The 72,089-nt window shown below is 37.5% G+C and overlaps 1 protein-coding gene across 1 annotated transcript; it reads right to left on the bottom strand.

Moving 5' to 3' along the window:
* Nucleotides 1-30,419: 30,419 nt before the first annotated feature.
* Nucleotides 30,420-54,169, bottom strand: LOC134472436 (zinc finger protein 844-like). The gene is made up of 2 exons (XM_063233802.1): nucleotides 54,059-54,169; nucleotides 30,420-34,119 (listed from the first exon to the last, which is right to left on the bottom strand). Exon 2 carries the CDS (start codon nucleotides 34,007-34,009, stop codon nucleotides 33,044-33,046), a length of 966 nt encoding a protein of 321 aa, XP_063089872.1. The 5' UTR covers nucleotides 34,010-34,119; nucleotides 54,059-54,169; the 3' UTR covers nucleotides 30,420-33,043.
* Nucleotides 54,170-72,089: the final 17,920 nt, after the last annotated feature.

Consider the following 72,089-nt stretch of genomic DNA (forward strand, 5'->3'; position numbering starts at 1 on the left):
TATTAAGCCAATGATGTGGACAAATCTATTGAAAATAACAAGAGAAAACACAGTAACTACGGAAGATAATCTATACTGTCATCTTATATGTCTTATCCATTGCATGTTTTTCTCGGAAATTGTTTTGCTGTCTTCTTATACTTGTTTTTCCCTATAATACAGTGAGGGTAGATACATATGTAGAAATTCACAGATGAGTTTTTTTAAAAGAAATTATTTATGGGAACAGATTAAATAATGCAAGATGTAATGAACAGATAGATACTCTGAAAAAGAGACACTAAGTAACCCAATGCTAATTTTGTAGCATTATGATATAAATTCTAGCAATACTATTATTCACTGATCAGAATGATATTAGTCTAGTCTCTTAAGTTCAATTTCAGCATATGTAAAGATGGGGACAGCTACCACGAAGAGAATGAGAGATGCAATGGTAGTTATTATTGTCTTCCCCAATGTTAGATCTTGAAGAGCTAAAAAGTCTTCATCATCCTGTAATGATTTGATAAGTTCTATAATATGCAATATTATATAATGTGGGTGAAGATGGGGACAACAATTTGCAAGAAACTAGAGACACATAAACAGTGAATATCTCCAGTGGACTTGCTTTGAAATCTGTATTTCTGTAAATTGTTTTTTTAACTGTTTTGTTCTGTTTTGATATGTTTAACCTTACCCTCTTTGAGATGTAAAACAAGTGTGTAGGACTCATAACCATATTACTGAGTTTTTGTTCGATCACTGAGCAGCACTGTTTGCAGTGTCACTTTTTGAATGTCATTTTAAATACTTTAACTTTGTAACCTGAATGGCTGTTTCTAAGATGACAATATGTAATTTATCAACCAGCGATTTCTTACCATTTATTTTTCTGTAATTTTGTTTTATTTCTACCCTTTTTTTATCTCGATGTATTTTTTTGTTTCCCTTTCTTTAAATAAATTTAAAAAAAAACACTGAGACAGGAGAGCAGCTGTGAGGTCAGGGCAATTCTAGCACCATAAGGAGATAAATCCAGCTGATATATATATATATATATATATATATATATATATATATATATATACAGAATACTTGTCTCAATAAAACAAAACTAATCCAAATAAAGAAAAGCAAACAATGGAGACTGAATTCCTCAAATTTCAATCCATGTCTTGGTCATTAATTTTGTGTATATACACATTTTTGGAGACAGCAAATCTGATGCTATATTGCAACTCACAGCTAATGTAACAGTCAAACAGGAGCACTGTGAAATGTCTCTAAAGCACAGCTCACAATGGAGCCTGCAGGACCAGCATCCACAAAGCACAGAGGCAGATAAATATCTCATCAATCACTTTGATAGACTACAGATGTGTCTTCAAATCTCATTTAGGCCACTGAGTCTTTTGTACTTAATATACTTAGCAACATTTTGAAATATGAATTTGGTTTCATAGAAAAAAACATAAATAATATCAAATATGGTATATGAATAATAACTCAAATGTTAGTGGAAAACAGCTGTATGTAAATAATGTATAGACAATGAAACCAGACCCAAGCTGCAAATTATAGCTCAGTGTCACCAAGTGATCACTTTCCATTAGATATAAGAAATGTATCTTGGGAGGCTGGTGCAGGAGTACTTCCTTGAGTTTGGGGCTATTCTAAGTTACATAGCTGTCTAAAATAGAGAAACCCTGACTGAGACACCCCACAGACAAAGTGAAACATGAAAAGTGACTGCATAAGACATCCTTGGTTTGTTCTAAAAAATTATAGTCTTACAATATAGAAAAATTCCAGCAATATTCAACACTTTCTGAGGAACAGTGGTGACATCTTCCATACTATGCAGAAAACAATTTCATAGCTGAGTCTCTCAGATTCTTTGCTAATCAGGCCAAAGGACTTCAAAACCACTAAATGGGATCCAGCAAGCATTTTGCTACAAGTATTGTACAGAGAATAGGTAAATTGTTCCGAGACACCTGAAGAGACAGAAGACACAGCCAGCCATGGCCTGCCTGATTGGACAGTTCATAGAGCCCACCTCTTCATCACTGATTGACTCTTGCTCTACTGCCCTCATTCTAAGTCAAGAGTAAACAGAGAAAGGAACACCACCCTGCAAGACATGATCCCAAGTGATAGACGGCAGTGCAGAAACTTCTAGAGCTGCCATTTTTCTAAAGTCTTGAACTCAGCTCCACAGAGGAAAAAGCTTTACCTTAGGCTTGTTATTTCCAAACCCATTTTATCTCAAGGATAAAAAGAAAAAATAAAGTAAAAGAAAATTTCAAAACATGTCTATCAGGGTGTAGCACTGGTATATTCATTGCACACTGTCATACCCAGATCATTCACCCAGAGCACAAGACATCCATAATCAATTTTCCAAACCATACAGTTACAGGAAGCTGGGTTATTTAAATCTTATTGGTAATGAGACAGCACTAGTTCCTCCAAGGAGACAATGCAGAATCCCAGATACCTTGCAATTATGGGGAAGAAAGATACCTCATGCTATGGGCCAAGGCTCAAGACAATAGAAGAAGCAAATTCATCAATATCATAAAGATAGATATTCTAAATAGTTCCCTAGCACTCTGAGGAATTCAGGAGTCACCATTCAAAGAAATGTATCCTTATCCTAAAGACTGACATTCTAAATACTTCCTATCATCCTGAGAAGGCAGAAGTCACCCTCCCAAAGACCTAAGGGAAGAGTCACAGCTGCCTAAACTGCATGATTTCTATGTGACTCCTTTCCAAATTTGTTCCTAATGTAATCAACTTTACCTAAACTATTAATCTTATTGGCTATGGTAGAACTGTCCCATCTTATGGCCACCTACATTGTGAGTTCCTAGCTTTACCCATATTAAACTCATCTCACCACATGATTTTACTCTATAAAGGTCCCTAGAATGGACAGTCTTTGCCAACCTGCTCAGCACCCATTCTCTCTCTCAGACAGCTTTCTTTCTCCCAGTAAGTATATTTTCTTGACTTCTGTTGTTCCTAAAATTCATTTTTTTTTCTTCAGAGAACACAAACTCATACCACACCTAGTAGTTCAGGTGTTTCATTCCCCTATAGCAATATCAGTATAAATTTTTCTCTTTCTTGAGCTCAGAGAAATCAGTAGTAGCTTGTGTTCTACAATGTTGATCTCACCTCTCAAGGGATACTTGCATTGATGGGCTTTATCCCTGCCTTTAAATGTTTCTTCTGTTTTATGAAAGTGAACTATTTGTAATATACTTATGCAGCATGTTGATATTTGAATTTGCTTTCATAGAACAAAACACAAATAACATCAAATATGGTACATAAATAGTAACTCAAATGTTAGTGGAAAACAGCTGTATGTAAAAAATGTATAAACAATGAAAGCAGGCCAAAGCTGCAAACTATATATATAGCTCAGTGTCACCAAGTGATCACTTTTCATTCAGATATAAGAAAAATATCTTGGGAGGCTGATGCAGGACAACTGCCTTGAGTTTGGAGCTAGGATAAGTTACAGAACTGTCTGAAAGAGAAAAAACCTGACTGAGACACCACACAGACAATGTTAAATTTGAAAAGTGACTGCATACAACACGTTTGGTATGCTTCAAAAATTATAGCCATATAATATAGAAAATTTCCACAATATTCAACACCTTCTGAGGAACAATGTTGATATCTTCCATGGTATGCAGAAAGCACTTTCATGGCTGGGTATTTAGCTCAGGGGAATGAACACCTATCTGGCAAGCATGAGGTCATGAGTTCGATCCCTAGTACAAAAAATTTCAAATTTCACCTTCATGACACTGAGGCATAATTACAGATAATCAAAATCAGATCTCAAGTATGGAACACAGAATTCATGGGTGGACAGGGATGAGGAATTTTGATTGTTGCCAGAGCTGATGTTATTCACCTCAAGGAAGAAATCAGAACCCAACTTTAACTTCATGCTTACTCTAAGAACTAATTGATTTTCAGTGAAAATTCTTACTGCTGTAAGTCCTGCTACTGGCACCCTGCATCCTGCCAGTCAGTTCCACATCCTTTCCATGCTGCTCTGATTCAACCTAAGCAGAAAACCCTTCATGCCTAACTATTAATATCCCTGAACGATTTCTATTTAGGGCTTCTCTTTTCCACCACTTATTAAAGTCCATTGCAGAGCATTTCCATATTTAAACAATGTCTATTATTAGCCAAGCTATTAAATCAGCTGTTAATTCAGAGATGACACCCTATTCTTTTCCATTCAGAAGAATATCACATGTAAATGCCATGTAAATGGCACATGTCCATGTAAATGCCTTAAATTTAGGTAACACCTAAATAATTAAATGTGTTCAGAAACTCATTTGCATTGCTCAGTATGATGAACAGGAATTTACCAGGTGGTTAGGAAGCCTTCTTTCACTGAGGCACATCACTACGCATCTTTGACTTCTCAGGACCTTTGCCACCACCTTTCATGAGCATGGAAATACGAGTACATAGTATAAATTTAGGCAATCACTATAAAATACATAAAAGCATAAGTTTAAGAAGGGCTGTTGTGAGGTCCTGCATCACAAACATTTATAAAGTTCTGGCTTCCAGATCTGTTGCTAACAGGAATGAGAGCAGAGACCTAGCTTATTACACCTGCACCCAACTCAAATCCACATCGGAATCAGGGCCCCCCCATCCCCCTTCCTGGGCCCAGCCTGTTGGAGGAGCAAGGGCATCAGGTGATTTCAAAACTGGCATTGTGGCCTGGTGATGTCACAGTGATGACAGTGTTCTAGGGACCCAGAACTGTCCTGGCCCCAGCAAGAGGTAAAAGGGACAGAAGATGACTCACTGCTAGCCCTAGAGGACCACATGGTCTGAGGCTAAGCATTAGGCTCTAGAAAGCACAGTTGCTTCTCACCACTTCTAACTGGTCTCAACCTGATTCTACCCGATTTCACTGCTCCCATCCCATAACATCACCATTGCGTAGCTCGGAGGTCTCCCAGGTTCTTTGTAAGCAGTCCACAGCGAATAGAAGCCACAAAACGTGGTCTAGCAAAGATCTAGCTTTCCCTGTTTTGACGCCATGACACCGGAAAAGACCGCCTACCTTGGCCTGCCTGATTGGACAGTTCATACAGCCCGCCTCTACATCACAGATTGGCTCCTGCTCTCCTGTCTGTCTTCCCCACCAAGAATAATTACAGAAAAAAAACCCACCCTGTAACTGTAGATCTCCAAAGAAAGATCATGGAGACTTCTGGAGCTGGCTGTATTCTGGAATGTTCACCTCAGCTCATCTGATGGGTATATGCACTGAAAGCGTTTACCTCAGCTCTTGTATTTTCCCCCAAAACCATTTTATTTCAAAGATAAAAAGTAAAAAAGTGCAGTCCAGGGTTTTAGCTCAGCAGCATAAGTGCCTGCCTGGGAAGCTCAAGGTCATGCATTCCATCCAAGATCTGGCTACCACAAACTGTGCTGCTATAAACATGGGTGCAAATATATCACTGTGGTATGATGTTTTTTATTTTTTCAGGCAGATACCCAGAAGGGGAATAGCTGAGTTGAGTGAGACCTGTAGACCTAGTTAGTGCAGAATCTCCACACTGATTTCCACAGTGGCTGCATTACCACCAACAGTGGAGAAAGGATCCTTTTCCCACCACTCCCCCTCCAGCATTGGTTATTGCTTGATTTCATGACAGTAGGCATTTTTTTCCTATGGCAAGGTGAAATCTCAGTGTTGTTTTAATTTGCATCTGTTAAATGACCAATGATGTAGAACGTTTTGTCACATATTTATTTGCTGTTTCTATTTCTTCATCTGAGAACTGTGTACTTCATCTCAGATGCACATTTTTGGATTGGGTCTTTAAATCTGGGAAAACTGAATTGTTTGAGTTTTCCGTGTTCTCAGTAGTACTCCTTTGTCTGAGAAACAGCTGGCAAACATTTTCTCCCACTTTGTGGGTTGTCTCTTCACTCTGTGGTTTCTCTTGCTGTTAAAAAGCTTTTCAGTAGGGTGAGATCCCACTTGATTCTCTGTGATTGTTCCTGTTCAATCCATGTTTTCTTCTTTCTCCTAAGTCTTTGCTTACATCAATGTCTTCAACAGTTTTACTTACTGTATCTTGCAGCAGATTTAATATGTCTGCTTTAATGTAAGATCTTTGATCTATTCTGATCTTAGCTTAATACACGTTGACAGATATGGGTCCACTTTTAATATTCAGCATGTGTAGAACCAGTTTTTCCAGCACCATTTGTAAAGAGGCTGTCTGTCTTCCAGTGACAGTGTTTGGCACCTTTGTCAAAGATAAGATGGTTTAGTGTGTCTGGGTTTGTTTCTCCATCTTCTAATTTGTTCCTCTGATCTTTGGGTCTGGTTGTGTTTTGTTTTGTTTTTTGTCAGTACCACACCTTTTTTTAAATCACAGAATCTTTATAGTATAATTTCAAGTCAGGAATTATGATGAACCCATTCTTTTCTTTGTTTCCCAGGATCACCTTTCCTATTCTAGGTCTCTTCTGGTTCCAGATGAATTTTAGGATTTATTTTGTGTAATTCTTTGAGATATGCCATTGGTGCTTTTATTGGCAATGCACTGAATGTCTACAATAGATTTGTAAGTATGGCCATTTTTAACTAAATTGAATTTTCCTGCCCAAGACTATGGGATAGCTCTCCATTTTATAATATCTACTTCAATGTCCTTTTTGAGATTAATGTTGTTTTTAGTGTAGAGGTCGTATATATCCTTTGTTAGATTGATTCGTAAGTATTTCATTTTGTTGGATGCTATTGTAAAAATTGTTTCCTTGATTTCTCTTCAACGAGTTTTTTATTCTTGTATATGAAGTCTATTGATTGTTGAGTGTTGACTTTGTAACCAACTACATTACTGAACTTGCTTAATAAACTAGAAGTATTTTGGTGGAATTTTTAGGGTCTTCTAAGAAGAGGATCATGTCTTCTGCAAATAATGATAGTTTAAGATTTTCCTTTCCTATCTTTATTCCTTTTTTGTCTCTTGTCTAATTGCTCCAGCTAGTTTCCAGGTCTGTGTTGAATAAGAATGGAGACAGTGGACATGCTTGTTTTATTCCTAAATTTAGAGTGAACGCTTTCGGTTTTTGTCCAATTGGTATGAGGTTGACTGTTGGTTTGTCATAAAAGGCTTTTATCAGATTGAGATAAACATCATCTCTCCCAATTTTTGTAGGGTATTTATTACGAATTAGTGCTGGACTTTGTCAAAATATTTTTCTGCATCTATTGAAATGATCAAGTGGTTTTTGCCTTTGGATTTGTCAATACGGTGTATTATAAATATGGATTTATGTATGTTGAACCACCCCTGCTTCCCAGGGAAAAATTTGACTTGATCATGGTGTACAATCTTCTTGATGATATTCTGCAGTCTGTTTGCCAGTATCTTACTGAGGATTTTTGCTTCAATATTCATTAGGCAGAATGGCCTGTAATTCTTTTTCTTATTTGCATTCTTCTCTGGTTTTGTATTAGGGTCATGCTTGCTTCCAGGAATGAATTGGGAAGTACCACTTCCATTCTATTTCATTAAAAAGTTTGAGAAGTAGTGGTGCTACGTCTTCTCTAAATTTCTTGTTTAACCCTGCCGTTTTATGGCTACCCCTTCTTTCTTTCAGGACTCAATGGACTGTTTCCATAATGGGCTGCAAATGTTTTCAAGATTTAGGTTCAATCATCCAGGAATGAAAAAATGCCCCGATGTCAGAAAACATTCTGAGCCCAGGCCAGGGTGGGACACAACAAAATAGAGAGTGGAAAGGCTGTGTGAGAGGCATCAGACTTCATTTTCAAAATTTTCACTCTTATCTCTATTAATTTTCCAACTAGAAAGCCAGTTTGTGAACACAAAAGGAGCGCAGTTACTGTGTGAATTGAAGACATTACATTTAAATGATACTAATAGTCTGCAAGAGAGCAAACATGAAAGGAATGCAAACATGAATTCTCTAAGACAAGCTTGCTACTCATTCAGACTCATAAAAATCCTGAATTCTGAAAGTGATCATATTGCCACGCATGGGGGGGCACAATTATTGCTGAAAAAGAACCAAATTCCTAATCCAATTAAACATTTCCTTCTGATGGGGCAGGGACACCTAAGAACTTAAAACTCTAAGTCCCCCTTGCCCTATAGTTCTCTTGTTACAAATTGTCACTCTGCTCTTTAGGATTTTAATAGCCCTAGAGTGCATATATTCCCTAAAGCCATGTGATCCATTTGTTAACAACTTATTTGGCATCAGAGATGTGTAGGATATTAGTATAATCACTTATTTATGTATACATTGCAGCCATGTGAGTTGGAACCCATGAACCAAATCTGGTCCCTGGGTCCTTCCTCTCAGGCTCCTTTACTCTTCTCTGGCTTCCTGACCTAAAAAAAAAAAAAAAACCCAACAACAACAACAAAAAAACCTTTTTCTTTTCACTTCTATGTTCCAAGATATTTCTGTATTGGAAACAGTCAAAACCACACTTCCCTCATAGAAACAATGACATAAAATAATATATTTTTATTAAATTCTGTAGGACAGATATTTTATACCTGTATAAAAGTAAAGAAATAAATATCTAATATAATTCAGCAAGGTGTATGTCCTAAATAATCTTCCAAATGTATCAACTCATTCTTCAACTATTTATGTAAATGAGTTTTTAATCTATGAATGCCCTGACAGTTTTTTATCATGTATCTATTTCAGTTTGACTCCAGAAAATTTTTGCAGATGAAAACCACTAATTTCCTGTAGAACCCATTCTCTACCCACCAGGCAGAACAGGCCTCTGGTGATGCATTCATGGTTGAAACAAATCAACTGCTAGAAACACCTAGACTCATGTTACATACTACTTAACAAATTGATGGGTGCCTACTGTATCATCTACCAATTTCACTTGGAAGTACTGGCTTAGAGAAATTTATGCACAATACTCATAATGATGTGAAAAGTTGCATGATCATGCCCTCTGACAAATCAATATAATATCTCTCAATATGTTAACAATGAATATATGTTGATATGGTAGCAATATATTGATCGGGTAGCAATATGTTTTGTTGATAAGTAGCATAACACTTCTATCTTCAGGTACAGAAAAGTTTACATGCAGTAATCTTTTCAGGAAACTTACACTTATCCTATCTGAAAGTCAATTTTCTGTTGGGGCCTATGCCTAAATCTCAAATACCCAAACTTGCACAGCAAAGGACCAAAAGAAGGAGACAAGGGGCATTCTCTTGAGGGCAGCATGAAGACTGAAATCCTCTTCAGAGCTCATAACGCTGCTAGTAGGCAAGCCAACTGTCACCAGTCAGCGTGTATTTAATCAGAAGAAGCAAGGAATTGAATGGATAATGGAGGAAACCTGAGCAGGCTCCTGGGAGAGGATCAAGGAACCCTCAGAAGAACAGATGATGCTAATTAAGGAAAACTATCTAGAAAGTCTCCAGGTGGTCTCAGCAGTGGCCTATCTTGTTACTTGAGGTGTCTCCTCATTCTCAATTCAATCATGCCCAGGCCAATCCACACCCCTACACATGTATTCAGTGTCAACGCTTTCCAACATCTATCTCATTATTTGTTTTGTTGGTTCCCAGGATTGGTGGCCAGCTCAAGATGGGGAAGGTTTGAGGAGAACTCCAATTTAAACTCATCATAGTCCATCAGTTCATAACAGCAGTCAGTTACCAGCATAGACAGCAATTGTCAGAGGATGTTAGTGATCTGAGATTCTCCCACAGCCAACATTTTACATGGCACTGTATCTCCAGAAGCCAGATTTTTCTGCAGGAGGTTCAAGACCAAGCTAACATGAGACCTACATTAACTAAAATTGGGTCCTTAGTTCCTATAAAGGTCACTTAGGTCTACTCAGGAGTTATCTTAGAACTCATGGCTCTTCTGTCAATGTCAGCCACCTAGAAGAGTCACAGCCATTGCTTGACCACACTGCTCTCTGTAAAATCTTGGGTGATTTCTCCTGGTCACTTTCCTTAGGCACAGCTTGCATTCAAGATGACTTTCCTCTGTGATCTCATCATCTTCTTGATGAGACAACCAGGGACTCACTCAGTATCCTAGGATGAGGCAATCAGCTTTTATTTTATATCCTGGGTCTCCGCCAACCTTGAAGGGCTGGGGCCAAAATATTGGCTCCCCATTTAGGCCATCTGTCTAAGTGTTGGCTTCTAAGCCTTAGCTGTTGAACATCCAGAAGTTTTTGGTAACAATACAGTATATTAGAGGCAGTAAGCTTAACATTACTATTTTATCTAAACATGAAGCAAATTAGAACATTAAATGAACCCTATTTTCTTCTATCCATGGACAATTTAGGAGTTGAATACCTACAGTGGAAACAATTGCATATTTTACATAGTATATCAGGAATCAGAACCATACATAGTATTGCATCATGACAATCATGAGGTTCTTGTAACAATCTAAATTCCTGTTTTGACGTAAAATTTTTCTTTAGCCAATCACACTTATCTAATACATAAGAAGTTTTTGTGTATCATTGACCAACTTATTGATCTTTAGGTGAATGTGAATCTCACAAGTCTTTGGTATCAGCAGAGGTGTGCACATGACACCAAAATCTGTTACCACAAGTAATACCCATTTTACAATCATGGAGTCTTATGCATCCAGAAATATGAATGTATGCAATACAACATGAAGTTGATTACAATCAACGGTCATAAACATGTGAAACATTTATACAGGATCTTCAAACCAAAATATGTATTACTTCTTTTCATAATGACCAATGTGAACATTAAGAATACATTTCATAAATTTATTTGAGGTGTCTCCTATAATGATCTGGAGATCATTGCAGTCTTTAATCAATGAACAAGAACTCGTTAAAAATGTTACCAAGCAGCTACTTTCTTATTTATCAATCAGAGCTCAGTCCAGTAATCTCATTGCTAAGTGAGTTTGTTGATTTATTTATCTTTTTAAATTTATTTTTATTTAAAGAAAGACAAAACAAAACAGAAAACAGGTAGAAATAGTGCATACTTTCAAAGAAAAAAATAAACAGTATTAAATCACTAGTTTGTGTTTACATATTGTCCTCTTACAAATAATTATTCAAGATACAAAAATGGAACATGTAAATGGGAATTCAAATAGGGAGACTGTAAATAGTTCTGTTTAACTATCTAATAAAAACTAACTTATATGGCTATCAATCCTCTACACTTAAACATTTATGCATTTATCCATATCTTGATTTACGTTGAGTTTAAACAAACCAAAGCAGATTAAAATCACTCTGATCAAAGATTAATAGTAGTGCTGGATTTCAAATCATGGCACTATGGAATCAGAACTGGGTACTGTGTGCCTTTTTTTCCCTTCAAAGTATTTGTTCATTTCACCATGTGTCATAAGATCAGTTCTCGTAAACTGTTGATAGGTTTTATAGAAGCATGCTTCTTAAGATGTATTTCTATCCTTTCTATATTAGAGGGAGAAACAGAAAAAAGCAGGACAGAGAAAAACATAATCTTAGAGATACATAAAACTAAAAAGACATGTAAACATGCTGTACAAGGAGTTCTACCATGGTTATTGTGTTGTCTCTTGTTATCATCAATAGAAATGGCTATATCATTAGATAAGGTATAATTGAATATATCAGTGCATAACAGTATAATAGAAATACAGCTTTATAGTGTGGAGCTACAAAAACAGGACTTGGAATGATTCACTCCATTGTCTTCTTGATTTGATGGTTTGTGCTGAGAAGTCTGATGTAATTCTGATGGGATTTCCCTTATAAATGATCTGCTTCTTCTCTCTCACAGCTTTTAATATTCTGTTCTTATATTGGATTTCTTGGATCTTGATGATTATATGCCTATGTGTAGTTCTGTTTTGGTTTAGGTGGCTGGAGTTCTGTATGCCACATACACCTGAATATCTTTTCATTTTCCTATGCTTGGGAAGGTTTAGTTTATTATTTTTGTGAATAGACTTTTTAGTTCCTTTGTTTGTACCCCTCTTTCTTCATTCACATTCATTATTCTTAAGTTATAAAACTTCTTGTCATCTTCTAGCCTTTGTATTGTTACTGCTTATTTCCTTGTTATTTTTAAGAACTTTTTCCTTTTGTGATCCTACAGTGCAAACCTGTCCTCTAATTTGTATAATCTATCCTTAGTTTTGTTCAAGCAGTTTTGTCAGCTTTCAATGGAGTTTTAAAATTCCTGGTAGTTTCTTTGAATCAGCTTCCTTTATTCTATATTTTCTCTGTTTTCCTCATGAAACATTTCTCCCCTTTTTTCCAAGATGGTTCTTCCCTTCTTCCATGTTTTTTTTCTTGACAGGTGCTTAACATTTTTTTAATTATTCTATTTGTATCATGCTTTACATTGTTAAATACTTCACCTTTGAAATTGTCTATGACTTCCTGAAGATATTGCTTTATATCTACTGGTGCCATGTCTGATATTTCATGTTTGCTGTCTTCATTTTCCTTTGCATTTACTTTTCCTGGATCAATGTTCTCAGGATTGGGGAGTGGGAACCCTTTCTTTTGCTGCCTCTTTTCATATATTTTGTTCCTTCCCTACAGGTGTATATAGGAGGCCCATCTTCTTTGTTTGTTGGTTACAGTTTGTCTGAAGTGCTGACTACCCTGCACTGGGCAAGAACATGGAGATACAGACCAGGGCAGTCTATGCTGGGCCTGCCCATCTGGGTTAGTCAACCTGTTGGAGGCTTCACTGCATTATCGTGTACTTACAGGCATTGGTACTGGTACAGGCTAGCCTATTGGTCTCAGTCTGAGGTGTGACCCAGGTCAGGTGCTCCCCACCAGTCCCACTTGAAAAGGGAGAAACTGACTGAAGTCACTGCAGCCTCTTGTTCTGTCCAATTTGCCCGGTCCCAGAATGTCATCTGTTGGAACTCCTTTTTCTCTATGGAAGGGTTTTTATTCCTGTAATTAACTGCAGGTCGATGCAGGGTTCCCTGCCAGCTCAGCTCTCAATTCAGATCACTGGTTCCCATCCTCAGTGCAAATGTGTCTCCAGTGAATTGAAACTGGTGAGCTTTGGTGTAGTTCTATAAATCTTGGCTTCATGAGATCAAGTGCAGCAGTGGCAGCAAGTTCAAGCGGCAGCTCCAAGAGTGTAGCTGTTCCAATAGTAGCACTGGGACTGTATTATTAAATGGTTTCTCTCAGCTTAGTTTTTATTAGGGTTGGGAGCATCTATCTCCCTCCGTCTGGAACTCACTATGCTGTATTATTTTTGGAATCTAATTGACTATCTCAGAGTTATTCTGTAGCCTGCTGTTATCTATCTGCCATCTTTCCTCCCCTGGGACTTTGTTTATTCATCCTAATAATACAATTTCTAAAAAATGAGACTATAAAGTCAGTGATGAATAACAACATATTACATTCATATACCCAGTTTTTGTGACATTTTGAGCAGCTGGCAACCAATGTGAAACCATGATTGTAAATTCACAACTCAAACAAATCTTTGGTAAAACAATCCAAACATGTAAAAGGAGAAAATTTACTGAGCTTAAAATGAGAGGAACAGCTGTTCATGGAGCAGACAAATGGACAAACAGACAGATGATCTATGTGGATTCAAAAAACAAAAAAATCAGCACACAACTTGTGGGGGTCTGTGAGAACATTTAAGCTCCCCAGAGGCCATTGATGTACTTGTACCATGCTCTTTTGTTAAACTAGCTGCCCTTTTACACCCCATGCTCCCAGTGCTGGAACACCTGTTCATCTCAAGCACCCCACACCCTCAGGTTGTTTCCCAGATGTTCTGTGCCACTTGAGCACTCCTGTATGGCCACTTTTGCTTTCTGATTTACAGGTTTGAACAATCACTTGCTCAGCAACTCCCAGCAACTGCTTACAAACAGACTGGACATACAGGCAACCGGTATACGTCCAGACTGACAAAAATCTTACAAAATCAGAGTACAATCAAGCATATCCTTAATCCAGCCAAATTACAATACCTTCTTACAAATTTAGAATCTACAGTATAAATCAACCAGTTGGATTTGTTTTATACTAAGTAGCAGAGATCTTGTATAAAAGGAATCAAGGCCTGATTCAGGGAGAGGTGAAATTTTGGAATTACGTTGTATAGCCAATGATGCCAACTCTTTCTATGCAGGGCAAACACAATGAGCAGGAATCCACACAAGGCCTTAGGAAGAACACAGAGGATCCCCCTTCCCCAGATCCTCAGAGGCATCATCCCCAGCCCACATGTGTCTTGGGGAGTTTTGTATAACACAAAAGGGTTTGTCAGAAGTATATACTAGTAAGAATGTATTTTAATCAGGGAAGAAGACCCCCTCATTGGGACAAACAACTGACTTACAGTAAATAGCACCATGAAGACAATAGTAAACACCTGTGTAGGAAGTGCATTTTTCTTCTTTAACTGTTTAAATAGAAGAGATATTCTTTTTCATTTTTAAATTAAAACAGACTAAACAAAACAGGTAGAAAAGACATATGCTTTCAAAGAAAACTAAACTGTAAAAAATCACAGGTTGATGTTTACATATTGTCCTCTTACAAATAACTGTTCAAGATAAAAGAGTGGATTACATAAAGTAGGGATTCAAAGAGCAATGGAACAAAATAATGACTGTGCACTTGCAATGCAGGCATGCATGCCACGGAGCTAAATCCCCAGCCCTGTGTTTGCAGAGGGAACAGCAGAGAACAGCAAAAAGGAAAAGTCAGCCTTGGTAAGTGGTAAGACAGTACTGATTAAAACAATTCTAAGGACTATAGATGTTCCAGTACATCTCAAGAGGCGAGAGGGAATAGCACTGAAAATGTCAAATAAAGTATCACCAGGTGAATGAAGTAAAAGAGAAATTGCAGCTCCAGGGTGTAGCAAACCTGAAAAGGAAAGGTTGTCAACAGTTAAAGAGAGGCTTTGGCATGCATCTCCTAGGGGAATAGCAGTAGAAACCAGAGTGCAGCCAAATCCTTGATTTCCACAAATAACATGACAAGCTTAAAGGAGATATAAGGCAAGAGAATTAGTTGAGCTACAGATTCAGAAAGATTTAGTTGAATGGGTAAGACAGATCACAATTGAATCAACAATATGCTGGTTTAATCAACATCAATGACACCAGGAATCACAAAAGTGCCTGTTTTTGATGCATGTGAACATGAAAGAACCAGGCCAGCTGTCACAGGAGGTAAAGAATCATTAAAAGTAGGGACCTTATAAAATTTACCAGGGATTTCCAAGGCAGTGTCGGGTTTCACAGAAACATATTTTAAAGAATTTTTGTAGTCTTGGTTTGCATTTTTGTATGTCAATTGCTTTAATAAGATAGACACTGCTGCCATGTTGTCCGCATGGCATTGACTAGCTTAATTTATCATTGTATAAAGGTAAGGCAAGGTTCAGTGGCCCCCTGTTTAATAGTGGTAAAGGAACCTTGAGTATGCATGGCTTCAGGGATTCTTTTTCAATCTTTTAAAGCAATTTAAGCCATTTGAAGGTAAGATCCTGAGTGTGGCAATGAATTTGTTGGCAAATTTCTGAAGAAGCTCTCTCACATAATTCAGTAGCTCCTATAGCATTACTGCAATCTACATCATTTATAGCTTGCTTGTCCACAGCATCAGTATATTCTTAGAGCCACACCTGATGTTGAGTTTGAGTGACAATAGTATGCATTAAGGCTTTCCACTCCAAATGGTTCATATCCTAACATGACTGATATCCTCAATAATGCCTATTACAAAAGTACTTTTAAGTCCATATTCTTTGACAACCTTTTTAAAACTCTTTATCTTTTTTGTTTTTCTCTTTTGGAAGAGGGGATACAATTTGTAATCTTGCAGTTTCCAGGAAGGTTCTTATGCCACTGAGCTTAGTTTTCAGTCCTTTTTAACTCTTTAAACTCTTACTGGAAACCTTCAAAGTGGGGCTCTTGTCACTGATGCAAAATAGGACAAGCAGTGAATTCCCCATGTTGTTTGGGCTTCTTGAGCCACCTTTTGCATGGGAGTTAGAAAAGGTAAAGTTTTGCCCAGAGGTTTTTCAAGGCTTGCATCTTGTGGAGGCAGTGGCAAGAGGAGGTGGTGAAGCACCAGAATTGGTGCATGCATGAAAGCTGGGAATCCAACCATGACATGTTCCATGTGCCTGCCTGCCAAATATCACCTCAGAAAGATACCAGGTGTGCAAGACAGAGATCAGAGCTCAAGGCTGTTCAATGCAGCAATTTACCTATTTTTCCCAATTTCTCACAGTGACCACACCCACCTTAAGAACAATAATCAAGAATTTCCCACAAGAGCTGCACCAAAATATCTTTGGAAGTAACAGGGCTCACCTTCCTAAAGAAAAGCAATTCTCTGTTATGTTTCTGTTGCATTTCAGATATAGGATTCATCATGGCTTCACAGGTGAATGAATTTTTTTTAAGAAAATAAAGGGTTTTTCCAAACAAAATGAAATAGACATGCTTTGGGGGCCATTTTCTACCCCAGGAACACAGCAAAGATAAGTCACTATCCACAGCAGCCATCTTCACATTAGAGTCCCTGTTTAAGTATCAAGCTGTTGGGGTCCATGCCTAGATCCCCAACCCCTCAAACAGGTGCATGGTGAAGGCCCAAAAGACTGAAACAAGTGATACAATCTTTAGCAATGCAGGGATATTAATTCCTTGGCAGAGCTCATAATTCTTCTAGCCGGCTGGCTGACTGATGCTGAGCAGCCCATATTTAATCAGAACAAGCAAAGAATGGAGTGGACAGTGGAGGAAACCTGAGCAGGCTCTTGGGAGGATTTCAAGGAACCTTCAGAGCAATAAATGATTCAAATTAAGGGAAACTATTCAGAAAGTCTCGAGGTGGTCTCAGGTATGACCTATCATGCCCACTGAGTGTCTCCTCATTCTCCTATCAATCGTGCTTAGGCTATGCCAGAGCCCTGCAGGTGTACTCAGCTTCAATGACTACAACAAGTTTCCAAAAACTGCATGAATAACAAGTGCACATCACTCAGGTTTCATTCAAACACTGTAACCTTCTTTCACTCCCAGACATAGCCTTTCTATTTTTCTGAATACTGATAGACATTTGCCCTGTCTCATCATATTCATGCTTAGTCACCATGCTCAACAGAAGAGAATATGTCAGTCTCAGCCATGAAATGCTGAAGCCACTGTAAAACTTTGTTTCTTTTCAATACTGTTTCTCAGCATGCATAATATTTTTATACCAAATGAGTATTAACTCACCGTGGTGATATTAATTAAAAAGTCCAAGATGCTGTAAGAAAATGATAAAAGGCAATGTGAAACTCATTAGCTTAATTGAAGAGATGACATTTCACTTAGAGTTGTTTGAATAACATAAGGAGGTTATCTGATTAAATATGGGCTGCTCAGTACCAGTCAGCCAATTTTAACAATGTTAAAATTGCATTGATGGAACAAGCAGCAGTTTGAAGCTAAGACATGAGGTTCTGCTGAGCACAGAGACAGGGCATTATTACATGCATTATCTAAATGTGAACCCAAAAGGAGGATTGAGGCTTTGAGAAACTTATCCCTCTTGTGCTTGTAGAAGTCTAGTAAAGTGTTGCAGAAGCACTTACGTTCAAGGCAAATTCTCGATGGAATAAGTGCAGCCTGTACCTGAATTTTCATGAGTTTGGATATGTCTATATTGCTATCATAATTATTTTTGGGAACTCAGGTTATGCATCCTACATTTTTCTTCACATCAGAACATAAGTAAAAGACCTGAGAGACTTGCAAATTATTTTTCAATATAGAATGACTGCCACTGTGAGTGTATTCTTTAGTGACAATTTATGGACCCAGAGGCCAGACAACATAGGCTGCAAAACCTCATGTTTAGGTGACTGGCAGCACCATGCAGGTTCCTAACATACCTAATTCTTGCCCATGCAACACACAATGTAACGGCATGATAGTGGTGGAGAATCTATCAACAGTCTTCAAAACCAAGCTATTGATATAGCTGGGCTTCTCTCCAAGAAAAAAATGACATATAACATTAGGTAACTAAAGAACTTTACAATATCTCAAAAATGTCACATATTATCCTTTAGCATCTGTTGTAGTCAGGGGTTACAAGGAAAGAGACTTAATATGGAACAGATAATTTTAAAACATTTACCCCAAAAAGTCAGATTTAGAGAGATGTAGAACTTTTCAGATACTAGAGACCAAAAAATCCAGCTGAGTACTTGAATGCTATGACAATATACAGCACAAGTACAGCTAAAGAATTAGAGCCCATGGCAAGGACCATCAAGTTTACCTGGATACCTAGAGGCACTTGCAATGTCTCATGCAAGTCTCTGTTAAAATTGTACACTAGGAAGGCTCAAAGTTCAGTGTTGGAAGCTAGAAACTCTGTTCCTTTGGTCATAGGATCTATGCCACCAGGTTGAGTGATCAATACTGGAGCCAAGACACAAAGATCAAGCTAAGGGCCAGAGATCCGCAAAAGAGAACAGTAGCCACGCACAGCAATAATGAAGACCTGAGTTCCTGTGATGATAATGATGGCTGAGTTCATATCTGGAAAACCAGTGCTATCAGCTTCTCCATGAGAATCAACAGCCTAGCTCCTTTCTCTTTAGTCCTCCTTTCATGCTGTTTTAAACAATCCTTCAATGGATGTTCTGCCCCAAAACCATGATGACTTCATTCACTGGGTGATCCAAGTTGACCATTACTAAGCAGGTCACACCACCAAAGCAGTTCTTTGGTTACTTAAAATCCAAAACAGACTTTATATCACTTCATATATTAAACTTGTCATCTGGCCTGCTTCACATAAACAACAGTGACAAAACCTGAGGCTCATTCTAATGAAATAATCAGGAACATAATACTTCACAAAGTAGTCTTCACATCTGCTTTGATAAACTTCTCACAGGAACAATATGGTATGTTTCTATGTATGCGTCCTACACACTACCTAAATGTGGGCATTTGAATGACACTACAGACAGGGTTATTGACCTTCTGATTATCCCAGGAAATTTTAAAAATCTTTTCTAAGGAAAGTAGAAAAAGAAACACTTATGTACACCTATGTTTCACTGCAGGACTGTAATCTACATCATTTATAGCATCATTTATATAGGACACTGACAGCCCTGAACACAGAAGAGAATGTCATGAGGCTGATGGTATGCATATCACCACCTCAACAAGACTGAGGTTTCTACAGATGGTGGAAGTAAAAAGTGGAAAAATTTTAAGAGCAAAAACAGTTGAAATAAAATGTACTGAATATGCACTTAATATACCTAATCTAAACTAGGCCTGGTGGCTCTTGCGTGGAGCCCAGTACTTGAGACTCTGAGGAAGGAGAATAGTTTGAGACCACTCCGGGTTATAAAGTGATCTCAAAGTCAGCCTGAACTTCATAGCAACATGTTTCCTATAAAACATAAATATATGAAATCTAATGAATATTATACTGTGCTAGTGATTGCCTTGTGATATTAACATGACTCTTATGCTTATACTGACCTGTAGTCGACTAGGAAAACCTAACTTACAGCCCATTTCACCATAAAATATCACACCACTTACCAAATAGAGTACACTGGTGAATATTTTTTGTTCATCATTGATATTTGGTGTTGATGGAGCAGTGCTTGCTGCTGCTCTCCACAGAAAAATGACTATTGGTGCAGTAAACAGGATTTTGCATGAATCACTCCAATATGTCCTTAACTCTTTGTGGAAGAGACCCACTAAAGGAAGCACTGCACTGAGAATTACTAATTTTAGCCTCTTGAATACTTTAAAAACTGACTTCAGTAGTGGTTGAACTACTTACCTACATTATAACCAACAAGGTTAAATAGTTCCTTTTCTACTGTAATCTCATGAATGTTCCTTAGATCTTGAAGTGATTTGTTCTCTCTGCAATGAGATTATGTCCCTATTTGTATTTCTGTATTGTGCAAAAATGCTCAATAGTTCTTCAGGTATTTCTTATCAATTTGTACATATCCTGAAAAATGTGTGTTCCTTTCACGTTTCTATTGGTTTTACATGTTAGCTATCAGGGAGTAACAGGAAAAATTTCTCTCATTCTGTAGTTTACTTCTTCATCCTTTTGGTTTGACTTTTTTTGTGGCTTCTATGTTCATGCAGGAGGATTAATATCTTACAAAGTCTTCTTGCTTGTTTTGCCACCCTATCTTATTTTCTACACAAAACAGCAGCAATAGCATTAAGAATAAATGTTTTTTAATATCTGTAGGTTGAGAACATGAAATTCCTAGCTCTTTCGTGTTTCACTACATTTTACTCTAATAGAATGATATTTGAAAATGCTGCACAAATTACAATAAAAGTACATTTCCTAAGTGAAAGAAAAATCACAATGTATAGTGGTGATTATTTTATCCTGTCATACATTTATATTATTGACCTTAACTTACTTCTTTTCTTAAACTTCAAATGCAGGTATAAAAACAACTGCTGTACAGTCTGCTAAATCATCCAGCTGTTGCCTCTCAAAGCCAGCTTCAAAGCCATGATTGTCCTATCTCATCCTCTCCTGATGCTGGGGCTAAAGAAATCACATTTACCCTAATCTTTATAGGTATCTCTTTACCAATGCAATTATTTAAATACAAGATGATCAAAGATTGCATGCCTTTTGTTAGTTTTTATACAATAACAAGGAATATAAAAGTGAAAATTCTACTGTATTCAATACAAGAATGAATGGGTTAAAATGACACTTGCCCCGATGATGCTCAGGATGGTTACTTCATAAACAAGTATGCTCCCCAAGTGATGCTTGGGGATAACTGCTAGTTGGCCAATTGATAAAGGACAACTACTGATGTATAATTGTGAGTATTCAGAAATGTTGACACTGGGGAGGAAAGGGAGGAGTACAAAAGCATTAAGCTACATCTGCAGAACTTGAACATACATTTTGAGACAACATCACACTAACTGTGTAGGTTGGACACAACTTCCTCTTCCACTAATTTAAGCCTGCTGAGGTGCTAGGATTACAAGCATGCATCAACACAACCACCGAGATTTACTTTCATGGTAAAATGAGAATGTGCATGTACTCAGGATATGGGTTTTATAGATTCATTATTCTATTATTATCTGTAATACAAACTCCAAATTTTCCCACTGATGGTAAGGAGAAATGTGCTGCAGGGAATTGGCCACATGCTATAATGCATTGAGACTGACAATGTACTTTACAGTGTCTTTTATTTTGTGAAGTATATGAGGTACTTCAAGTATAAAATAGATATAGCTTCAGTGGTGATTACACAACAGGTGAGTAATTTATTTTCCCAAGGATAATTGAGACTTGGGCAAGCTATCTTCACTGGATTAGGGGTATTTAATGCAATGCTCACTTTTGTTTTCATGACACCACAGTTTTTAACAACATAATTCCATTGGAACCTAAGCAGATTTTGTATTCAACAACACTGCATTTAACACTTTACAAATTACATGAAAGTTAAAGTAGAAGTGTAAACTACAGGCCACAGGAAACCTACTGGGACTCATGGCCCAGTGTATGTGTTTAAAGATAATTGGCACAAGCCACAAACATCAGGCACTGTTCCTTATATATAAAGAGATATGCCACTGTATAAATTCACAATTCAGTAAAACAGAACACAATCTGAATCTTAATTTAGCAATTTCACTTTTTACTGTGCTGACAGCTCAAAATTTAGGTTTACCTTCATGCCATAATTTCAGTGTTTTATGAAAAATATATAATGTTTTTGCAGCATCAAGGAATAAAATAAAGGCAGTTCCATGATACATTCAATAACAACCCTTTTCCCCAAAACAACTACACATTTAAGAAAATGCCTTTCAAAGTATTTTACTCATAAATAATATGACATTTTATAATTTCTGGAGATATTAATATATTTTGTGATATGCTTTTGGAGACATTTATGGTTCTGTCAGTATGGGGCAATCAGAAATTCACAGTAGCATTGTTTATGTTTGGTACATGTGGGGAAAATTTAATAGCAAAGTAAAGATGTAATGTAAACATAACAGGTAAAAATTCTGATGGTTAGAAAAACAAAGGTTTACTTAAATGACATATGTTGGCTCCAGTGAGAAAGGAAATCAGACAACATAATGTACATGGTATAATATCCAGTGATGTTAGGAAATCAGCAGGTATCTCACCACAGCATGCAAAACATAACATTCATTAATGTACTAGTTATGTGAAAAGAACACAACTTTGTCAAAAACACATGCTCCAAGCCTCTATAAATGTATATCTTAATGCCAAATATTGCATCAACTTCAGAAACATCATATATCAAAGAGAAAATAAAGCATGTGCATAAAAAGATTAAAGCAAATGCAGTGGTAAAATTACAATTCACCAAAAAATAAGAGACTAGACTAATATCACTCTGAACAGTACATAACATTATTGCTAGATTTTACATCATAATGCTACAGAATTACCATTGGGTTTCTAAGTGTCTCTTCTTCTTCAGAGTATCGGTTCATTACACCATGTATTACAAAATTTGTTCCCATTAATAGGTTAGAAATTCTTCCCATATGTGAATCTCTATGTGTATATCTATCCTTTCAGTATTATGGGGAACAACTGATCAAAACAAGGCAACAAAACTAATTCCTAGAAAATTATGATATGAAAAAGTAATATAAGACCACAATATTAGGTGATGTTAAGTACTTACTATGTTTTCTCTTGTTATTTTCAATAGACTCTTTCACATTATTAGGCATTATATAGTTAAGCATAACATTACATAACTATTTTTATAAAAACACAACTTTGAAGACATTATAGGACATGAAAGCAGTTAATAATCACACCTGGAATGGATATCCCTTACTTATTTATTTATTCGGTCCTGGGGATCAAACTCATGACCTCACACTTAACAGGCAGGTGCTTAAGCCACTGAGCTAAATCCCCAGTCCCCCAAAGCATATCTTTTACATCTTGTCATCTTCAGAGTTGTTGCCTCTAACTCTTAGACTTGATACCAGCAAGCATACCAAATGTAACATCAGTCAAACCAAAATAGCATTCAAACAAAACAGCTTCAAATAAGATCAGACATAGTAAGACAATGTAAGTAATATAGGGTTTCAATTTAAGTTAAAAGGAAATTAAGGATAGTTACCATGGTATAACCTGTTATTTTTGGGTTATATGTATGTGCCCTCAAATCTGAGTAGCCAGAAGGGAACAAAATATAATCAAACTAAACAGAGCAATAAGACTACTGTACCTTTTAAATACTGATACACTTTTAACAATGTCCTCTGCCTTTTTAAGGCAATTCCTCACCTTTCCCCTTCTCAGGATACTATTATTCAGAGTGGTATTAGTGTAGTCTCTTATGTTCAGTTTCAGCATATGTAAAGATAAAGACAGCTACTACAAAGAGAATGAGAGACATTATGGTAGTCATTATTGACTTCCCCAAAATCAGGTCTTGAAGACCGAAAAAGCCTTCACCATCCTGTAATTACTTTATTAGTCCTATAATGTTCAGTATATATATTCAATGAGTGTGAAGATGGGAACAACTATTTAGAAGAAAACTAGAGACAGTAAGATAGACAGTGAACATCTCCAGTGGACTTGCTTTGAAATCTGTGTTTCCTTATCTTGTTTTCTTATGAACTGTTCTGTTCTGTTTTCTCATGTTTAATCTTACCTGCTTTAAGAAAAAATAAGTGTGTAGGACAGCATATTACTAAGTTTTTGTTGGATCACTGAGCAGAAATTTTCAGTGTCATTATTTGAATCACTTTGTATGCTTCAACTTTGGAACTAAAACAACTACTTCTAAGATGACAATATGTACCTGACCAACTAGTGATTTCCTATTGTTTATTTTTCTGGAATTCTGTATTATCTCTACACTTTTTTCTTGTTAAATAAACAACAATACAATTCCCCCGAAAATAACAACAACAAAAAAATTCATTTGGGCTGGGGATTTAGCTCAGCAGCATATGTGCCGGCCTTGCAAGCAGGCAGTCATGAGTTTGATCCCTGGTACCAATAAAAAGGGAAAAAAAGGAAACAAAATTCCCCCAAAAATATAAAATTAAGTTTTAAAGACAAAACATTAAGTACATACACATTATCCATACTTGAAATTGAAAAGCACAATTCAGTTTACCATTTTTAATTACAAGATGCCATGTTGAGGCACAAAGACACTTTTAAATATCTAGAGAGGTACAAGTGATTAACTGAAAACATACATGTGCACTTGAGGAGGGCTCCACTTCAGATTTGTCGTTTCTGGAAAATTTGTGAGGAAATATTGACATCAAACTGCTGTATTGATTATTTCTTAAGGTCTCCTTTGAATTTTTAAAGTAAACTTTAGATCTAAACTGTCTGAACAGTTATGATTTTTCTATGTATTTAACAACAAATATGGATTGCGGTATTTCTCACATTGTTAATCCACATAGGATCTCTGCCCAGTGAGCTCTTTCAGATATGTAACCCTCATCATGTGTGCTGAGAGGATTGCCATAACACATAGGATTTATCTCTAGTGTGAGTTTCTTCATGTATTTCACTTACACTCTGGCTCCTGAAAGTATCTCAACTTGCTTACATAGCCAGTGGTTCTTCCCAGTATGAATTCTTTCATGTGTTTTGCAATGACTGTATGTGGTAAAAGCTTTGCCACATTGTTATATCCATAGTGTTTCTCACCAGTGTGAAGTCATTAATGTGTTTTACAATATCCATGTCAGTGAAAGCTTTCCCACATTTTTCACATACATAGGGTTTCTCAACAGTGTCATTTTTTTTCTTGTATTAAACAATGAGCATTTCTGCTGTAACCTTTGCCACATTCCTTACATATATAAATTTTCTGCCCAGTGTGAAGTTTTTCATGCATTATGCAATAGGTACATGTGCTCCAACCCATTCTCATGATGCTTATATACACTGGTTTTTATGTTGAGTGTGAACTTTCATATTTCTTATAATGTCCATGTTGGGTAAAGCTTTCCCACATTCTTATATACCTAGGGTTTCTCTCCATTGTGTATTCTTTCATGGTTCTTACAATTTCCCTGTGTGGTAAAAGCTTTCCCACATTGCTTACATACATAGGGTTTCTCTCCAGTGTGAATTCTTTCATGTTGCTTACAACTTCCATGTGTGGTAAAAGCTTTCCCACATTGCTTACATGCATAGGGTTTCTCTCCAGTGTGAATTCTTTCATGTTGCTTGCAACCTCCATGTGTGGTAAAAGCTTTCCCACATTGCTTACATACATAGGGTTTCTCTCCAGTGTGAATTCTTTCATGTTGCTTACAACCTCCATGTGTGGTAAAAGCTTTCCCACATTGCTTACATATGTAGGGTTTCTCTCCAGTGTGAATTCTTTCATGTTGATTACAATTACCAGGGTGGGTGAAACATTTTCCACATTGCTTACATACATAGGGTTTCTCTCCAGTGTGAATTCTTTCATGTTGTTTACATTCTCCATGTGTTGTAAAAGATTTACCACATTGCTTACATACATAGTGTTTCTCTCCAGTGTGAATTCTTTCATGTTGTTTACAAATTCCAGGTTGAGTGAAACCTTTTCCACATTGCTTGCATACATAGGTGTCGCGAGTGTCTAGTGCACCCGGGATCCCAGGAAGAGGTTCACACACCAAGTCAAGTTCGGGACACGGGGGGAGCAGTGCAGAGAAGAAGCAGAGAGAAACAAAGATTGCAACTGCACACTAAGTCTTTATTCTAAGGCTCCTATATAGTAAAACCAGGTCAGCTCATAGAGTAAAGGCAATTATCTTGAAAAAGCACTCTTTGTGACAAGATTTGTGACCAACTATAAAATTTATCTCTACTCTCTAAGTTAAGCAAGCAAAAACAGTTCTTCTAACCACACTAACCCAGGAGGAATCCAATTAGCCCAAGAATGCACTCCAATTAGCTCAAGGATGCTCTTAACTATGTTTGTTCTTTCTAGCCACCTGGAGGTTGGCCACCTCCCCATGACCCTGCAAACAAAGCCAAGTCACACAGTATGAGTTAGAGGGGGGAACATTTTCCCACACTGGGATCCAGGCCTTCCCATCCAGTCTCTGTCCTGCATACCGGGGGCTATTGTTTATTGCAGGTCACGAGGGGGCCAGAGCCTCAGGTTAACTTTTCATCCTCCACACTTCCTCCCTTTTTATTTTTTTAAAAATAATTTCCATAAGACCAGATTATCTGTAGCATTTCGTCTTATGCAGTAAAAATACACAAGAACTATGGCAATGAGAGCTATAATTAAGCTAAGTCCCATGCCGCTTAAAGTGTGGATGAAGCTCTGCCAAGTTCCTTTAGGGTCCAGCCCTTCCAAGGAATGGGCAAGCAATTGAGCAAATTGTGCTCCAAAATGTGATTTTGGAGATTATGAGGGTATTCTTCGGCTGCAACAGCAGTATTGGCGATTCCACCATCTTCCCACCACAGGAGATGTGTCTTTCGAGGGAAGCTCCATCAGTTATGTTCTTCGGATCTGGAAGACTATATATAACAGAGAGATTACATCTTGTCTCATTCCATTCAGCACATCCATTAACAAATTTTCCAAATGGTCCCCAAATAATATATCCATCAATATTTTTAGCAAACTTCCCCCTACATTGTTGCCAAATTATGGGATTATAAGAAATATTATGATAAGTGAAATCAGGGCATACAGGATATGTGTTTTTATCAGGTGCTGTTAAATTTTTCCAGGTAACATTAAAAGTTTGAGCAGCCAAAGCTTGAAGCTTTGTCCTTATGCTGCCTGCTTTTATCCCATGTGGAATCCAATACTGCCATCCCAGAGGGATGCAAGGCGGTTCCCCAATACAAATAGGCCTTTGATGCCATTTAACTTTTATTATTTGCTTTGTTGAAGCTCCAACTTAAAGTCCATCCACCATGTGTTTTGCTCATGAAAAATTTGAACTATTTCAATTTTGAACTGTTTCAAAATTTGAACTGTGACATCTATATTAAATTTCTAAAATTTAAATACAATCCTTTGTTTGAGTGTCTGTGTTCCAAAAACTTTAAATATTGGATTGTATATCTACATATAAATTGTTTTGGGAAACAATAAGCTATATGGTGTCTGTAACACTGCCCAACACATGATATAATCTCACATAATGTTTCATGTGGTATGAATGACTCAGTTTTCCCAAAATTCATATATTGGAACTTATGTTCCAATGTGATGATATGAGATGGTTTGATAAGGCCTTTGAAAGTACTGAGATCACTCAGAAAACTCACCAATAACATATATTCACTTATAAAGTTGACCAAACACAACTTGTCCACCCCTCTTGGCATATGAGAACTCAGCTGCAAGTTACCATCTTTTAAAAGAAAGTCTCAATTCAAATGTATGTTGCAAATCATTGGTCATGGGATTCCCTAGGCTTCAAAACTGTGATAAATAATTATTTCATGCAATGAACTGATCGGCAAATTTGGTTATGGTATCTAGCTAAAAGTTTTAGGCAATGGCTAAAAATATGTTTATGAATTGTTTACCGCCAGTGAAGAAAGCAAGGAGATAACAAAAATATGATATTTTCATTTCTTCATTCAAACTGAAGTATGTACTCATTCTTGTACAAGTGTGAAGACATTTTCTCTCCTCAGTAATACACATGATCAATTCCATGAGTATCCAATGGAAGGTAAAGTAGTGGACTGGTGTTTCACTGTATCAGTGTCCATGCAATTAGTTTAATCTTAAGATAAAAGTAAGTCTTTGTATAAATTTCAAAACAGAAGAAACCAGCAAAACATAGACAGGATCCTAGAATCATACAGGCATCTTTAAATAATTTGATAGAAGCCTATGATAAAAAAAATTTTCTAGAAATTGGCCAAAAGTATGCATTATGTTTGAAGAGAAATTGTTCAAGCAGCCAATAATGCAGAATTTTTTCTAAATATTCTTAAGTGAAAAGTCTCTTATATATAACCTCCTGTGATGTCAATGCCAAGTTCTTGTTAAATTAAACACTCAAATAAATTATTTTACATTTCTTTTTTTTTTTTTTTTTTTTGTCTTTTTCCTTTTTATTGGTACCAGGGATGGAACTCACGACTGCCTGCTTGCAAGGCAGGTGCTTATGCCGCTGAGCTAAATCCCCAGCCCATATTTTACATTTCTAATGACTGATGCATGTAACTTTATATATTGTCAGTAACATAACCACCATGGAGTGCATTCTCTCTTAAAAATGCAGGAAAAGGGAAAATCTTTACAACATATGACAGAGCTTCAGTCATGTTAATTTGGCTCATGGAAAAATTATTTATTAATTTCATTTAGCATAATTATAGTACATAAAACATATTTCATGTGTAATGAAATGTTTTCATATGTGGTTATATTGTAAAATGATTATTGCAATTCCTCTCACTGGCATACTTATCACCAAACACATTTACTTTCCAAGTATGTGGCGATAACAACTAAAAGCAACTTTCTTAGCAAATAGCAACTGTATAGGGATCCCTACATCAGTCACTATTAACCACCAAGTGATCTATAGCTGTTTCATAGGTCACAAGAGAAACATTGAGCCTTTTAATTAACATCTCTCAGTTTCACCAACCTCTTACATGACAGCCATCATCGTGACCCATAATGCTGGAGGACTGACAACTTTAGATATGGCATCAATAAAAAGGAAGGCACCACCTTATGAATCAGCCTGATCTTTCTGTACTGCTCTCCTGTGAGGAGTTCATGCAGCTGACCATATCTGCCAATGGCTGGTGATCAAAAGCCCATCCTCTGAGATCTGAGGGACAGGAAAATGATCCTATGTCCTGCTATGATGAACAGAATGATGGGTTCCATCTGGGACATTGTGTCCCCAACGTTACTCCTGAGGTGCTGAAATGGTCCATATAGGATGAACTTGCTCCTGGCTTTCTAGAGCAGGTACCTGCTTTCTAAGTGTATTTTGTCAGGCTTTCCTGCTGCTCTGTCCTGGAAATAGAGCAGTAAGTGCGCTCAGATTTCTAGACTCTGTCCTGTTGAGACAACAGAACTCAGAAAGGAGGGTGGCCTAGAGCACTTGTGGCTCCATAGCAGAGGGTAGTGTGGGATGTCACTTTTCAGCAGTGTGGAAAGAGGCAGCTGGATTCATTGCCTAGGATTTTTCACACTTTTTCAGTCAGCTAGGCTCTCTTACTTTTTTAAGATTGGGGCTGGATCCAGGGCACTTGTGTAGCCACATCCCCAGCCACTTTCTTTTCTTTTCTTTTTCTTCTTTTTTTTGTTTGAAAGTGTTTTGGTTTATTGCATAATTTCTGCGCAAATCCACAAACTTGTAAAAATGTAATTCTTTTATCAGCTTTCCTGAGTGCTGAGATTACTGGAGTGTACAAACATAGCTGGATATGATAGATTTTAGTAAAAAATTAGGAAAACATAAAAATAAAGGGCTAAAGTTATGTACATATCTACTATATTCACTAGGCAGCATTATTCTACAGAACAACCAAAAGTGAAAAAAAGCCACCTGCTGCTACTGTCAAAGAAAATTCCACATTCAGACTATTAAATCTCTTCTCCACATAGAAGGTGAGACCTACGGGTCACACTGTGTCCTGGTGATGAGGCAACAAGAAGTCAAAATGCTAACTCTGCAGCTGAGCACGGTCTGCTGCTCCCCTTTCCCAGTGTGAAAAAGCAACCTCTTACACCCTAATATCTACTAGAGGAAGACCTTTTCCTGCAGTCACTGCAAAGTTCTCCTTAACATGTAAAATTCATCACCCTTTTCTCCAGAAACTACATAAAAAAATCTTTCTCTGAGCATGACCACAAATATTTAATGTATAGAAACTAGATTTGCCAGGCATGGTGGTGCACACCTGTAATCCCAGCACTTGGGAGGCTGAGGCAAGGGAATTGTAGCAAGTTAGAGACCAGCCAGGGCTACAAAATGAGCCAAGGCCAGCCTGATTTGCACAGTGAGACTCTGTCTCAAAAAAAAAAAAAAAAAAAAAAAAAAAAAAAAAGTGAAACCAGAGATTCATATCCATAATTCCTAAGGAAAATAAGGTCACAACCTCAGAAAGGAAATATGCTCAGGATAGCCAGTTCATAAACAAATGTGCTTTCCCCATGATGCTTGAGTAAAATGCTAAGTGGTTGAGAGAGAAAAGGATAACTACTCATGTGTAACTCTTAGTCTTAGAATAATCTAAAGGGAATCAGTCTGGGAGTACGAAAGCACCAGCCTACATCTGCAGAAACTGAAGATATATTTTGAAACAAGATTCTACCAAGTTGAACAGGCTGAATGCAACTGTTTTATCCACCCAGTGAAGCCTCTTAAGTTCCTGGGATTACAAGTATGCATCAATAGTACCATCAACTTTTATTTTCATGGTAAAATGAGAAGATAAATGTACTCAGGACAAATGTCATAAAGATTCAATATTCAATTAGAAGCTGGAAGAGCAATACACAGGACATATTTTCCTTGTGACAGTAATCAGAAATGTGCTCCAGGGAAGTTGGCCACATGTTGTAAGTTATAAAAATTGGCACTGTACAGTCTCTAGTCCACGAACTATATATGTCAGATATGAAATTGACATAATTTTAGAAGAAATTACACAATTGGTGAACAGTTTATGTGTTGGAGCATAATTCAGACTAAATAAAACTATACTCATTGTACTAGGGATACGTAATGTAGTACTCACAGATGTTTTCCTAATACCATAGGTTTGTGTCAACATAATTCTTTCAGAATTTGAGTAGTTTTTGTATTCAAGAACAGTGTATTAAGAACTTTACAAATTACACCTATGTTAAAAAGAGTGAAAAATACAGGTCAGTGTGATTGACAGGGGATTGACAGCAACTGGTACATACTGCAAACATCAGACAATGTTCTCATGAACACTGAAATGGTATTGTATAGATTTATCTCAAAAACTGGTTAAAAACAGCACATTCATCTTTTACAACACTGATAACTCACAATTTAGATTTTCCTTCCATTCATTAGTTCAGTGTATTAAGAAAAAGCAATAATAATTACAAATAGAATAAAATACATTTTGGTATCAACCAATTTCCCAAAAGCAACTGAGAAAATTTCCTTTTGGTGTGTTGTTACTGATGAATCATACTATTGTTTATACTTCCTGGAAATATTACTATAATTCCTGATATGCTTTTCAAAACAATTTATGGTTCAGCTGGTTTGGAGCAATCAGAAATTCACAGTAGTATGGTTTATTTTTGGTACATATGATCAAAAAATAACAATAAAGTAAAAATCAATGCAATATAAACATGACAAGTAAAATTTGGGTGGCAAGAAAATATAAATGTTTATGTAAATGGTAACATTGGCAACAATAAGAAAAAAAAACAGGCAACACAATGTACATGACATGAGAGACAATGACGTTAGGGTATAAGCAGGTATCTTGTCACAATATGAATAACACGACATTTGCCAATCTACAAATTGTGTGAAAAATAACTCAACTTTGTCAAAAACACATGCCCACAAGCCTCTGAAATTGTGTATCTTAATATAATATGTAGCATCAAATTCAGAAACATCATTTGTTACACCAAAGATGAAGTATAGGCATCAAAAATTGAACAAAAACATAAGAGGCAAAAATCCCAACAATTAATAAAAATAATACAAAAATGGAGTCATTAGTGGCCTATATCTTCCAGTTTTAAAGACAAAACATTAACTACAAAGACATTAACCATACTTGAAAGTAAAATGTGAATTTCAATTCACGTTTAATTAAAACACACTATGGTTAAGCACAAAGACACTCAAAAATGCAAATTTACATCAACTCAGTATTTTTTATATTAAATCCTATACGTACAAAATCTGGATATTTATAAGTGACTTATTGAAAACCATACCACATAGTAATTTAGGAGCGCTCCACCTCAGATTTGTATTTTCTGGAACATTTGTGAAGAAATATTGATATCAAATATCTTGTACTAATTATTTCTTCTGGTCTCCACATGAGAAATTTTCACCAGATTTTCAAAACAAGATCTTTATATATATATTTTGTTTGTATTTCTGTTTGAGACAAGGTCTCAATATGCAGTTTAGGTGGCCCTTGAGCTTACTTAGTAGCCCAGGCTGGTCTTGAACTCACAATGATCCTCCTGCCTCACTCTCTGGACTGCTGGGATTATAGGCCTGGGCTACCACACCCAGCTCAACAACATTATATATATTAAATGTGTACCCATTGAGGATTCTTTCATATGTTTCAAATAGTGTGTGGGCAGGCATCATTTCCGCATTACTTACCCACATATGGCTTCTGCCCAGTTAAGTTTTTTTCATGTATATTACATTCACTGGGCCTGCTGAAAGCTTTCCCACATTGCTTATATGTAGGCAGTGTTTATTCCTTGTGTGAATTCTTTTTTAAATTTTTTTAATTTTAAAGAGATTAAAACAAAAGAGGACATAACAAAGCAGATCAGAACAGAACCATGTAAGCAACACAGTATTTCACCACAAGACAACCCATAGTTAACTGTAGCTACCATAATGTCTCTTTCTTTGAAAGTTGAGTATAACTTCATATACAATAGTATCAAACATAACAAAATAGCATAAAACCATTCAAGAGAATGAAAGTATTACAGGACATTCAGAACCAAATAACAGAAAATGAACAAAGGTTACTACATTATCTCATTTTCCATAGAAACCCTGTGTGAATTCTTTTGTATGTTTGCCAATGACTGTACTAAAACCTTTCCCACACTAGTCACACACATAGAGTTTCCCCCAGTGTGAATTCTTTCATGTATATGATAAGATTTGCCTGTGGTGAAAGCTTACATACATAGGATTAATACCCAATGTGAGTTCTTTCATGTGTTTTACATTGACTGTGCCTGGTGAAACTTTTTTCCACACTACTTACATACATAGGGTTTCTCTCTAGTGTTAAGTCTTTCATGTATATGACAATATCGCTGTGTGGAGAAAGCTTTCCCACACTGCTTACATACAAAGGGTTTCTCTCCAGTGTGAGTTCTTTCATGTATTGTACGATAACTGCACCTGTTAAAAGCTTTTCCACATTGCTTACATACATAAGGTTTCTCTTCAGTGTGAATTCTTTCATGTATTTGACAATACCCATGTGTCGTAAAAGCTTTCCCACATTGCTTACATACATAAGGTTTCTCTCCAGTGTGAAGTCTTTCATGTGCTTTGCAATTTGCATTTGTGGTAAAAGCTTTCCCACAGTGCTTACACATATATGCTTTCTCCCCAGTGTGAGTTCTTTCATGTCTTCAACAATGAGTGTTTCTGCTGAAAGCTTTCCCACATTGCTTGCACATGTATGATTTCTCCCCAGTGTGAGTGATTTCATGTGATTGACAAGAGCATTTTGTGCTGAAAGCCTTTCCACATTGCTTACATACATAGGGTTTCTGCCCGGTAAGAATTCTTTCATGTCTTTGACAACATGAAAGTGTTGTGAAAGCTTTCCCACATTGCTTACATACGTAGGGTTTCTGCCCAGTGTGAATTCTTTCATGTATTTGACAAGCTCCAGGTGTAGTGAAAACTTTCCCACATTGCTTACATACACAGAGTTTTTTTCCAGTGTGAATTCTTTCATGTATTTCACAATACCCACGTGTTGTAAAAGCTTTCCCACATTGCTTACATATGTATGGTTTCTCTCCAGTGTGAATTCTTTCATGTTGCTGACAATTTCCACGTTTGGTAAAAGCTTTCCCACATTGCTTACATGCATAAGGTTTCCCTCCACTGCAGTGTGTTTCATGGATCTTAACATCATTGTGTGTGTCTGTTTCTTTCACATCCACATTTCCATCTTGGGTACAAGGAAATGTTTCTTCATACTGATTCCAAGTTTTATATTCATTGCATTTCTCTATCTTGTCATTTCTGTAAAGAGAAAAAAGTCACAATGAAATGGGGTCTCTGTATTAATGATTTACCATAAATGATTTACCATTTTCCTTAAATAAATGATTTACCATTTTCCTTAAAAGAAAACCAACTAACCATCAGAATTAGAATGGTAAATAGATAAAAAATATGAGATATAAACAAGACAAGAAACTATTTAGTGAATACACAGTATAAAGATTTTGCACAGGGAGTAAAGACCAATGAACCCAAATCTAAAAAAAAAAAATGACTAAAACATATCTAACTCAAGCAAAAACAAGGAATAAATAACAAGGACCAAATTGTTTTTATATTTCACTAAAGAAAATGGAAGTGTGGAAGAACACAGTAAGGACATAGGCATGTGAGAGAATGGACAATCAATTACTACACTCTGCATTCATTACTTTTACTTAGACCAGTAACTTTTCTTCATTGAGAAAGAAACACACTATTATTATTATTCCTAAAGAACAACATGACTCTTTAAAGCAAACTTGAAAAGTCCTACATCACATAACCAATGAAATGGATGAGAAAGCACTTAGCTCTTTATTCACATAGCAACACTTAAGAAAAATACAGAAAAAAACTTTTTAAAGTTTTTTTTATTTAAAGAGAGAAAAAAAAAAAACCAAAACAAAGCAGTAAAAGAGTACAAGTAATCGAAAATGTCAAGAAAAAAAGATACAGTAAGAAATCACTGGTTAACAGATTACACATTGTCATCCCAGAAACAGTTGTCCAATACAAAATTAAAGCATACAAAGTAGACATTCATACAGTGAGATTGCAGACAGTTCTGTTCAATGATCCAACAAAAACTTGGTATTATGGTTTTCTATCCTATACTTAAGCATACATGCAGTTATATCCTTTAGATCACCTTCCTTTCCTCTCTTTTTTACAATAACAATTATACTCTTTGGGTTTTATTACTCCCACAGTTCTTATAACTTTTTTTTGAAGAGAAAAAAAAACAAATGTAACATAGCAAAACAGAGTTAGGTAGAACAGAAGGATGGATATAGTACATGATGCAAAAACAGAATACCAGGTGATCAACAATGGTCACCATTATGCCTCTTGCTATCTTAAAAAGAGTTGCCTATATCATCAGGTATAGTAGAACTGAACAAAAGAGTACACAAAAAGACCAATAAAACCTACATTGGAGACCTTACAGGACTTCAAAAGAAGATAATAGTCAAACAATAATGGGCATCATAGTAAATCTTATTGCCTTCAAAGTGGTTGCCTATACCCTCAAAATTGATATTATCAAATAAAACAGAATATAGTAAAATCAGTCAGAACAAGATGGGGAGAGCATTACACGGGTTCAAATAAGATTAATAGGAAAACAAAAAAATTTCTATAACATATACTGATATTTTTTAATTTAGTTTTCCCTTGAAAAAAAAATAAATTATTTAAAAAAGAAAAAAAAGGGGGGGGGGAGATTGAGATAAAAGAGGACATAGCAACTGAACAACACAGGTCAAAACCTAACAATTTAAGCATCATTGTGTTTCACCATCAGATAACCTGACATAATGTAGTCACCATAGTGTCTCTTTTCCTTGAAATATTTAAGTATAACTTCGTATACTATAGCATCATACATATCAAGATACTGTGAAGCCATTCAAGAGAATGAAAGTGTTACAGAGTATTTAGAAGCAGCTAACAGAAAATGAACAATGGTTTCTATATTATCTCTGCCTATAAAAAAGTTTTGTTTATACTATTGCATGTAGTAAAATATAATAAGATACAACATGTTAAAACCAATGGAAACAGATGAACAACAGCTAGATGGGACTTCAAAACAAGATGATATTAAATCAGCACTAGCAATTGTGATGTCTTGTTTTCTTTAAAATAGCTATGCATACTATCACAGACAATAAAATTGAACAACCTAAATTAAAACCATTCCAATTAGAGAGTGAAAACATTATATGGCTTCAAACCAATATGATTGGGAATCATGATTGCCACATATTTTTATGTATTCTTATCATTTCTTACAATAGGGAAACTATTTGGTATTTATACATGTGAGTTTGATTTATTTCACTTTTGGATATGGTCTCAAGCTGCATCCATTTATTTATAAATATCTCAATGTGATCATTCTTTATAGCTGAGTAGTACTTCATTGTATAAAAATACCACAACTTTTTTATCCATTCCTCAGTTGATGGACACTTAGGTTGTTTCCATGATCTGGCTATTACCCGTTGTGCTGCTATAAACATGGATGCATATATATCAATGAAGTATGATGCTTTCAGTTCTTCTGGAAATATGCCTAGACGTGGGATAGCTGGATCAAATGGGGCTTCCAATCACAGCTTTCTGAGAGATCTCCAGACTGACTTCAACAATGGTCGCACCAGTTTGCACTCCAACCAGCAGTGCAGGAGAGTTCCTTTTTCCCCACAGCCTCTCGAGCATTTGTTGTTGGTTGTTTTCTTGATATTGGTCATTCTTCCAGGAGTGAGATGAAATCTCAGTGTGCTTTTAATTTGCATTTCTCTAATGACTAACGATGATGAACATTTTTTCATGTATTTCTTCATCTGAGAATTGTGTATTCATCTCAGATGCCCATTTTTGGATTGGATCTTTGAATTTTGGGGGTCTGATTTTTTTTTCATTCTTTATATGTTTTAAACAGAAGTCCTTTGTCTGAGGGACAGTTCACTAAGATTTCTTCCCCATTTGTGGGTTTTCTTTTCACTATGCTGGAGATTTCTTTTAGTGTGCAGAAAGTTTTTAATAAGAGGTGATTCCAGTTATTGACCCTGGGAAGTATTTCCCATGTGGTTGGAGTCCTGTTCATGAATTCTCTACCTATTCCTATGTCTTCAAAGTTTTCACTCAATTTGTCTTCTAATAGATTTAGTGTTTCTGTTTTAATATTTAGATCTTTGATCTATTTAGATTTTATTTTAGTACATGGTGATAGGCATGGGTCTACTTTTAGTTTTTGGCATATGGAGAGCCAGTTTTTCCAACACCATTTATTAAAGAGACTGTCGTTCTTCCAGTGAACATGTTTGGCCCCTTTATCAAAGATAAGGTGGCTGAGTGTGTTTGTACTTGTGGTTGTATCCTCTAATCTATTCCACTGATCTTTGGCTCTGTTTTGGTTCCAGTACCATGTTGATTTTACTACATTTGCTTTGTAGTATAATTTCAAGTCAGGGATTATGATGCCCCCTGCCTTGCCTTTGCTGCTTAGAACTGTCCTTGCTATTCTAGGTCTCTTTTCACTCCAGATGAATTTTAGGAGTGATTTCTCAAGATCTATGTGGCATGTTGATGGTATTTTTTACAGGATTACATTGAATCTGTATAGCAGTTTTGGGAGAATGTCCATTTTCACAATATTTATTCTTCCTATCCATGAACAAGGTATGTCTTTCCATTTTCTGATATCATCTTCAATTTCATTATTCAGTATAGGCCTTTCACTTCTTTCATGAGAATAATTGCTAAATATTTCATTTTTTTGGTTGCTAGTGTGAAAGGTGTGGCTTCTCTTATTTCTCTCTCTGTGATTTTGTTGTTAGTGTATAGGAATGCTATGGATTTTTGGGTATTGATTTTGTATCCAGCCACATTGCTAATTTTTTTTATTATATCTAGGAGTATTTCAACGGCATTTTGGGGGTCTTCTATGTAGAGTATCATGCATCTGCAAATAATGACAATTTAACTTCTTCTAAAAAAAACTTTTGAAAAGAATTTTCTTTGCAAATTTATAATGATCATTTATTAAAAAATCCAAGGGAGAAAAGCAAAACAACCTTTTTCTTTGAAACTCACAGATGGTAAACTTAGGGAAAGTCACCAAAAATGGAGAAAGGACATCCATGGGGTAAGAGAGAGTTGAATCATGTAGGGTATCAATCACCTGGATGCTCTCACCCTTTGCTGAAGCACAGTGAAGAAACTTTCTGAGTATTTCCAGGTTATTAACATTATTAGTGTTAACTCTAACTGATAATTTGAAAAATAAAAGTTATTGCAAAATATTGAAGCAAAACTCACCATTAAGAAAGTACACATTAAGTTGTACCTATCTATATTCATGTATGAAAGAAGAGACAACATTCACACACTGGGCAGCAATAAGCAAAGTAGCACAGTTACAAACAGGAGATGCACAGAGCCTCAGCAAGCAGGGGTCAAACTCACCACAGCCCATCAGAAAGACAGATAAGAATGTTAAAGAAAGACAGAACAGATCAGAGCCTACACATCTGGGCTATGGTCCCAGTGCTGTGCCTACTTGGATAGGAGTGCTTGTTATTTTGACACTGATGAGGGTAGATAACATAGAAATTTATGAAAAAGACACACTAGTCTATATGTTTCCTATGTGTTGATTCAAAAAATCTGCAGAAGCTGTTTTAATTTGACACTGTTGAAAGTATCAAAATAATTCCAGTGATCATATAATGGAATAAAATCCAGTTCTTTAAAAAAGAACAGTCCTGGACATGAGTGTGGTGGATTAACTAAAGGGAACCTTGGAATACCCAGCTGAATTGAAACAGTATGGTTCTGGGTGTGGAATGCTCACATGAGGATTGCTGTCCATGGGGTAAAAAGAGAGGTGGAGGGGAAGATAGCATGCTGTGCTGGATCAGCTTATCTTGCAGGTTTTCCTGACATGAACTCAGGTGTTCAGGGGAGCTCTTGTCTATACCTTTAGCATTGCTTTCTAGCTCTAGTACATATTCTGTCACAGAGCACATCTCTATCCTAGTATACAATAATACAACATATAGGGCTGGGGATTTAGCTCAGTGGCATAAGCACCTACCTTGCAAGTGCGTGGGGAGGAGTTCGATCCTGGTACCAAAAACAAACAAACAAGTCATATGTATTAATTATAAACAGCTGGACTGGGAATAATAAACTTCATAGGTAGCCCTCAGATGACACAACAACTTTAAATATTAAAACTCATATATAAGTGGTTCAAAACTAGATGTAATAGCACAAGAAACAATTATGAAAGTATAATAGAATGTATTGGATGAAAATATAAAAATGAACTGAGCTATTCCACATGTTTACAAAGCAAAAAATATCTATAAAATATTAGATGAAGATTTCCTGTGAAAATTTTTGAGGTTTCATCATTGGCACACTTGAGTTTATTTATTCCATCAAAAATTTTAATCCATTATCACTTTTAGAAAGTAATCAAAAATAACAGTTTCAGTTATATCAAAAAAAAATTTTAAAGGCCAACCTCCAACAGAAAAAGCTGAGAGGCTGTAGAATAAGGCTGTGGAGTACTGGCAACATGAATTTCCCTGCAATCCTATGGGCAAAAAGTTGAGGCAAAGAACGAAAAATAATATTTTCAGCTTTGTAATAATGATATACTAACCTCAGTTATTAACTTACTCAAAAATCCAAAGAATTGAAACAAAATAACACTTTGCATGAAGAAATTGTTAGGGTCCAAAGAGCTTCCACATAATTGATTCTCTGCCCACACTGGGAATAGCTAGGTGAAATCAGACAGCTGCACTGCAAGGAGCCGTAGGTGATTTGTTCACAGGCATCGTGATTCTATGAGTCTTCAGGTATATGTATGGCAAATGCAAAACAAACAATTGAATTCTAAACTGTTTGGCTTCTTCAGTGGTAATCAATTGTCCACTAAGTTTTGAACTGAGTAAGTCTCCAAATTCCAGTAAGTCCCCACCTCCTAACACCTTATTTCATACTGAATGCACTGTGAAATGAATTCACTGATGAACAGAAGGTCTACAAATACCCATCAACTTTCAAACTGATGTGGCATTTAGGAGACATTTTAGATTTAGACAATAGTACCCTGTCTTCTGTGGGGAGAAAAACAAACCCGATACTCAATACAGCAGTCTCCCCAAACTGAAACTTCACATGTGTCCTGAGTCTCCCCTCAATCCTCCTCATCACTGATCAGTACAGCCCAGAGGAAGGCTGCAGGCACTGAGCTGACAAAGGTGGGGCTTTGGCCACAGCAAAGTAAACTCACTGGACAGAACAGGATAGGATGCTTAAGTCCTGCCCATGTATCATCCCCATCCATAGCGTTAGAAAGGAACAAATGGGGATCAGTAAAAGTGGACATACAGGAACTGGTGCAGGTACGTCCAGATCCTGCCAAAGCTGGTTCTGTCCACTCCTAACCAGAAGCTGTGCAGCCACTACAAGCCTCACTCCTACTGTGTGCAATGTGGCCATAACCATCATCCTGCAGACTGGGTGTTTCTCAGAACCCTCCCATGCAACCCCAGTTAGTAGAACTCATACAGCCAAGTGAGGCTAAGCCAGTTCAGGAGTTGTTCAGCAACACACTTTGAGTTTCCAACATGATTGTCTAGTAGAGGATTCTGTTGTCTGGCCAGTGCCTGACTGGGCAGTTCTTAAACAGAAAACCTTCACTGAGGCAAAGCTGATCCTTTTTCTGCACACTGAAACAAGAGGGAGAAGAAAAGGCAATAACACATCTGTTTGAATACAGCCCAAATGAGAGATTCTAGCAAACTCCTTCCCAGCCCAGAATTTCACCTGACACTGATTTGATCCAGCTTGTCGCATCAGTCCACTGAAGCACAATTTGATCCTAGCTTTGCAGAGCTGCCTGGGTCTATTTACTGAACTCATAGGCTCTTTCTCTTCTTTTGTTTTTGAAAACAGGATCACAACTGTGCCACTGCACTTCAGAGTCAATGTCACAAGAGAAAATCACTAAACTCAACTAAGAATCTAGGTCCAGGCCAGAGCAGATCACGATGTAATGGGAGGAAAGGCCTAAGGTTGTAAGTGTGCAGAAAAGTATATGAGGCTCTTTACCTTGTGGTACAGTCCTTTCAAACATTATCTAGACATTGTAGCAAACTAAATAAACGCCAAAAAGAAAATAATGTAAGGAAGAGCCTGTTGTAAGCACAGTATTAGGTAAAGGAAGGAGATGAAAGAAAAGAAATTATTTTCAATGCCTCAGACAAGAAACATACTTATCCCAAAGTCACAAAGAAATCCAGAACTCTGTAGACTAATCCTAACAGAAAAGCCAGGATAATATTTGTGATATACACTCACCCTCAATCACTTCTCTGTGAAGGACAGATTTAGCTAAGGCTTTAATAGAGTGTATTTTGCATAATATGCTGCTCCTTCCTTAGAGACTCAAAGTTCTTTCAATATATTAGTTTCCCCACAGTAAAGCCTACATCTGGAATCATGTGGTGGTTAGACTTACTGTCTAATTTAATGGCCCAAAAGATGCCTGGGATATTAGTAAATCACATGACTCGGTGTGTCTGAGTAAAGCATGGAGACATAACCTTAGAGACACTGATTCACTGCCCCTTAATCTCATGTTTTTTCTCTACTCAAAAACTTCCAGTGAATGTTGAAGAGTTGGTTGTGGGATCCTCAAGGAGGTAGAGACTCACATCCAAAGGCAATGGCAGACTCTAGAGCTCCCTCACAGAAAAGACTTCCTTCCCGCCCTTTTTATTCCATCTTGGGTATAAGTTTACTGGCTGGTGCCAACCCCATGCAGGATGGGTTTTCTCTGCTTAGGTTGTGGCCTACAAAACATTCACACACACACACACACACACACACACACACACACACACACACACACGGTAGATATTATCATAAATGGCTAATGGAACCATATTTGTAGAGCCATTATTTGATTCTGTATTGTTCATTCACCACTATATTTGTCATATACAAAAGAGTTATGAAGACATAAATCCATACAAAATCTGCACAGGGACTTTAAAATTTAATTTTAAATAGAAAAAAATTAAATATTGATACAGAATTTCAAAACAAACTAATCGGATTAAAATGGTTAATATATCACATATTGTTATCTTCAGAGTTGTTGATCAGATTAATGGATTTAGGGAAGAAAAACTGATCAAAGACTATTAGACATGTACAGATTTTTATATTGTAGATACCTAAGTTACATAATTATTGACTGGCAGATGGGAAAGGACCAGGCACAATATACAGCCTCTTCGCAGAAGTGAACTCGGTCAGCACCTGAGCCTGAGCTGACAAAAACCAAGCCACAAGCCAGAGGCATGTGACTTGTCTCCCAAGGTTTGCAATGTAAATGACAGGTAAATGACAATTCAAAGGTGGATTATAACTGTTCACGTAAGCCCAATGAAGGAACAATTAGGTAGATGTGCAGAACACCCAGACCCTTACCCGTAACTCCTTCCAAGAATGCATTTGTTCTTTTTGCTACTAACAGTTAGAGTACTGGTATAATAGTTATGTAACTGAGGTTAGTGATTCCTATAGGTGAATTCTTGCTACATGCCTCCTTTTAGTATTAGATTGATATTAGCGAAGCAATTGTACTTGTAAACCAATACGTTGGTTTTAACTTTTCCTAAGGTAATTGGTAAAATTGTTTTACTGTATAAAATACCACTTGACAATGAAATTTTATGGTATGAAAACCTCATGAGCTTTTGTTCTAACTCATGTTCAAACTCTCTTCTCCCAGGAGCTTTTCTCATTCAGTATCTGCTGTCTAACTTCCCTTTTGCACCCCCTGTTGCATTCATTCCTGACATGCAACATGAATTTGTACATTTAAGAAACAGGAATGCATTATATAATAACATTTCAATTTAGTATCCATAAAAGCTAACATGTGGAAACAATTGAAATGTCTACAAATTGATGAATAACCAATACTTTAAACTTTCCATAATTATATTATTCCATAAATAGGAAGATTTTCTTGGAAAAAATGGCAATAAATGCTGTACAGAAAAGAGACAGCTACAATGCTAATTATCTACTGATACAAAATGGCCAGAATATGAAAATGAACAGAATACACAGTAGGTTAGTCATTCATATGGTTTGGAAAACAGAAGAAATAAGGAAGCTAGGATTTTAGGAGAAAAGCAAAATGTTCTAAATGAACTAGGCTGTTTACTATATATAATTTTAAGTAAATGAATTGAACAGTAAGTTATATTTCAGTAAAACTGGCGATCTCTACTTAACAAACCTCAAAACTTTTGGTGAGAGTTTGATGGGAAACGCCTTCTTCCTGTTTTTTTTTGCTGATCTTTTTCCCTTAGGATAAAAGAGACAGCACCCTTCAGGTTCTATGTCAGGGACTGTGCAGTCTCCTTAGCATTATTTCAGTACTTAGGCTGGAAAGAACTAACAAAGGCAGATCAGAGAGTTTGCCAATTGCAGTGAGGTAAATTATATCCCAAAAGCAGAAAATCTGCATCCTTCAGTACAGCAGAATATGAAGACAGCAGACAAAATGACCAAATAGGTGAAGTCAGTGAGGACTGAGCAACTGATCACACCGCAAGCATGGTAAGTAGGATCTCTACTCTGTACAGGGCCCGTCCTGATGGAAATTATGGCACGGAACATCTTGGGTAACATTAGCCTCACACAAGGCTGCAGAGGCACATACTATTTTCAACACAATTTCCATAACTCAATGCACAGTACGAGGAAGCCACAAGGCACACAGTCTCACAGGCTAAAATGCATACTGTAACACATTCAGATGAACAGACATATACTAGACAAAGTCCATAACACTTAGCAAGAATTGAAATTAGCAAAGCGGAAAGAAGAATAACATCTGGTGAGACCAGGACACACAAGTGATACAGAAGTAGATACATAAGATGCTGACTACACTGAGGATGACACTGAACATAATACTAGAGATGGGAGAAGCAGACAAGAAGAGTATGTGAGTGAGCAGGGTCTGCATTCACTCCAAACAGTACTCTGGCAAGCAGACTCCCATCAGTGCAAACAAGTCATCAGCAAAGAGAGCAAGAAGGGAGCTGACTAGACCAGTCATGGGAAAGCCAAAGCAACCTGAGACAAGGTCCAGTATTTCTCAACAAGCATGCTTAATGTAGCTGCTGAGATTCAAACCAGAATGAAGACACAACGGTGAAATATGAATCGTGACACAGACCAAATAGCAACTTCAAAACTCTACACTACTGAGCAACTTGTTAAGCCTTAAGCTGTCCTTTTTCTCATGTACTGAATTATAATAGCCTTGAAAATGACAGCAGTTAAAGCTAAAAATGAGACCAATATATTAAGACCTTAATCCAGAGTTGAACAAATCACTATGATTTTTTAATATTGACTGCAGGATAAGGCATGCAATTGGAACACTGCAAACAGGCCTGAGTTATCAGTGTGTGAGACTTCCCATAGTGAGCATGTTCTAGAAAATGCATATCTGATTTGAGTCTTTAGTAAAATGTATTCTGAGAGTATTCATATTTTCATTTCTGCTTTCATCATTTCAATGTTCTGCTTTCCTTTCAGTCAGTATATCAACATCTGATCTAGAAATCTGATTTTTGATTGAAAAAAAATGAAAGGAGATGGTAACTGGCATACACTTGCAAGCTCAGCTTCTTGGGAGACTAAAGCAAGGGGATCACAGTTTAAAGGTTAAGATTGCTATGTAGCAGGAGATTGTACTTTAGTCATAAGAAACTAGCATCAAATTGCAAATACCTTATAAAATGTCCCTGAAATTCAAGAAGCAAGCACATCTTCATTCAAACCAAAATAGACCAATCTCAATCAATATATATCTATACGTACTTTTACTGGCAAATTTACCACTCATCAGAAATACAATTAGAAATTGTTCATTCTAATGCATTAAAAATAATCATTATTATGTATACTTTCATTGTGAATAAACAAGAAATAAACCTTGGTCCAAAAAATATATATTGACAAAAATTATATAAGAAATTTTCCTTCAATTACAATACATAAAGATTATGTATATTCTAATACAAAGTACCACATAGTTAGGCAAGGGTTACCTTTACATTGTCAGTTTGTTTTTATTTCCCAAAGGAAGGATAGAATACTTGACTGCACTCACACTGAGCATCTAGTTTAACGCTGAAGTAATTGTTATTTCACTCATGTGGTTTAAATGTGAAATATACATTTTTCATTTTCTTAAATAGTTCAGGCTGGCCTTGAACTTAGCAGGCAGCCCAGGATGGCCTCAAACTTCTTGTCCTCCCACTGAGTCACAAGTGCTCTGATTTCAGGACAGAGTCACCATGCATTGCCCTAAACATAACCCAAAGTTTTTAGCTGAAAATATTTTTAAAAACATTATTAAGAGATTTAAAGGTACAAGAATGACCCAATATTATGTAAATATAATGAACATTGTAGGGAATGACCTACATTTTCAAAAATACATTTAATTACAATTTTGAACTTTTCAATTTTTTTTCAAATACTTGTAAATTCTGCATTGAAAGTTGGCAGCTAGATGTCCAAAACTGCTGCTTCACTCACTCTGTACATACACATTTTTAAAAATTTTTAAGACAATTTCTCCTCTCACATCACTGTAATATCAGGACATCATTGACATCCAGAAATTATCTCATATAGCACTAAGTATTATTACAGCCAACTTTAAAAATTATTACAAATTATATTCAAAAATGTTTTAAAGTCTGAAAATTTTCCAAAAATATAATTCATACAAATGAAATTGAAGGGCCAGGGATTTAACTCAGTAGCCTAAGTGCCTGCCTGGCAAGCACAAGGTCATGGGTTTGACCCCTAGTACCAAAAAAAAAAGTCTACACTGGCAAAACAAATAAAATTGAAGAACATCAGATGAGTATTGCAAAGAAAATATACAGTCTTAGATTGGAAGATGCAAGCTGCTATGGATTCATTACATTGTATACTTAATACAACTGTGTCTATAATACAAAGAAAACAATATAAATTTGAAAAGTATCTAGCAGAGTCTCTTCTAAAGTCAAGGAATTATGTACATTTTTGATACGCCCCTCTCAAAAATATAGAGATGGTCTTTCAAATTGTTTAGAAAATATCATACAATGATTTAAACTTGAAATTAAGAAAACATGTATACACACAAAACTTAAAGGAAATATCAACAATTATATTTCTTTTAAACAAACTGAGATGATCAGGTTGGCAGTACAAGTCAAAAGTAATCAGTTCTTTCTTGTGGTAAAGTGCTCATCATATATGCTCTGTGAAACATTTCTCTATCAAACTTTCAAAGGTGCGCTCTCCATAGATTCAAAAAATATATCCTATGAACCTGAAATATGGAAGATAGTATAGAAAAATGACTTGCAGGGGCTGGGGATTTAGCTCAGCGGCATAAGCGCCTGCCTTGCAAGCAGGCAGTCGTGAGTTTGATCCCTGGTACCGATAAAAGACAAAAAAAGACAAAAAAAAAAAAAAAAGAAAAATGACTTGTAAGAATGCAATTTGATGCTCATGTAAGAATTAGGAAAACCTCTGACATAAAATCATACAGCCACAAATTTAAGGTGACTTGGAAAAGATACAAAAGGAAATAGTAAGGATTTCAGTTCAGCTAAGAAAATTCTCAAAGAAATAAAAAATGCAGCTGAAAAAAAAAATCACAAGAAGGTGTATTGATCCTCTACAAGTGATAATGAAATACCTGCAAACACAATAGCAAAAAGAATTTTCATCAAATGAAATCATGAAATAGGGAGATAATTTATAGTTCTTACACACAAAATGGAAAAAAAAATGCCTAAAACGAGAGACATAAAAGACAGAAAAAAAAAGAAAAGAAATAAACTTTCAATATGAATCCATGAAACCTATCAAATTAGAAAAGGTCCAGTATTGATGTTGATGAGAAAGCGAAACTATAAACCTGCTGGTCATGGCTATAATGTGCATGAAGTGTCATGTGACTTTAAATGACACGGACTCTGTGTACCTCAAAGAGGCTCCTAAGCATCCATGGGATGTCTCAGATCTGTTTCTGAGATAGCAAGTAAGAGTGTTCTTAGTGCATTTATATCAGTGGCAGAATTAGATAAGCCTGCTCTCGTATAACTGAAGAAAGGAAACAAAAGCTATACACACAAACAATGAAGACCCTTACAGGAATTGCATCTATATACACCAGTGTAAATAAATCTGGAAAATAATATTGGGTGAATTAGTTAAAATACTACTATGAATACTCCATCATCCTGTTTGGGCACTAACAATACATGTGCATGAGGTTGGGTTGTAGCTCATCATAGTCATCAGCATCTAGGTTGTATAGTCAGCATAGTAATGTACATGAAGCCAATAAGTACTGGTGAAGAACAGAAACACAATGTGGGAAGAAAAGACACCTAGAATAGGTTTGTCAAGCACAGGACCAGTAATATTAGTAGCTAAGGTTTCTTTCTATTAAGGGCCACCCTGTTTGTTCCTCTATCTCTCTCTGTCTCTCTCTCTCTTTTTTTTTTTTTTTTTTTTTTGTTGGTACCAGGGATCAAACTCACAACTTTGCACTTGCCAGGCAGGCACTTATGCCGCTGAGCTAAATCCCCAGCCCCTAGGGCCACCCTGTTTGTTATGTGACATTGTGCTCATCTTTGACCTACATTCCCAAAACACTACTAAATCTTCTATGCTTTTTATAACAATTACAAGAAATAAGTTCAAACAAATTTATGTTTTCTGAGGTGCAAAATCACCATAACCTGAAAATCACTGACATTGCAGGTGGGGTGGACACAAATGTTCTTCAATGACAAGGTACGAGAATGAGCAAAGATCCCAAAAACTGCCAAATCTCTAGCTCTGCACCCCCAAACTCAATCTCAGTGCATCTACTAAAAGTACTGTGTACTTGTACTCTCTCCTTGTCCTCACCACCTGCACTACATTTTAGATGTCACAAGTATGAAAAGCAGAACAGGCTCCTATTTCGTGCTGTATGATTACACCCATAAGGACATACAGACAGACTGAAAGGTGCTTTACACTGAAGCTCTGTGTTTTGTCTCAGGCCATTCCAATGGGCATCTCCAGAATACCAACATGGAAAGCCTGTCTTTAGCCTGCTGGCACCAAGAGAACTCTGGAGGACTCAGGGATGGCATCAATTAGAATTTACAGAACATTCAACAAAGGCTCATGGTCCTGTCTTTATCCACACAGTAAAGAGCATAATTAGAATTAGGAATGGAAGCACTTTCATTCATGGAATCCCACTCTATTTGCATGACATTAAAGAGCTGAAGGCTTGTATGTCCACTACTTTACATTACAAGACTTTATCTTTGCTGTGTGGATAAAGACAGGACCATGAGCCTTTGACAGAACATGAGTCCACAAGGATAGAAAGGCAGATGTTAATGCAAGGTTAAAACAGTTAGAAAAGTTTCCAACATGAGCATAATTAGAAGTAGGAATTGAAGTGCTTTCCCTTTGGCCTTGCACATGCTTCATGGCTTGTGCTGCAAATGTTCTGGACTGTGCCTGAGATTGTCTAGCCTTTCTCTTTATTATGGTGATGCAAGTCAGACAGTATGATCAGATTGGGGCATTACTATAAATACTGATTAAAAAAAACAAGCATATAAAATCAAAGCAAACATATGTTGAGACCCAATGTGGTTCCTGAGGTTCCTGGGGTTAAGGACCATGAGAAGATGAGAAAATAAAGAAAAGACAAAGCTGGGGTCAGGTGGAGCCCTTATCCTCCTCATGGGAGGAAAGGAACTGCTCAACCACTCTCTAGCACCTTTATTTATATACTGGGAAAGGTGATGTCAATTTCAGCCCCTCTGCCCAGCAACCCATTGCTTGGCAGGCCTCAGCCTCTTGCCCTCCTGGTGCTGGAACAAGTTCTTTCCATACTTTTTTTGGTCTCTCTGTTTTTTTGCTTTAGCCCCACACATGTGATGAATCTCCAGCTTCAATGGCTCCCTACAGACATAGAATAGTCAAATCTAGAATGGTTTTCCCTCTTTCAAACATTAATCACATTGTTCTCTTCATTTAGTTTCCATAGAAAACCTAATACTGTTCCAAAAGGAAATGATCTAATGAGCAGCATGATTCACAGTAATGTTCTGAAGAGCGGAAGTAGAGGTACTACTTAAATGAGAAAGGAACACTTTCATGATGGTTCCAAGGAAGCTGAAAAGAAAACACACAGAAAACATACAGGATATGCCTGCTGAAGCAAGTCCTGCATCCTTTAACCATGCTCAAACCCTTACTTGATCTGAGTTTGGGGACATATATGTAACACACTACAAAACTGTAACAAAAACACTAAATATCTCATGCACTTGATTATATATAGGGCCCTTCAATCACTGCTTGTTCACCCCTGGTGCCCTGTTGCTGACAGAACAGAGATTCATTACTGCTCTCCAGCATCTTGTGCATGTATTGTACCAGGTATCTCTAATGTACAAAACGACTAAAATGAAAAACTCAAAATAAGATCTGCATTGAATAATTTTTCTTTTATGCCTCAATACTGTAGATTTATAACTAGGACTAGGCATGCTAAATTAATTACTGTTCAATGGAGAAAAATCACAGAATTTATATTTGATATCCAAAGAATATATTGCACAATTCCCCACAGTGGGCCCTAAAACAGTCCTGGTTCACTCTCCCAAGTGCCGGAGAGTAAAGGTGAATAACCATGCCTCACTAAGTTTTACTTTATCCAACCACTGAAATATTGGTAAATCATGATCAACAAAGAATCCCAACCTTAAACTGGCATAATGGCAATGCATATCATCCCAGCAGTCACTGAGCTACAAAAACCATCAAAAGATAGTTAAATATTTGAGGTTACAAGCTCAAAGAAAGTTTTCATAGTTTAGTTTCTGTAAAATGAAAACAATGACCCCTTGAAATCTTCCACATCCTGAGGCAACCCCTCTCATTCTACTTCAAAGATGGTGTCCACAAAACTGTTTAATGTACACAAACGCCAGTCTCCTAACTTCTAATTTTACCTTAAAAATCATTACAAGATTGAGTTAGTGATAACAGAATTTATATTTATCTATTACTGAGTTCTCTTTCTTAAAACCTGTTTCTTTTAGTCAACCAGAAGATTTGTGAAGCAAGCACACAAGTCTTCCTTTAGGCTTACTCTTAAGAATAATCTGATACTCAGAGATCTCCTAAGTTGTTAAGTCCTACTATTTTGTAGACAGGCCACACTGACTCCATTTTGTCCTGGACACATCCAGTTGACAGTGTTTTGGTAGAAAGTGCAGGCCTTGAAACTTTCTCCTTCATGAGGTAAAATATGAGGTCCCATAAGGACAAGAAGCAAGCAAGTCATATAATCTAAGCATGTGCAATACAAGTTTCTGTGTTCTTTTCCTCAATAAAAACTGTTTTCTTATGCTGGCTGGGTGGCAGCCACTTTGCTGCCCCTTAGTGTGTGTGCCCCTTTATTTTCCCCTTGTTTGCAGAGCCCCTACATCTGGCTCCTGAACAGGGGACTTGACAGTGGGTATGTCTGCCATGGAGGATGACTTGCCTTCCCTGTGTTCCTGGGGTGGGACATGGCCCCCAACGTGTCAAATTCATTTTTTTTTTTTTTTTTTGGAAAATCCCTGGGTAAGTCATGGGAAATTCCTTGTCTAAAGTGCAACAGAAATGTAAGGTAGAACTGCTTTTTCTCCTTAAGAAGGCAGGCCATGGGCTCCCCCCAAGTGTAATTTAGTACAACTTTTGTAAGAAATTCACAATTATTGTCCTTGCTATCCTGAGAGAGGTACACTTATTATGGAGGATTGGGAAAAAGATAGCAAACTGCTGCATGCGGGGCCTCAAGCTCCCATCTCTGTCCTGCACACCTGGCATCTCTGCTGGGATGCTGCTGCCATCTTTGGCAAGCAAACAGATTGCCACATGGCTGACTTCCAAGTCCTCCCAGGTGTGCCCCGCTTCTGCTGTCTCTACTTTAATTGGGCAAGGCTCTACTTTCCTGTGACCACTCGACGGTTAGCTCCTCTATTTGATGCTTTATGGGGTCACACAGTTCCTGCTGAGGTGAGCTCTGATTCTCTCCTCTACAGCAGACCCTTCAGAGCACGGCTCACGCACTCACCACAGTTATGAGGAATTGAGCCCCGAAGGCCTGCCTTCTCTCCTTACATTTCATTTAGCACCCTTGCCACAAGGGCTCACATTGCCATCCAGAAGAGCAAGGTATTTATTGTTGAATGGCTACATTTACCCCACTTCCCTAGTGGTGCTTATTTCCCATTATCAATGTTATTTCCTATCTTATCTCTGGAGGACATACTCGAGTACTTATACTCCTGGGGACTGATGTGCTGTCACTGTTTTACCACTTACCAAAGCTGACTTCTCCTCTGCTTTCCCCTACTGTTTCTCTTCAAGTTGCTTTGGCTGTGTTGGTTCCATTTCTTTCAACACACCCCCAGACCCAACTTGGCAGGGGCCAGCACCTCTGCTGATCTGGGAAGGAAGGGATGCTTCAGTGCTATCCCCAACAGGCCCTATGTGGACTCCTGCTCACTGTGTTTGAAATGAATTGATACCATGGGCTGCACAACCCAATTCCAGTTTCACCTCTCCCTAAATCAAGCCCAGCCTCCTTGAAAGCAACCCAGGACCATGACTGCTGGCCAGTGACCTGGTGTGATATGAAGATGCTGACCCAGTCTGCACAAAACTAGCTCCACGCATCTGAAGAGAAACCAAATGCCAAAAAGCTTCTTGTGGTGGAATTTACCAAACTGACAATGAACTCTTTAGTACCTGTTTGTATTTGTAGCCCACCATGGGGACCTTAGCATTGCATGACCTCCAGGAAAGACTGGAATGCAACATTTGGGTTCAACTGGCAAAAACAGATAACGTCTCTCATGTCTATCTTTCAGAAAAGAAATTACACCATTTTCCCCACTATTCCAAACAAAATTGCAACTCACGCTGGCTATCTAAATTAGGGCACTCTCATCCTTAAAATCCCTGATAATGCTGTTAAAATGTTCACTCCATATTTGGCAACTTCAAATGCCACATGTGCTCATATTAGAAATTGTACCTCTCAATGCCTGTAACTTCCTAATAGTATTTGGCATTGTTCTAGTTATGAGCCAATACTAAATACTGTCCTTATCTGTTTAGTCCCTTTGGGATGCCTTGTACAATGCATCCCATTCCTATGCAAAATGTTCATAACTAAAATACTAGCTTCTAATGTGGCAAGAAAACCTAAACTATAAAAAGAAAGGGGAGAGAGAGGCCACACTGACTCCATTTTGCCCTGAACACATCCGTTGGACAGTGTTTTGGTAGAAAGTGCAGGCCTTGAAACATTGCCCCTCTCTCCTCCAAGGTAAAAACATGAGGTCTCATTAGGACAAGAAGCAAACATATTATATAACCTAAGCATGTGCATATGAGTTTCTTTGATCTTTATCTCACTAAAACCTGCTTACTTATGTGGACCACGCAGCAGCCATTTTGCTGACCCTCAGTGTGTGAGCCCCTTTACTTTCCCTTTGCCTGCAGAACCCCTACACTCTTTGGGACTCATCACCTTGCCACTTGCTCCAACATCCTTCCATACTCCTTTGATACACCCTAAACAGAAAACTTGCCATGTCTAACTTTTGATATCCCCACATCACTTCTATTTTGGGCTTCTCTTTTATAGTAATAATAGTTGTAAATCTATCTCAGAGAGCATTTCAGTATTTATACAACATCAATGATCAGCCCAAGCTTTAAATTATTAATTCAGAGATGACAACATTGTTCCATTCCACTCAAACAGATATCACATAAATATGTCCATGGAAATTTCCATGCTCAGGCATTATTCTGTGATGGACTTTGTGCTTAGTAAGCACACTTTACTCTGCCCTTGCTAACAGTTTAACATCTGTGCTATATTTTTCAGAAATTGAAATCTATGGCTATTCTCACTTAAACAGTCTGTGGGTAGGGTGTCAACTACATAATTAAGTAAGATAAGAAATTTCTTTTGTATTGCTTTGTATGGTACAGAGGAGTTCACCAGGTGTTTGGCAAGTGCTCCTCCACTGAGGCACATCACCACATTTCTCTGAATTCTTGGGATCTTTGTCAATACCGATCATGAGTTTGGAACTATGAGGTCATGCTGGAAATTTAGGAAATCATTGTAAATATAAAATGCTTGTTTGAGGAGAGCAGGTGTGGCTATGAGGTCGTGGGTCACAGACATTTATAAACTTCAGGCTTCTAGATCTGTAGCTGATGGAATGAGAGCAGAGACCTAACTTATTACTGTTATGGCCTAGCTCTAACCAATGTGCCTCTGTCCTGTTCTGTACGTGGCGTTTCAACAGGATTAAATTTCCATTTCCAATAAAGACTTAAGTTTCAGCTCCATGTAAATCCCCCCACCCCCACCCCCTTAGGCATGTTTCTGCAAGGTGTGCTGTTCCTGGGAAATTGTTTAACCGCAGAGACCAATGGAATGTACCAAGAATCCCAGATGTTATCTGAAATAGGTCAACAGCTTTGCCCTTTTTAGCTTTAAAAATCCCGCTGTTGGTCTATTAGGCACCCAGTCTTCCGTGTTGGCTACTGGAGGCTGCATCGCCAGGCCTGGAAATAAAGCCTTGCTCCAAATTTCTTAATTTCTTGCTTCCTTGGATTTTATTCCGGGGTCCGAGCTATCACAATTACAGATGCACCCAACTCCAAACCACATCGGAGTCAGGGACTCCCCACGCCTCTTCCTCTGCCCAGACTGTTGCGGGAGCAAGGGCAGCAAGGGATTTCAAAGGTGGCATTATGTGGGCTGGTGGGCAGAGTTCTAGGGACCCAGAACTGTCCCTGCCCCAGTGAGAGATAAACGGGACAGAGGATGACTCACTGCTACCCCTAGAGAACCTCAGGGTCTGACGCTAAGCAAGCAGGCTCTAGACAGGACAGCCACTTCTCACCACTTCTAACTGGTCTCAACCTGATTCCACCCCATTACACTGCTCCCATCCCATTACCTCACCATTGCGTAGCTCGGAGGTCTCCCAGGTTATTTCTAAGCAGTCCACAGCGAATAGAAGCCACAAAATGCGGTCCAGCAAACGTCTAGCTCTTCCCCCGACACACAGTAGACGCCAAGACACAGGAAGAGACCACCTACCTTGGCCCGCCTGATTGGACAGTTCATACAGCCCGCCTCTTCAGCACTGATTGGCTCCTGCTCTCCTACCCTGCTTCCCCACCAAAAATAATTACAGAAGCAAACGCCGCCTTGTAACTGTGGATCCCCAAGGAAAGATTGTGAAGACTTCTGGAGGTGGCTGTCTTCTGCAATGTTGACTTCAGTTCGCCTGACGGGTATTTGCACTGAAGGGTTTTACCCCAGCCGTTTTTTCTTTTTCCCCAAATCCATTTTATTTCAAAGATTTAAAAAAAAGGTGGGGGGGGGGGGCGGGGAGTCCAGGGTTTTAGCTCAGCGTCATAAGCGCCTGCCTGGCAAGCGAGAGGTAGTACGTTGGATCCCCGATACCAAAAGAAAATAAAACTAAAACAAAATTTCAAAACATGTCAATCAGGGGGTCAACAATGGTATATACATTGTGCATTGTCATCCCCATGTCATTCACCCAGAGTACAAGACATCTGCATTCACTTTTCCAACAATCCCAGCATAAATTTTCCTCGTCAGTGAACTCAGAGAAATTAATAGTATAACTATCCCATTAATATATATATATATATACTCATATACATGTTTTTATTTCAGCTTTTCACCCTAAACGAAATGACGTTTACACGTGTGTTTTATTTCACTGAGTATGTTCGCAATTTGCATCCATTTATCTATAAAAGACTCCAGTTTATCTTTCTTTATAGGTACTCCATGACATAAAAATACATCTTTTTTGCCCATTGCTTAGCCAATGGGAATTTAGGTCCAGGATCTGGCTATTACAAACTGTGCTGCTATAAACATGGGTGCAGATATATCACTGTGGTATGACGTTTTTAATACGTAAGGGTAGATAGCCAGAAGGAGAATAGCTGAGTTGAATGGGACCTGTAGGCCTAGATTCTGAGGAATCCCCACTGATTTCCACAGTTGTTGCAGCTCTCTGCATTCCCATCAACAATGAAGAAGGGTTCCTTCCCCCCCACCAACTACCTACCCCTCCAGTATTTGTTGTTGCTTGATTTCTTGATAGTAGGCATTATTTCTGGGATAAGGTGGAATCTCAGTGTTGTTTTAATTTGCATCTCTCAAATGACAAGTGACGTAGAACATTTTGTCACATATTTATTTGCTGTATCTATTTCTTCATCTGAGCACTGTGTATTTCATGTCAGATGCACATTTTTGGATTGGGTCTTTAAATCTGGGAAGACTGAATTTTCTGAGTTTTTATATGTTCTCGATAGTAATCCTTTGTTTGAGGAACAGCTGACAAACATTTTCTCCCATGTTGTGGGTTGTCTCTGTACTCTGTTGGTGGTTTCTCTTGCTGTTAAAAAGCTTTTCAGTAGGATGAGATCCCAGATGATTCTTTGTGATAGTTCCTGCCCAACCCGCGATTTGTTCATAAAGTCTTTGTTTACATCAGTGTCTTCAAGAGTTTTACTTACTCTATCTTCCAACAGATTTAATGTTTCTGTTTTAATATTAAGATCTTTGATCTATTCTCATCTTAGCTTAATACACATTGAAAGATATGGGTCCAGTTCATATTCAGCATGTGTAGAGCCAGTTTTTCTAGCACCATTTATTAAAGAGGCTGTCTTTCTTTCAGTGGACGTGTTTGGCACCTTTGTCAAAGATAAGATGTTTTAGTGTGTCTGGGGTTGTTTCTCCACCTTCTAATCTGTTCCTTTGATCTATAGGTCTGGTTTTGTTTTGTTGTTTGTCAGTACCACACTTTTCATCACAGTAACTTTATAGTATAATTTCAAATCAGGGATTTGATGACCCATGTTTTGTCTTTGTTGCCCAGAATCACCTTTGCTATTCTAGGTCTCTTCTGGTTCGAGATGAATTTTTGGACTTTTTTGTCTAATTCTGTGAGATATGCAATTGGGCTTTTGATTGGGATTGCAATGAATCTGGATAGCAGTTTTAGAAGTATGGTCATTTTCACTATATTAATTTTTCCTACCCAAGAGCATGGGATAGCTCTCCATTTTGTAATATCGTCTTGAAACTCCTTTTCCAGTGTATTGTAGTTTTCAATGTAGAGGTCATTTACATCCTTTCTTAGATTGCTTTGTTTTTTTTGGATGCTATTGTAAAAGGTATTGTTTCCCTGATTTCTCTTCCCATGAGTTTGTTATTCTTGATTATGAAGACTATTGACTGTTGAGTGTTGACTTTATAAGCAGCTACATTACTGAATTTGCTTATTAAATCTAGCAGTATTTTGGTGGAATTTTTAGGGCCTTTTGTTTCTTTTTCTTGTCTAATTACTCCTGCTAGTTTCCAAGACTATGTTGAATAAGTGTGAGGACAGCGGACATCCTTGTCGTATTCCTGATTTTAGAGTGAAAGTTTTCCATTTTGTCCATTTAGTTTGATGTTTACTGCTGGTTTGTCATAGATGGCTTTCATCAGATTGAGATAAAGATTATTCCAATTTTTGTAGGGCTTTTATTATGAATGGGTGCTGGACTTTGTCAGAATCTTTTTCTGTATCTATTGAAATGACCAAATGATTGTTGTCTTTGGCTTTGTTAATACGGTGTATTATATGTATGGATTTCTTTATGTTGAAACATCCCTGGATGCCTGGGATGAATTCCACTTGATCATGGTGTACAATCTTCTCGATGATTTTCTGCAGTCTGTTTGCCAGTATCTGATTGGGGATTTTTGCTTCAATGTTCATTAGGGAGATTGACTAGTACTTCTCTGGTTCTGGTATCAGCATAATGCTGGCTTTCAGGAGTGAATTTGGAAGTACCACTTCCCATCCAATTTCATTAAAAAGTTTGAGCAGTAGTGGTGTTATTCTTCTCTAAATTTCTTCATTTACCCATGCCTTTTCATGGCTGCTCCTAATTTCTTTCAGGAATCAATGGACTCTTTCCATAATGGGCTGCAAATGTTTTCAGAAGAATTCAGGGTCAGTCCCCCAGAGAGGAATCAATCTGCTGATCTCAGAAAACATTCTGAACCCAAGCCATGGCAGGACACAACAGAATATAGAGAGGGAAGGCTGTGTGACAGACAGCAGACTTCATTTGGAAGATTTTTACCCTTATCCTCTCTATTATTTTTCCAACTAGAAACCCAGTAATTGAACAAAAAATGAGCACAATTACTATGTAAAGTGAAAACATTACCTTTAAATGATAGTAATAGTCTGCAGCAGAGTAAAGATGAAAGAAAAGCAAACATGCCAATTCTCCAAGACAAGCTGGCTACTCATTCAAACTTATAAAAATCCTGAATTCTGAAAGTGATCATAATGACAAGCATGGGGGTCACAATTATTGCTGAAATGGAACCAAGTTCCTAATCCAATGAAACATTTCCTTCTGATGAGGCAGGGGACACCTAAGGACTTCAAACTCTAAGTTCCCCTTGCCTTATAGTTACCTTGTCACATATTGTCACTCTGCTCTTCAGGATTTTAATATTCCTAGAGGGCATATATTCCCTAAAGCCATGTGATCCACTTGATAACAACTTGTCTTCAGAAATGTGTAGGATATTAGTATAATCACTTCTATATATTTATGTTGGAGCCATGTGAGTTGGAACCCATGGACCAAATCTGGTTCCTGAATCCTTCCTCTCAGGCTCCTTCACTGTTCTCTGGCTCCTTGATCTCATAAAAAAGTTACCTTTTCTTTTTCACTTCTATTGTCCAAGATATTTCTGCATTGGAAACAGTCAAAACCAAACTTCCCTCATGGAAACAATGAGATAAAGGAATATATTTTTATTAAATTCGGTAAGTGAAATATTTTATATCTGTATAAAACTAAGGAAATAAAGGATAGGGGATTTATCTCAATGGCCAAGGGCCTGCCTGTCAAGCATCAGGTTGTGAGTTCAATCCCCAATACCAAAAAAGAAAACAGAAAGAAAGAAAAACCTAATATTATCCAGCTAGTTGTAAGTCCTAAATAATATTCCAATGCATCAACTCATTCTTAAACTAATTATGAAAATGAGCTTTTAATCTATGACAAACTTTGACAGTTTTTTCATGTATATATTTTAGCCTGACTCCAGCAATTCTTTCCTGTACAATTCTATACAATCTATTCTCTGTCATGCAGGCAGAACATCCACAGAGCAAACAGGCATGTGGTTATGAATTCATAGTTCAAATAAATGAGCTGCTAGAAACACCTAAACTCATGTTATACAGTACTTAGCAAGTTGATGGAGGCCTCCTTTATTAGTTATCAATTTCCTTTTAAGTATTGATGTAGGAAAACTTATGCAGACTATTCACAATGATGGGAAGAGGTATATGATCATGCCCTCTGAGAAATCACTATAATATCCCTCAATATGTTGATAAGGTAGTATAACACCTCCACTACAGATACTGAAGTTTAAATGCTACTTATCCTATCTGGAAGTTAACTTTCTGTTGGGGTTTGTGCCTAGATCCCCAATTCCCCAAACTACTGCATGGCAGTGGCCCAAAAGAATGAGACAAGTGGCATTGGTCTTTAGGGCTGCAGGAGTGAAACCCTCTGCAGAGCAGGTAACTGCTAGCTGGCCTACTGACACTAGGCAACCATATTTAATTTGAACATGCAAGGACTAGGTCCAATGGAGGAATCCTGAGCAGGATCTTGGGAAGTTTTCAAGGACACCTCAGAGCCACAGATGATGCTAATAAAGGAAAACTATCCAGAAAGTCTCCAGGTGGCCTCAGCTGTGACCTATCTTGCCCCCTGAGGGGTCTCCTCATTCTCAGTTCAATTATGCCCAGACCATGCCACAGCCCTGCATGTGTATTCAGCTTCAAGGGCTCCAAAATTTTTCCATATAATTGCATGAATGACAAGCACACATCACTCAGGTCTCATTCAAACATGGCACTTTCTTTCACTCCCAGACATAGCCTTTCAATTTTACTGAATACTGATAGACATTTGCCCTATGTCATCACATTTATTCTTAGTTGCCTTGCTCAACAGAAGAGAATTTTTCACTCTGAGCCATGAAATACTAAAGATAGAGTAACATTTTGTCTTTGTTCCATATAATTTCTCAGCATCCATAATACTTTCATATCAAATGAGTATGAAACTCACAGTGGTGATAATAAGGAAAAATTAAAAGGACAAGATGCTGTCAGAAAATGAGAAAAGGTAGTGTGAAACTCATTAGCTCAATTGAAAAGGTGACATTTTGCCTAGAGTTGTTTGAGTAACACAAAGAGGTTACCCAGACAATGTTAAAATAGTGGTGATGGCAGAAACAGTAGTTTGAAGCAAAGAAATGAGGGTCTCCTGATCACAGACACAGGGCATTAAGCATGTTAGAAATTACTTGAATGTTAAAATGGAAGTGAAAACCACAAGTCACAGAAATCCAACTGGAACTCATGGCCTTGTGTATGTGTTTAAAGATAATCAGCACACACAAAAAACATCAGGCACTGGTCCTTATAATGTCAGGCAGGGATCCTTATGAATAGTGAGACATGCCATTGTATAAATTCACAATTCAGTAAAAGAGAACACACTCTGAATTATAATTTAGCAAGTTTACTTTTTACAGCACTGACAGCTCAAAATTTAGATTTCCCTTCAAGCCATTTGTTCAGTGTTTTAGGAAAAAGCAGTAATAATTACAAAATATATCATGGGTTCACAGCATCAAGAAATGAAATAAAGGGATTTGCATGGTACATTCAATAGCTAACTTTGGGGGCAATTTAATACCAAAAACCATGTTGCTCCTCAGATTTTTGGGGTCAAGGACTGTAAGACGATGAGTAAATAAAGAAGAGACAAAGCTGGGGTCTGGTGGAGCCCTTATCCTCCTGATGGGAGGAATAGAACTGCTGAAGAAATGCATCATGTTTGTTTATATACTTGGAAGGTGATAGAATTGGATTCCTGGTCAGGGAACCATATGATAGAATTCTGGCATGGCTGAAAAGATAAGAAATATCAAATATAAACGACCTTTATTTTAAGAATGTGGGGAGAGACCTCCTGACCCTCTGAGGTCTCCGGGGGCTGTCATTCTCTCCGTTGGACACATGGAGTGGGGCATACATGTAGCTTAGGTTTGGGGTGGAACCTAAGGGGCATTAGTGATGTACAGGTAGCTCATTGGTATTCATTTTGTGCCACAGGTAAATTCCTAGGGGCAGGGAAGATGGAGACCCTTGGTTCTGCTTCCAAGGCTTTACCAGCTACAGTGTCCCACCTGGGCCAAAATCCTTTCAGAAGGACAATGTCAATTTCAACCTCACTACCTAGCAACTCATTGCTTGGATTGTCTAGGGTCTTGGTATTTTTCTTGGCTGTAGCATCTTCTTCGTGTAGCTGGTCATGCACTCTGTTTTTGGGATGCATGTACCCGTCATGCCTAAGCTTTGCATGTGTGTTCAATTTCAAGGTTCAATAGCTCCCAACATTTAGGTAGAAACCTTGCCAAAGTATGAATCAGTTGTCTCTATACCTGCATTTGAAGTTTAAGGAAAGAAACAAGTTGAAGTCATGAATGTAAATATAGGATAGAATTCAAAGATCACTACTGAAAATCACTATGATCTTGTTCAGGAAATATACTTCTTATGATAATATTTGTGCTGCAGTCACATGTATGCCTCTATCACTATAAACCATAAATAATGAAATATGAAGCAGCCAGGCATCTCATGTTCTGACTATAGACATGCAAAAAAAATTTCTTGATACTGTTGCTGGTGTTTTGTGAAGAAAATGAGATAGAGGGCTGGGGATTTAGCTCAGCAGCATAAACACATGTCTGGCAAGAGCAAGGTTATGAGTTTGACCCCCAGTACTGAAAAAAAAAGAGAGAGAAAGGAAGAAAAGAAAAAGAAAATTAGATGGAATGCTGCAACAGACCAAAAAGTTTATATTAATTTGCTGGAAACTCCTCAAGACCTAATATATTAAAAAAACAAACAAGCAAGACAATGAAAGGTACACACAATTCTCACAATCAACACAAATTGCCAGTAAATGCCTAAAAAATTGTTGTGCATTTTTGTCCAGTGCAGAAACGAAAATCAGAACCTCATCTCCTTCCTGACAAAACACATCACCACGAACTCAAAGCAGTACTCATGAGGCTGCAGGGGAAAAGGAACCGTTCAACATCATTTGTGGGAATGGTAGTAGTTCAACCATTAGTGAAGTAAAAAGTGCAAAATACGACACTATGAGGAGTAATTCCATTCTGTGTAATACGTTTGTTTGCCATTATCTTCCACAAAGTTCTAACATGTGTTTCAGTGACCCAGGCACATTCCTATTTACTGTGTCAATATTCATGTTTCTTGGGGCAGCAGCAGTGAGCACTGTTGTCAGCCACCAGATACAAATGATGATAAATGCTCTTCATTGCACTCCATTTAGTAAGTTATGTGATGGCCTACTATGAATGGGCTCAGCATTAGATGTTTTTGTAGTAGGGTTGTCATAACCATAATCAATATGTGAATGTGGAGCGGGCATCACTGTTCATTAGATTGGGGATAGTAAATGCACATTAATTACATTGTATTTCAATTATTTTGGTTGCTGAAACATTGCCATTTTGTACCTCAAGGAACATATGTAAGCACTTCAGATTTATTGACTTGGTGATGCGCTTACCACCAACCTCCTTACATTCTCTCCTGAGTTCCGCGCTGTTACTGAGGGTACTGCAATGTGTGTGTATATGTATACACATTTATATAAAAGTTTCTTTTTCTACTTTCCTGAGAAAAATCTTTTAAAGTTTCTGTGTATAACCAGAGGGTGAATACCTCTGTAACTGGTGTGTAAGGGTTAAAATGTGAGTCTACAGAAAGCTGAAATGAAGCTAGATTAAGACCAAAAAGAACAAATAGAGCAAGCACAGTCCAAGAGGGAAGACTTTGAATTCCCATGTCAAAAAGCCTAATAAACATCTGTATTCAAAGACTGAAGATTGCAGTCTGATGTTCTTGGATGATTACGGCTTCAATGCTTTTTAAGACAGTTAAACTACAGGAGCTTCTCTTTGCACTTTATATTTTTTTGGCTCCCCAATGCCAAGCCTCTTGCATGACAACAAATTTTTATGGCAGTTATTTTGCACTCAGATCAATGGCTCAAATAATATTTATTATTATTTTCTGTGGAAGGACACACTCAGGCATTCAGGTTTTATATCATATCTTCATCAGGTCATGCTGATGACAATATTAACAATCAAAAAGCAAGAACATCTGAATAAAATTTGTATTAATATATCTAGTGTATCTTTATATTGGTTGTCAGAATGTTGTACATGTAAACAGCCTACATTAAATGTTTATTTCACCTCGTATCCTTTCTCCCTCTTCTGTCATTTCTTCATCCTGTTTCCATATGTAAAATATCTTTCATTTTCCAATTAGTGATCTTTTCTTTTTTTATATTTTCTTATAAAAATAAAAGTAAGCAGACTATAGTATATTTAATCATCCATATCAGCTTCCGAAATGTACAGGTGTATAAGGATTTCATCATCCTTTGTACATTTCTAAGGAAAATCCAAAGAAGAAAATTCCAATGAGGAGAATGCCAAATGACGAAGATCGTTTTGATTTGGGCATACTTACATTTACAAGTGTGAAACTCTAATTTGTATCCATTAAGTATTCGTTATCAGTCTAAAAGAGTGATGGTTTTACATAGTTTCTGGGAAAGAGGTGATGAATTTGACACTTTAATGAGAACCTTACAGGGACTCCAGGTAAGGGTCTTCCTCTAGTAAATCTTAGGGTGAAGGCAGTTGCGTTTTCCCATTGAGAAAAGGGAGAAGCAGGCCACGATGAGCTCCCAGAGTGAAAAATTTTACTCCTTGTTGCCTCATCACCAGGATTCCCTGTGGCACGCCCTTTCAGCTGTCTGTCTCACCCTCTACAAGGAAATGATGTTCAACTATCTGAATGTGGATTTTCCTGTGAGCATAGGTGCAGCTGGAGGCTTTCTTTTCACTTTTGATTGTTGCACAGAGTACTGCTGTTGAAGAAATGGAATAGGTATCTTTATAGAAACAGTATTTTGTTTTTATGTTTTCCTATGCTTTTTAGTGATATATGTCATAGCAGGATATGGTTGTCCACTCATATAATCTAGCACTCAGTGGAACTTACACAAACCAATTGCACATTTACAAGTTTGGGCTGGGGATTTAGCTCAGCAGCATGATCGCCTGCCTGGTGAGTTCAAGATCATGAGTTCAACCCAAGTACCCGCCCCCCAAAAAATTACAACTTTGAAGCATTGGTGGGTTATATAGCAACATACCAAAACATTTCTCAAATAAATATGCCTGAGGATATGGCTATACACGAGGGGAATCAATTGAACCCAATCTAAAAAAGGTAAAACTGCCTAAATGACTGAAAAAGTGTGAGAAAACCTCAGCAATGATGGAAAACCTTGGTACTGATGGAAAGCTGTAACCTCAGATAGCCTTGTGCACCTATTTTCTCTTTCTTTCTTTCTTCCTTCCTTTCTTTCTTTCTTTCTTTCTCTTTCTTTTTGCAGTACCAGGGATTGAACTTGCTAGGCAAGCACTTATGCCACTGAACTAAATCCCCAGCCCATGTGCATCTATTGTCAAGTGCACTGTATTTATAAAAGTGGACATGGGCTTCCAGATGGTTGTGGACCTTCATTTAGAGCTTACTCCTGGGTAGTATTACATGCACTTCACTAGTGACTATTCCATAATTGATATAACACCTATCCTTGCTTCTTCACTTTAAGCATATTTCTATATTCATTGACTTCTTCCTCTGTAAAAAATTAAAATGGTCTATGAGAGTGTGTGGGAAATTTTCACCTCTGTGGCTCTTCTATTACACAGAACTAAGTTAGGCAGAAATATACTAGGAACTCAGACCAGTATGCGAAAACTAGGGAATCAGTGGAGAAGGTGAGAAATTGAAACTGTGGTTAAAAGAGCACCTAAAATTAAATTCATAAAAGATAGTTTACTACTGTCTTCCCTAAGAGATAAACATAAGCCTTTGTGATTTCCAATTATCTCATTAGGATAGGTCCTAACACTGTCACACAGGATAGGTCCCTGTCTCCCCCATACACTAAGACTATGACTAAGAACACTAAATCTAAATCTAAAACCACTAAGTCTTCTAAGTTTAAGACTAAAGGCAAGACTAAGACTATAGATTATTAACAATGGTTAATGATGTTATAAATATATCTGCATTACCATTGAATCAATATTATTTAAGTGACTATCCTCTCATTGTTGTTAATGAAAACTTTGACCCACATTTATGTGACTCATGATTTTGTTCTACAAAGTTCCTTTGAGACATGTTTTTGGTGGCAACCCATTCAAGACTGTCTCCAGGAGCTACTACTATTCCCCATTCCCGTTCCATATTCCTATTTACATTTCTATTCTGCACTAAATATACTTCTCTTAACTGCCATTGCTCCTTGAAATTGATTATTCAACTATAGAAACAATCAATACGGCACATCTGACATCTAGCAATTATCCTACATCATTACCACATGTTTATGAAGTGGTTACAAATACCAGTGCCATGCTCATATAAATACCAAAATTCTGAGCCTGAATTAAATGCCCTGTAGTGAACACAGAGCAAATGCTTCACCTTTCAGGGCCTTGTCTGCACATTAGACTACTGAATCATCATAAGATACCTTAAAGGAGCAGGCAGATTGGCCTTGCTCTTCCTGATGAAGGACCTTGAGCTAAAGGTATATAATAATGTTCAAGTTTCTCATAGCTGCTGATAGACTGAACTACATGTTGATCTCCAGGTAGCATAGTATAGAAGCCTGACACATAGGATCTAGGGACCAGGTTTGGTCTGTCAGATCAAGCTCACATGACTTCACAAGACACACTTGGTATTGTACTTTAAGAATATTCTGCACATCTCTGAAGCCAAATGAGTTGTTAACAACTGTATCAAGTTGCTCCAAGCAATATATGCCTTGCAGGAATATTAAAGTCCTGGAGGGGCAGAAATTCAATCTGTGAGGAGGGAACTATAGGGCATGTGCAGCATAGACTCTGAAGTCTTTAGGTGCCCCTGCCTCATCACAAAGAAAGGAGAGAGTGGGTGAGGAATTTGGCCCAGTTTCAGAAATCATTGTGACCTTCATGCTTGGCAATATGCTTACTTTCAGAATTCAAGTTTTTTGACCCTTGAAAAATAGGAAGCTTGTCTGGCAGAGTCGATATGTTTGCTTTACTTTCATCTTTCATCTATTGTAAATTGTTGCTATCATTTAATCTTAATTCTTTCATTTGAAGAGAAATTCTGCTCCTCGTCTGGGCATAGTCAGTTTGGGCTGAAATTGAACAGACACAAAGAGATAAGTCTGGATATCTTTTAAGGAAGCCTTCTGCCTCACTCCATAACATTAAACTCTCACACAGCCTGCCATCTCTCTATTCCATTGAGTCCCAGCTTGGCCAGTGCTCAGGTTGTTTTTCTGACAAGAGGTGTTTGATTCCTCCATAAAGGATTGAAACTGAAACCTTCTAAAACATTTTGCAGTCCATTACATTGAGTCCTGAAAGAAAAAAGAAGCAGCCATAAAAAGGTGGGGATACAGCCCTTCTGTGGAAATACCTTTCAGAAGAAGTGAGGTTACCAGTGTAGAGGACAGCCACCTCCAGAAGTCTTTGTACCATGATCTTTCCCTGGGGATACACTCTTAGAGGAGAAGTTTTTATCTGTGTTTATGTTTGATTAGAGGGAAGGTAGTGGAGCAGGAGCCAATCAGTGATGAAGAGGTGAACTACATGAACTGTCCAATCAGGTGAGCCAAGGTAGGCGGTACCTTCTGGTGCCCTGGCGGTAACGACTGTGCTTTACCCAACAGTGAGAGCAGAATACTTGCTGAACCGCATTTTGTTACAAATACCAGTACCATGCTCATATAAATACCAAAATTCTGAGCCTGAATTAAATGCCCTGTAGTGAACACAGAGCAAATACTTCACCTTTCAGGGCCTTGTCTGCACATTAGACTCCTGAATCATCATAAGATACCTTAAAGGAGCAGGCAGATTGGCCTTGCTCTTCCTGATGAAGGACCTTGAGCTAAAGATATATAATAATGTTCGATTACTACTGCATGTAGTATTACAAGCACTTCACTAGTGATTATTCCATAACTGATATAACACCTATCCTTGCTTCTTCACTTTAAGCATATTTCTATATTCATTGACTTCTTCCTCTGTAAAAAATTAAAATGGTCTATGAGAGTGTAATGAGCATGTAATACTACATGCTTCGATTTCCTGTGACCTGCTTAGGAAAGAAACTGGAAGACACTGGAGTCACACAATGGTGAAGTTGTGGGCTGGGAGGTCTGAAATGGGGTGGAATCGAGTGACATGTGTTAGTTAGAAGTGGTCAGAAGCAGTTTTGATGTCTAGAGCCTTGGTGCTTAGCCTCAGCACCTGAGGTCCTCCAGCACTGGCAGTGAGTCATGCTCTGTCCTTTTTGCCTCTTGCTGGGGGCACGTGTGATTCTGGGCCTCCAGAACCGTGTCTTCACTGTGACAGCAGCAGACTTGAATATCATCTTTCAAAGTGTCTGCCTGACTCATGCATTTTGTAGCTGGTGCAGCAGTAATGAGCTAGGTCTCTGCTCTCATTCCTATCAGCAGCAGATCTGGAGGGTCTGAAATTTATAAATGTCTGTGTTTCAGAGTCTCATAGCCATAACTGCTTTCCTTAAACTTGTGCTTTTTTGTATTTATAGTGATCCCCTAAATTTATAGTATGTTCTAGTATTTCCATCCTCATGACAGTGTTGGCAAAGGTCCTGAGAATTCAGAGATGTGTAGTGATGTGCCTCAATGGAGGAAAACTTTCTAAACTCCTGGTGAACTCCTGTGTATCATACAGACCAGTTCAAAAAAGTTTCTAATCATACTTAATTATTTAGGTGACACAGACCATTTATATGAGAATAGCCATGGAGTTTCAAATTCTGATAAAAAAGCAGTTGACAAAAAGTTAATAAGAGCAGGGTAAATTGTGCTTGCTAAGGACAAATTCCTGAATAGCCTACCTAATTAAGCCTCACTGAAAAATGCATAAATTTGAGCATTCGTGTGAACGTATACATGTGATATTTTTCTGAGTGAAAAGGAACAGGGGTGCCATCTCTGAATTAATAGGTTGGCCTAATCATAGACATTGTTTAAATACAGAAATTTCCTCTGAAATGGACTTAAAATTAGTAGTGGTGTAAAGGAGAAACCACAGACAGGGAAATGGTTAGGCATGAAGGGTTCTCTGCTTAAGGTGTATCAAAGGGGAGTGGAAAGGACTTGGAAGTGATTGGCATGATGAAGGGTGCCAATGGCAGGACATATAACATGGAAGATCTCTGAAAATCAGATTGTTCTTAGAGTAAGCATGATGGAAGAATCATGTGTTTGCTTCATCGCTGAGTTGGTCCAAAGTCACAGGCTTGGAAAAAGGAAGAGAACTTAGTGATGATTAAATATGTCTTCTGTTATGACTGATCATTTCATATAATCATTTTTATGTCAAAGTTAGAAATTAGGAAACTGTCTGACTTTACTATAGATAAAAATTTTGATGAACACCATCAGTGAAAGAGATTGGAAGAGTTTCTCCAGGAGGTGAAATATTTCAAGATGTGCGTAATATTTTTATAGTAAAGAAACTGATATATGGAACTTGCTCTGAGCTATGTACCGTCAAATTTTTAATGGTTAAATTTGTTTTATGTTTTGAGATCATGTTTTATTAAGCTGTGTAAGGTATTGTGGTCTTCTGATAGTTTTCATACCTCATTGACTGCGGGGATGAACTGCATTTGCCATTATGGCCATTCAAGATCGGGGTGGTTTATTGATCATGACCTACCAAGATTTCAGTGGCTGGCTAAAGTAAAAACTTGGGGGTAATGATTGTTCACCTCTTTACTCTCAGGCATTTGGAAGAATGAGAGAGGAAGTGTTAACAGCTGCACACTTGAGCAAGATTGTCTTTTGAAAGGAAATATAAATTCTGTGAGTTGTCTTTGCTGAACAGTAGCTCATGTTACATGAGCTAGGCCTTCTGATAATTATCCAGTATTGAAGAATAAAAGGAAAAGTATCCAATGGAAACCTTATTTTGAGTTTTTAAAAATTCTTTTGCATACTAGAGAGATACGGCACAATAACTGCTCATGTTGGTGGACAACTTTCATGACTCATCCTCTGTAAGCAATAGGGTACCAGTGGTGAATTGCAGTGCCCTGTATTCAATAAATTGAATGAGGTATTTTGTGTCTTTATTATGATTTTGTATTGTGTTGCATATATGTCTCCAAATACAGATCAAGAAGGGGTGTTAAACTGCTTTAAAGGACCCAAGGCTGATAATAACAGTTTTTTGATCAGGCATCATCTCTGTATTTGCAAAACATTTTCTCTACAACTTCCTTTAGATTGATCATGATAGTGTTCCTTGTATAACTCAAGTGCTGTATCTACTTTAACTCTTTAAAAAGCATGCTGTAAAACATGCTACTCCTCAGATTGTTTCCTTTTCTGAGAACTGTATTTACCAGGTTCCCTGGAGCAACTCAATGAAGTATTTGAAAAAGTGAACACTATTCTGGAGTTTGATTTTTCTTTCTTCTTTGCTTTGATTATTCTCTTCTTCTTCCTGCTCTTTCTCCTCTTTATTTCTCCTCCTCTTCTTTTTCTGTGCTTTGCTTTTTCTTTTTTCCCCTTCTTCTTCATTATTATTATTAAGAGGTGCTCCAATCTGATCATGCTGTCTGGCCTGCATCTCCATAGCAAGAAGATAGGACCAAGATTTTCACTGATCAGTCACAGGCCCAAACATTTGAAACACCAACTGTCAAGCATGAGCAAAGCTAAAGAGAAAACACTTCCATTCCTAGGTCTAGTTATGTCATTTTGGGAAACCTTTCTAACTGTTTGAACCTTCATAAACATCTGCCTTTCATCCCAGTTTGCCCATTCATGTAACCCACTCTATTTGCATTAAGGAGTTGAAGGCATGTTTGTCCATTACTTTTCATTCCAAGACTTTTAGCAGTGATTTATGGCTGTGGATAAACACAGGACCATGAGGCTTTGTTATACAATCCACTTGTTCTAATTGACCCCGTCCCTGAGTCCCCCTGAGTTCTCTTGGTCCTCAGACAGACCCTCCATGTTTGTATCCTGGAGATGCCCATGGAATTGCCTGTGACACAGCTGAGACAAAGCACACAGCTTCAGTTTAAAACATATTTTAGTATGTCAATATCTCCCTGTAGGTGTCATCATTCAGCACAAAGTAGTGGGGTCTTTTCCAGTTTTTAAACTGGTGACATAAAATGTAGTGCATGTGGTATGGACAAAGGGAGAGTGGGCATGGGAAGCCAGGGTACTTTGTAGAGAGTCACTGAGATTGGTTTTGGGGTGTAGAGTTAGAGATTTGGCAACTTTGGGTTCTTTGCTCATTCTTATACTTTTTGCTCAGGAGCTTGTGTGTCCACGCACCTGTAAACTCAGGGGTTTTCAGGTTATAGTGATTGTGCTCATCAGAAAACATATAAATGTGCCTCAGCCTTTTTCTTGTAATTGTGATACAGAGCATAAAGGATTTAGTAGCATTTTTCAGGCAAAGGTATATTTTTAAATCTGAAAATTTTCCAAAAAGATAAAACATAGAAAAAAATTATCCAAAAAGATAATACATACATAAGAAATAAAAGGATAATGCACAAAACAAAATGGTGAGAATACTGGGAAGAAGATGTACAGACTTAGATGGAGAAGCACTCTGCTATGGTTTCATTACATTTTATGCTTAATGCAACTGTATCTATAAAACCACTAAAAAATACAAATTTGAAAAACAATAGGAGATTCTGTTTAAAAGCCAAGGGACATTTTTTTTGAAATCTGAAACAAAAAAAAATGGAGGATGGTGTGTCAAACTACGCAGAAAACACTATATCAGTACAGTAATGTCAGCCTGAAATTCAGACAACATGTATACACACTAAACCTAAAAGAAATATCAAGAAGCACATTTCATTTAAAAAAAAGATTTGGGAATTCTGGGAGAACATGGCGGACAGATAGCAGCACCTATGGAGGCTCTCTGAAAGACCCTGCTTAGAATTCAAGAATGGAGTAAGGAATCATAAGCAAATGGAGATATGCCCTGCTGACCCAAGAATGAACTGGGCTGAGAGAAACCGACTGGAAATGCAATCCTGGTGCTATAACAGGAACAGAAAAGCCTCAGTGTGGAAGCTGGAGCCCACGCCATTGGAAGCCGCGATTTGGGTTTCCTGCCACTGCTGCTGCATCTACATCTGCTCGGCAGGGAGAGAAATGAGCGAAAGCTCTGAGAATGGGAATCGGTGAACGGAGTTGAAAGCAGGATGGGTGGGGAGCTGTGTATTGACCTGCGATGAGGGAGAGAAACTGGGACTCTTCCACAGTCTAGGAGACTCCAACAGAGGACATCCTGGGACTGGGCAGACTTGCGGGAACAGGGCACTGCAGTGACTTCAGTCACGTATCCCCCTCTCAAGCGGGATTGGTGAGCAGTGCCTAGCCTACATGACACTGCTGGCTGAGACCCAGTAGACTAGCACAACCCAGATCCCAGCACCTGAAGGTGACCTGGAGGGGCGGGCCCTGCATAGGCTGCCTGGTCTGCAACTTCCTGGTTCACTGCAGTGCGCAGGAACACTTAGCTGGCACAATTCAATCAGACTGTGGCAGACAGGGAAGGAAGCTGGGCCTCCTATATATGCTTGCATATATAAGGAATAAATAATATGGGAAGAGGCAGCAACAAGAAAGTGTCCTCGGCCCCCAATCCTGAGAAAGAGGCAACAGCAGACACAGCACCAATAGATATAAAGCACTATCTCCAGAGCCTCATAGACAAGTTCAGGAATGAAGTTATTAATGACCTGAAGCTAGACATTAGAAGAATAGTTAGAGAAATGCTGAGCACCACCCAAGAAAAAACAGATCGTGGAATGGAAGAAAAGAAAAGGAGGGGAGAATTGTTTGATGGAGAAAATAGAGAAAGCATAGAATACATGAAGCAGGTTCAAAGAGATTACCAGGAAACTAAAAACTCTACTGAAAACTGGCATAACAGCTTGAAAGAAACTAAGGACAGATTATCTGAACTGGAGGGCAGATTTGTAATATGGGAACATGAAATGAAAAACTTCTTAAAAATAACAAAGAAACAAACAGCAATAATTCAAAGACTAGAAGATGATAAGAGGATCTATAACTTAAGAATTAAGAACATAAAAGAAGAAGTAGGGACACAAACAAATGAACCACAAAAGCTACTCACAGAAATAATCTAGTAGAATTTTCCTAATTTAGCAAAAGTTAAAGATACTCAGTTGTGTGAAGCATACAGGACCCCAGCCACCTACAACCCAAACAGAACAACACACAGGTATATAATAATTAAAATTCCAGAAATCCAATACAAGAACAGAATATTAAAAGCCGTCAGAGAAGAAACAGATCACTTACAAGGGAACACCAATCATAATTACAGCAGATTTCTCAGCACAAACCATCAAATCACAAAGAGCATGGGTTGAAATAATTCAAGCTTTGAAAGATAATAATCTCCAGCCAAGATTGATATATCCTGCCCAACTATCCCTGGAAATTGATGGAAAAAGGAGGTGCTTCCAGGATAAAGAGGAACTAGGAGAATATGCAACCACAAATTCAACTCTACAGAGAATACTAAAAGATATTCTAAAAAAGAAAAATATGAAGAATCTAGAAATAGTGGCATAGAGGCCACAATGAATGGA

The sequence above is a fragment of the Cavia porcellus genome, unplaced genomic scaffold (assembly GCF_034190915.1).
Source record: "Cavia porcellus strain 051 isolate PalLab524CR breed Dunkin Hartley unplaced genomic scaffold, mCavPor4.1 scaffold_23, whole genome shotgun sequence".
Lineage (NCBI taxonomy): Eukaryota > Metazoa > Chordata > Mammalia > Rodentia > Caviidae > Cavia > Cavia porcellus.

Excerpts from the sequence above, each read along its gene's own strand:
- LOC134472436 (XM_063233802.1), bottom strand. The coding sequence starts at position 34,009 with ATGATGTTAAGATCCATGAAACACACTGCAGTGGAGGGAAACCTTATG.